We start from the raw sequence: 52,326 nt of genomic DNA, 5'->3' as shown, positions 1-52,326 counted from the left end.
CATTTCATGATGTCTGTCCTTTTTTCTCTAAAAATGCAAAATTTCACAATAGAAAGAACCACTAAGTATAAATCCACAAAGTTCCCTTTGTGAGTAAAGCTACCAGTCCTTCTAAACAGGCACTAGGAAAATGAGGAAAGAAATAAAATTAAACTCCATTTCAGGATAGTTTTCTCAAGAAGGTAACCACAATCTGGATCTAGCAAAAGGCTCTGCCAAGTAGAAGAATTAAACCTAATGTAATTAATTACAGGGAAGAAGTCCCTGTAATTGGTTTAGATGAAATGAAAAATTAAAGACTAGTTATGCCCTGGTAAAGTCACTAACTTGCACAGTGATCCTGCCACTTTTCTGATAAAAAAAGGGACAAAAGGGAAACCATCTTAAAACCAAATCCACTCCTACATATGAGGAAACTCTAGTTGCCTATCAGGCCCACACATCTCTACAGCCTTTTCTTGTTCCCCCATAAAACAAACATCTAGTTGCTTGCCATTTGCTGGCTCCCCTTTCCATATTCAAAAAGGCCTCATAGGCTGACAGGAGTCTTGTGCTCTGCAATGAATGGATTTGGTTCCTTGATCAAGTATGAAAGTTTCCTTTTATTTCCATTTCATGAAATGCTTGTACAACAGTATAAGTGCCTTGACCAAAACCTTTCTTCTATCCTCTTTAAAAGGCAGTAGTTTATTTTCTTCTAGTGTTATTTAGATGACAGGGACGGAAAGAGACAGGAGACTACCTCCAAACTATCTCGGAAGATATTAAACCAGGCACTCGAAATTTTAGTGAAAAAAAGCACTCGGACTGAAATTTTGACGTATTCAAAGTGAACACAGAACTCACAGAAACTATACAGCAGCAAAGAGAAATTCTATCTTCTACTGCAAGAGCCAGCAAAATCGCAAGCTGCTCGGCCAACGATCAGCTCTCACGCTAAGCTGCTCACGTGAGGGCTTGTGAGTCCGAGGCCTTAAGCAACTACAAGCTGCTTTTGTTCACCAGGTTCTCCAGGAGCCCATGAGGGCATCAACACGTTCTACAAGCACAGAGGATGACACTAAAGCTTTTCATTCCTGCAAAGTAAGTACTGATCAGACAGCAGCATGTGGAGCTTTGAGTTGTGACGTGTTTGAGGCAGAATCTTAGGGCCAAAGGCTGGCATGGTCTCACTGCCGCGTTACTCAGTTTCCAAAACTGTGACTTCCAACTAGAACTAGAGACAGATGGACACTCGACTGTTGTGCTGCGTATGACACTGTATTTATTATTAATGGATGACACTATGTAAGTAATATCCAAGTACAAGAGCCAGGCCTGTAGTTCTCTCTCAGTTTTAGTAATCTCCAGCAATCAAATAACCAAACTTGTCCATCTGGAACTTGTGTCTGATGTGACATCAACATGGATGTCCGATGCGGCAGTACCCTGTGCTGACAGCTCAGCAGGGAGGGCTCCACTAGCACAGAAATGTTCAGGACAGGGCGGTTGTGCATGAAGGACACGGCGTCAGTGCACCAAGGACACAGTGTCAGTGCACCAAGGACACAGTGTCAGTGCACCAAGGACACAGTGTCAGTGCACCAAGGACACGGTGTGAGTGCACCAAGGGCAGAACGGAGGCAGCAAGACCACAGCTCATAGAAAAATGGGATGGTCAGAGAGGAGGAGCGAATTACTAGAATAAAAGATGAGAAAAATGGAAGAAAAACTACTTGTAAAAACCAAATCTGGTGTACAAGAAGGCTCTAGATCAGGAATTAAACCCCGCATTTGCATCAAGCATAAGATCTGTACTGTCATTTTGACATCACTGTGCTCTGTTCATCTGGCAGCAACTACCGGCCAAGGCAGAGGGGAAATCTGCCTCAGACTGATCTTTGCAAGACCCCCACCAGCGCCCCCTCCGTTCCGGACCGCTCCCCGCCGGCGGGCGGCCGGGCCTCGCACAGCACCGGAGGTCCCCGGCCGTCCCCGGGCCGAGGTGATGACTCTTTCCCTATTCGGGGCAGCTCCCTGCGGGCCGCTCCCGCTCCCGGCCTGCGCCCACCCCGCTGCTCCGCACCCCTCCCACCGTAGGCAGCACCCCCGGCCGGCTCTGCCCCCGGGCCCTGTCCCATCCCTGCCGCCCCGCCCGCTGTCCCGGGGCGGTGTCCGCAGCTCTCTCTCCCCGCCCCACGCCGCTTTACGACAGCCGGTGGCGGCTTTGCGGCCGGTCCCGGTGCCGTAAGGCGAGCCGGGGAGCTCCGCGAACAGAGCCCGGTGGTCGCCAGAGTGCGATCGGGGCGGCCATGGTGAGTGTGGGCGGGCGGGCCCGGCCCGGCGAGTTTCGCCGTAGGAGCTGGGGGCCACTTGTGTACGGGCCGGCGGCTCCCAAGCCTTTCTCCGGGCCGAGGAGCGCAGCTCGTCCTTGGCCCTGCCCGGCTGCCCTGGGCCGCGCGGGGCGGGTGCTGCCCGCACAGGCCGGAGCGGGGCCGCTGCCTCCCGCCCTGGCCCCGCTGCCCTCCGCCGGTAAGGCGGGGTCTCCCTCGCCCCGCACAGCTGGGGCTTCCCGCCCGACCCCCACCCTGCTGCCGGCAGCCCCTGCGCTGCATTGGCCGTGTCCCTGCGGGCACTCGGGGCAGCGTTGCCGAAGTAAATCCTCTTCTGGCTGCCTTTCCCCGTTCACATTGCTTTCTACGTATATACCAGTCTGACCCACTGTAGAGATTGCCGGGTGAGCTTTTTTCCTTTTCCTTTGGTAAACAAGTACTTTATGTCTTCCCTGTGTAGGCCAGTACAATGGTGGCGGTTGGTCTGACCATAGCGGCAGCTGGATTCGCAGGTTTGTAGATGATGGGAGGACACTGAACGCCCAGTTGTACTTATCCTTGCCTGCTTCAGTACTGGTGAATGTTAAGGGAGTTCAGTAGCTGATACAGGACAGACTTTCGGGAGAGCCTAAATTGAGAAACATAGTTCTATTTAAAGAGCGAAATTTTAACTTTTTAAATGTCCCTTAGAAGTTTATGCCACATTCTAATCCACAAGTTGCCAGTTGCACTGAATTGCTAAAGTTTTATGAAACTTTATACTTTCCTTGTTCAACACTGTTTTCTTTAAGGTCGCTATGCACTAAAAGCTATGAAGCAAATGGAGCCACAAGTAAAACAAGCGCTTCAGAGTCTATCAAAACCTGTAAGTTTCTGTTTTGTCTGTTGCCTCTTTTAAATAAAAAGTTTGCATGTTGAAATAACCACAGACAACTGTATAGCACAGTTGTATTTTCTTGTAATACTAAACACAATTTTGTCAGTAATAGAATGAATCTTGGTGATCCTGATGGTGGTTGGCTAATAGTGAATTTGTCTTGGCAAGTTCCAGTAGTCATTTAAATGGTACTCTATTTCAGCTGTATTTCATATTACAAGTGCAAAAGAAACTTTGTAGTATTACAGACTAAAAGCTCAGCAGCTACTAAAGCAATGAGTTGTTTTAACTGATAAAAGTAAAAATGAGTGTCTTTTAAAGTAACATGTTTTCTCTTTTAGGGTTTCAGTGGTTATTACAGAGGTGGATTTGAACCCAAAATGACTAAACGAGAAGCAGCTTTAATACTAGGAGTGAGGTAATAGGAAATTTATTAGAAATTAAAGTTAAAAGGAGGGTATGGTGTTATGTAGTTGCTGTCCTGGTTTGGAAAGGAGTTAATTCTCTGTGCTTAAGACTGTCCCATGTCCAGTTTCCCCTGGGGATGTCAGTGCCAAGGCGGGAAATAAGAAGCAGCCTTTCAGGATTTTCTGTACTTATTTGGGATTCTTTGCTGCATGTCAGCTTGCTTGAAACTAACTCGGATTGGACTTCTATACATCTGTAAATCCCTCACACATTCAAAAGCCATATGAATATGCCATTTTCAAGAAGCCTTGGTGTTTACTTGGTCTGGGGAGCACAGCTGTGGTGTTTGTTTGTGGTTCCTGTCACTGCTGGTGAATTTCAGGTAGATGCAGTGTGAGGGTGCTGCAAACCCACTTGTTGCAGGTGGAGTCAATTCATCATTTCTAGAGAATCTTAGGTATGAGTTTGGCAGCTGTTCCTGCTAATCCTTAAAGAGACTTAAGACCAAATACGAAAGTTTACCTAATAAGATACAGAAAAAGAACGACTTCTGTTTGAAGACAACTTCCAACTGTGAAGTTTGTATACAAACAGGTTTGGTATTGGGGTTTTTTTGTTGTTTGTTTTAAATAAATCAAGAGCAAATTTTATTTTATTTTTTCCTCCAACCTTTAAGAAGTTTCCCCAGTAAAAATGTTACAACATAGCTCTGTTTTCAGTCGTGTGAATGTCCCCTGCCATATTGCACTACTGTAGCACATCATCTTCAGCATAAAGGATTTTGGAAAAACCTTAGAAACCCTTTCCAGGATTTACCTGCTACACATCAGTTACAGGAAAAGAAAAACATACATGTAACCAAAGAGTTTATGGATAAGAAAGAGCGCTTGCTTGTTCTAAGACATCTTCTAAAGATCCAAGGTTGTTATGAGGTTCCCTTAAGTCAGTTTTTCTCTCTCTTTTAAAGCCCTACAGCAAACAGAAGTAAAATAAGAGAAGCTCACAGACGGATCATGCTTCTGAATCATCCAGATAAAGGCAAGTAAATTAAGTCATATTAATGAATACATGTTTTTAATGCAGATTAATACAACTGTGTAGGGAAGAAGTGTACCTCAGCTACCAAAAAGAAAACCCAGAAAACCCCAAAACAACAACAAAAAGACCAGAGTATATTTGTCTCCTTGATGTAACATGTGAATTTGGGTTCATTTGAATGCATTCGGAGATCACCATGAATGGCCAGTGTTGAGCCTTCTGTGTCTATTGAAGACACTAAATTATGAAATATTTCTGTTGGTGGTACTCTGAAGGCTCAGAATGTAGTTATGCTTAAAATTAATAACTTGAGGCATCTATACTTGTTATAATTTCTATTTACTTCAGTGAGTCAGAATCATGTGTTAGTGCTTGGCATTTAACTCTTTAATCCTCATTTAAAAGGTAAATATGGCATCCTTTAAAGTGGCTGTTGAACTTCATTTACTTTTATGCACCAAAATCCAAAATAATTATTTAGATATGCCTTTCATAGATAATACCTAGCAGAAGTTAATGTGAAAATTAACTTTAATGAATATATGCAGAACCTAAAAGACTGCTAGGTGCATTTAACCTGTTTTATGTGACCTCAACCAGTTAAGTTAAGATTCAAGTAAAGAGAGTAATTCTAGTACTAGTAAATGATACATGTGCTACAAATACACCCTACAGACCTTTGCACCTCATGGTCAGTTACAGTGCGTTTGCATTGTTGATTCTGTTTCAGTATCTTTGTAAATCATTTGTATGTCATGTTTGAAAACTGAGCCAGTCCATTGCCACAGCAGCAGTTGAGATGCTGGCCCTGAACTAGGGGGAAGGTCTGTCTGCAGGCTTGTTAGCTTCACACTGCTGTATTCACAACAAACTCCGTGCTAAGTCATTAGTGACCAATTCATTTCCAACTGATAAAACTGGAGGGAAAAACCCACTCCAATAAACTAAGAGCATCTGAACAGGAATGAGCTGCCTGCACGTGTACCTACTGCAGTGAATGTATGTGTAAGTTTACATGGCTTCAGTCATAATGCAGTTTGTTCTTTAATCTGAATTACTTTCAAACTATACTGTTTTTTTTTTTTTCCTGTGTACCGTGGCATTAACAACACAGAAAGAAAATGCTTCTTTTCATCTGATGTGACATGAGGTTATCTTTATTCTAGGTGGTTCTCCATATGTAGCAGCCAAAATCAATGAAGCTAAAGATTTACTGGAAGACCAAGCTAAAAAATGAGAGAGAGAAAAGCCCGGAGGGTTTGTCCATGCAAATGATTACTTTTGATAAATGGCTTAAGAAAAGTTCTAATGTCAGTCTTTGACTTAATATAAATGAAGCTGCAAATATGAATCCAGGGAGGTACTTCCCTCCCCGCTCACTTCTTAGGCACTTTTTGGGGAAATGTGTGAGGGAGCAAGGCATAAAAGCTTTTCTTCATAGCTGTTCTTTATAAAGCAGGAAAATCTGCCACTCAGAAATATTTTCAGTGTAAAAGAGTAATAAATTGGTTTGGCCAATGAATGTTAGCAGGTGCAGGTAGACTTACATGCCATTACCTAATTTTTGTTAAACTAGCTATGTTTAAAGTTAATGCCGCTGTTCTTTCATATGCCAAAGGTAGCACGATGAATTGGTTTGGGGGGGATGGAAAGAAATCAAGAGGATTTATTTGACAGCAAGAACTGGGACAGATGTGTGTTTGTCTCTGACTGAAGAAATAAAGTATAGGAAACAACGTACTCCGTTGTCTTCGCCTTGTGAAGAACAAGGTTGGTTGAGCTGTTACTGATGGGTCTGGAATGTCTGGGATTTTTAGTAACTTTCAATTTTTAATTGATTTTATAGAATTTAATAAATTCCAAGTTTGTAATTTAAGTATTGTAATTTTATACATTATCTTACGCTATGAAGGTAGAACTCGCATAATAAGGTTTGCGTTTATAGTCATTAGGAAAGAGGAACTCTTACACAGACCACTGAAGATACCCGAGCTGGACTTATTGTGCTGCGTGAAGCTTCGTGTACCCCAGCAGTGTCCTTGTAAGTATCTGAATTGGGGCCAGAGAGTTTGCTCATACTCCAAGAATTGTGCCAGTCTTTCTGCAACTACGGGAAAGCTGGTGTATGGCACATGTATGAGCTAACACCCATCTTTTCACAAATACAATGGATTTCAGGGCTTTAATTTTTTTCCAGAACTAAGCCACCTGTACTTCAGAGTGGTGTGAGCAGTCCTGCACTCTGTGTGAGCGCTGGTTGCTATGTCGCTGTGTTTATGTAGACTAGTTACAGGCCGTTAGTATTACCAGAGTGACAGTAAGGAGGAGTTCCATACCTTAAGAAAAAAGGATCTCATCAGTAACAGGAATATGAAATAGAAGATGTTTAGAACCTACATATTTAGAAAGACAGGTAACTTTACTACAGAATTTAAAGTGGGGTGAAAAAGCTGCTGGAACATCACCATGCAGCAGTTCCAGAGTGCACGTTTCTAGCCAGATGCGGTTTTTTCCCTGCCAAATACTGACTTTCCAAATGTAACTTCCCCGCCCCCCTTTCCCTGTTTTCCAAATTTTCTCCGCTCTGGTGGCTGCCTTATCAGTTGAGATACTTGTGCATACTTCAGAGTTCTAACATTTTAACTGTTTGCTGTCCAGGAGGGAGCACTGTCAAAGGGCGTCAACATTTAAGTCACATTACAAACTGCACATCTCCTTAAATGAAATACATACCAGACCCAGCCGTACAGCTCTGCTGTAGCTGTAACAGGTAGAGCAGCTGCAGTCATGGGTGGTTCCAGGGACTTGGTTTTATCCTTGCTCACTTTTGATGAAATCAGGTAAGACCATTTTTTTTGTTTCAAGTCAGCACAACTTCAGCACTACCAGTTTGCTCCAGTTTCTTTCAAGATCTCCTTGCTACCCAGGTGTTTTTCTGCTTCATTGCTCATGTGCCTGAAGAGATGGGTTAGTGTGTCATGCTTCTAAGTTCCCTATCAAAAACTACATCTGCATTAATTTCTATATATGTTAGTCAAGTTAGGCAATTCTCCAAGATAAGTCTGGCTTTAGACTTGATAACTGATGTTTTATATCATCACCTTAAAGAATGGAAGGTTAGCATGGTAGAATTCTGACTCTTACGAAAGAGTTAAAGGTTCAAGCTGCCTTGCGAGTAAGTTTCAATTGTTAGTGTTAACAGCTTGAAAAGCTTAAAGTCAATAGTAATTTAAATTTGATAGAAACAGTCAACAGATGGAAGATCAAAGTTTATTTTCTTTTACTACCAGCATACAAAAAAAACATATTGCACATCAAACAACCAAAACAAAAATAAAAATACTCTACTAAGGACTAACATATGTAGTTTATACAGAATAAACTTTCTGGAAATTGATCTTTTCAGTAGTTCAGGTTATGTCTTAATGGACATGACTAATTCAGCTTAGTGTTAACTAAAGCTATGTTTGATTTTTAAATACTGTACAGTTTAATAAATAAACCAAACAAAGCCTCAATGTAGAACAGTCACTGCCAATGTCACCCAGTATCCCTGCAGATTATGAGAATTTAACAAATGTATTCCAGTGGTCTGCAGATTTTTCCTCTACATACAGCATTTAAAAAACATGTATTAAAACAGACCAGTTTCCAGACTAAACTAATGGAGAAATTACATTTCAGTGCAAAATATTTTAGACTGCATTTCTTTCTAGTATTCCTCAGGTGAAGAAGTGGTTGCATATTATTAAAAATGTAACAAAAGCAGCTAATGCTTTCATAAAGAGTATTATGTTAGGGATCCCCCTCACATCTTTGCCATATTTTGAAAACAAAATAACATTTCCTATAGCCAGCAATTTTGTTTATTTAAATGTTACATATACTATCTCAAGGCACATCTGATGATATATTTATAACACAGTAGGTGTCAAAGTATGTTTAACATATGATTTTTTCAGGATCCCTCCCCTTTCTGTATTCCAAAATGGAGGAACTGAAAGTGCGGTGTCAAGACTGGCGATCCATATTCTATCTTTGGCAAGCTTATACAAGCACTATTTTAAATGTAATGTAAAAGAACTGTAAACTAGGAACTTCAGTTTATGAAACACCATTCAGCACTGCTTCTTCCTGATTATTCCCATCCTCTTGAACAGTAACTTTCTTCTCATCAGGACTGTGCTGTACTTTAGAAGGCTCATCCCCAGAAGTCGTAGCAGGACCATTCACTGCTTTTTCGGAAGGGCTGTTTTCATCAATCGCATCTTTTGCCTTACAAAGCAGAAACAGGATAATATTAAAAATTCTGTAAAAATATACAGAGTGCAATCTAAATATCCCCCTGGCTCACACAGCAATTTTGCAAAAGGAAACCCCTCTTGTCTGTGTGTGCCCATATCCTGTCATTTAGTGTCCTGTCACTTGCCTTGTCATTTATACAGTATTTCTGTATCAGACACTTTGCAAGACATCATGCCGGGGCCACATCAGACAGCACAGCCCCAGCACAGCCAGACTGCTTTATTTCACAATTTCTATTTCTCTGAGCCAATCGGGAAATTATCTGAAAAGCTGAATTTTACACCGCTTTCAAAGTCTGTAGTAAGATCAGAGTTTGTTAATCCTACAGCAATGGATCTTCCTTCTTTTGCTGAACTCAGACATAACTTGTGGCAGTAAGTTCAGTGTTAGCCTACAAGTAAAGGGATTCTGCTTTATTCAGTTCTGAATATTATTTTTTGTATGGAATGTCACTCTTTTATCCTTTAAGGAGAACAGATCTCAAATCTACAATTTTTGTAACAGTTTGTACAAGTCACTAAACGTGCTACCTAGTACCCTCTAGTGTCTTAAGGATTAACTCTTGAGACTCATCCATGGATAATTTTCACTAATGTAGCATTACATAATAGAGTGCAAGTGTAACATTTTAAAAGGCATGAAGACTTAATGTGAGCATTACACTGGTCAACAAAGCCTGCAATGACAGTCTACAAGTCAGTGTCAGTTCTACTTGCTCTGGGCCATTTTGGCTTTTAATGAATTACTCTTTAACTCAAGCATTTGTAGTCAAAGGAGGGTGATATAAATGAAGCATTCCTTTACTGTTTGCTGCAAGGGAGGAGAAAAAAGGAAACATACATTAAAAAATATGTATCTTCTTACCGTTTCTTTCTTGGTTTTGGCTAGTGTCTCCTTTGGAGGGTTTCTCTGTCTACTTTGAGATTCAGCTCGTGATATATAGTCAGCTACTGTTACTGTTCAAGGAAAAAAATTACAGTGATGCTCACATCAGAAGTCTAATTCAGCATTAAGCTTCACATGTCTTTTCTGTACAAGTTATGCTCTAACTGGGAGATATCTCACAAAAGGCCTTCACACTTACAGGTATCAACTACAGAGCAAGGATCAATTTACTTCTGCTAAATACAGTTTTTAGTAAAACGAGTGGATACATGATGATCTGAATGTGGAATCTTAAAGTTAATTTAATGGTAATTTTGGTCCAATTGTAAATTTTACTGGAAAACAAGGGCTTTCTGTTGTGGGTTTGAAGGGATCAGACTGCAGGTTCTTTAAACTACAGCCTGTGTTTGTCATTGGGTTTTTACTACCTTGAGTAGTGAGGAATTTCACACTAATAGAATGAAGGTAAAATACGAAGAGAATTGGGGGAGGGTGAGAGTATGGCATGACTTACAATAAAGCCGCATTCAAATCTTTGTTACTTCATGAAGCAACTGGTAGGGAAACTCGCCCTCCTCCTGGTATTCAAAGTGCAATCCACAGAGTGGGCTCTGCCGCGGGGTGTACAGAGCCCTGGGGACGAGCGAGCCCCTCGGCACCGCTACGGCTCCGCTGGCTGGGGCTGCCCACGGGTTCTGACCTCAGCTCTTCTCACACCCCCTCAGCACATGCTCCTGGAGCCTGGTTTTGTCTTATCCAGCCCTCTTGTAACCACACCAACTGAGAGTCAGTTCTGTCTTCAGAATACATAGTACTACAGATTTAAATATACACTTGGATCTTTGATGAGCTGAAGCACATTAGAGTAGACAAGCATTCTCTATTGAACAGAACAGTCAATGATATTTAGTATATATCATGCATCCAGGTGAACTATTTTTCTGGGTTTAACAGCGGTTGTGTGTGAAACCTACATGGGAATAGGAAGTACAGCACAGGAGTTTTATGTTAGAGGAACTGGACATGTTACACATGGGTCCTTGCATAATTGTAAAGACAAGTGTGTTTCTGCACAAGGAGACTTATTTCTTTAAAATGAGGTTCTGTAGCCAACTCCTCTAATGTCAAGGTGAAGCATGTTTTATGCAGAGTGTAAGACACCCATTCTTAATATTCATATATGTATTAGGAACCCTGAATGTAGAGCAATGTAAATCAAATAATACAAGTAAATGACTGAAGTACACTGTTAGCATTGGGGGAGGGGTAGGAGCTCCTTCCATCTTAATTTCACTCACTACACACTTAGTATGTATTTATGAAGAAACTAAATTATTAGAGTATTTTTCACAAGGACAGTGTAACTCCCTATCAATGCTCTTCCTGTTGCATTTAAAAATATTTATTATGCAAACTGAAGATGAAATCCCAAACAGAGACATCAGCAGGAAAAAACACCCAACAAATCTTGTTTGGGAAATTTTGTTTTGTTCTTAGAATACTTAGATAAGAAATACAAAAATACCACCGCTTTTGTAGAGATGACTAACATCTTTTGATGTTGAAATTAGCTTCTAAGAAGTAAAAGCTGAAATCTTTTTTTTACTTTTTCCACCAGTTTATAAATTCATCTCACTGTTAGAAAATTGGAATGTTCAGAAGTAATGAATTACTTTGGTGTGGTGTTTTGGTTGGTGTTTTTTTGTTTGGTTGGTTTTGGATTTTGTAGTTAGTTTGTTTCGGGGGAAGGGGACAAGGTATCTTTGCCCAAGTTTCAATTATTGTAATGCAAATGCTGTATGAGCACCATATATATAATATAAGGAAGACAAATCTGAGTGCAATTTTGAGCCTGTCGATCCGGAAGACCTTCTGTTACTATCTTAACGCCATGTACGCACGAGCATGTTCTAAACAAGGCATTCTACTGAAAATCAGCTAGTTCACCTTTAACATTTCAAGTGTTAGTACACACAGAAGAAATGCAACAAGCCACAACAACAAAAGATTGGAAGCATGCAATTCCATTTCAATTCCTCCTCCTTCCCACCCCTCCACTTAGGGCCGGGCAGACCCCTGGAGCTCCCCCCGCGCTCCAGCAGCCCCCGCCTGCCCGGCCAGCGTTCGGCTCCTGGGCCCGCGCTGGAGGCTTGTGGCACATTCAATGCGAGCGCACGGATGCAAGTGAGTGCGGATCATGAACCTTCACGTTTGTCCTGATCCTGGACCACGGAAGGCAACAGCTGTTTGGCTGCTGACTTCAGTGAGAACAGGATCGGCAGCGTAACTCGTACGTCCAAGCAGAAAGTTAGACATTATAAATTAGTTTCATTAGGCAGATTAAGAACTTTTATAAGTTCTCCTAGTAGAAGAAATGCCTTTCATCTTTATCCAGTAGTCTTATTAGTCATTGAGTAACCTTTTTGTATTATGCAGCTATATGTAAAACAGCAGACACAACATTCTCTCATGCTTTTGACCTGAGATGACCCCCAGCTCCACTCCAATTACCTGGCTGTCTATCTTCTGCCTGACCCCTGAAGCGACGCCTGCGGCTACGATTGCGTCGCTGGGGTTTTTTGTCACTATCATCTGCAATTGCAAAGTTTACCATGAACTATTTCTGATGATAAAAGAAATAAGTTCTTCAGCAGTTTCAGCATGGAGCATTTAAAATTGCTTCTGTTAAAGAGACAGGCTAAATAAGACAGGCTGAAAGATAAACAATTTTATACTGAAAGCATACACAATAATGCAGAAACTATAGTTTACTTTTTTTTTGCTCTTGGCTCATTAAAACATTTAGGCATATGCTTAATGACCTCAGATTTCATTTATTAAATAAGTAACGATATGTCAAATTTTAGCCACATAACCCATGAGTTTTTTTTCCTACATTATGAAGCAACATATATTCTTGTCCCAGTGAGTACCAAGAGAATTTACTGAGGGAAAGTACTTCAGCAGAAGCTGGGTAGAGACAAATTAACAGCTACTTAAGTAGCTTTCCCACACTGAGACTGAGGTTAGCGAGGACAAACAGAAAGCTGCTCCAACAGCACCATTTCCATGAAAACAGCAGTACCAATGGGAAACAACAAGTTAGTCTTTGGTGTCTCCATCAGACAGTTTTTACAAAAGAGACATACAAAAATACTAGTGGAGCTCAGTAAACAGGAGATTCCATGGCAGAGCCATGGAGGAAATCTTTCATGAATCAGACAGCAGCCTTTCACAGAACAATTCGTCACTAACAAAAATGAACAACTTTCACTACACTTACACGGACAACACATTTTTTCTCAGCTTGTTCTGGGACTGTCATCCCACTGTTTACATACCTAAACCATTCTCATTAACAGAAGCTGTATCAGACTCTGTCATTCCATCCATAAGAACAGCATCTTCATCGGTCCTTCGCCTGCGTGACCTCCTGCGCCGGTTGCTACTGTGGTGAGATTCGCTCGCATCAGTATCCACCGTCTGGTCTGACTCTGTGTTATCAAGCAAGCTGTAAGGGTTGCTGTCCGGATCTTTAAGCACTAAACAAACAAAAAAGTTTCCAACTAAGACACTGGAGTGACATATAATTTAATTTCCAGCCTGACTTACATCTGTGTTTGAAAGTTTCAAAATCTAAAGCAACCTTACAAGGTGTAATGCACAGAACTACAGTGTTGATGATTTCATACTGGTTCTGGTTCCTCTCTGACTCTAACCCAACAGTCAGTATTCTGCAGCACCACAACAGGCACTTGTGCTATTTTATCAAAAGATTTCCAAGGTAATATTTAGAGAACCTTTCCTCAAACTCACTAAATGTGTAAAATACACCTTCCAATTCAGAGCAGCATGGTGCTTCTGACACTGCTGAAGTGTTGCGGATTAGCACAGTCAAATTCTGATAAAACATGAGATAACTTCCATTCTACACCACCTCCGCTCTTTCTAAACATAAGCCTAACTCAGAAGACAACTATAGAGATCACGCTGAAGATTTATAACCTTTTGTATCATTATTATGTGTGAGGAACAAAATGAAGATCATAGTGAAAGAGAACATAAATAGAAATCTAACGAAATAGTATACAGCAAGGAATGGTAACACAACTCTACTGAAATGCCAGAGCAAAAATGGAGTACTTCAAAACAGTCAGAGGTTATACAGAAAATTGCCAGGAACAAAAACTAAATTCCAAATACATTTGAAACACAGTACCAGAGCTAATGGATGACTTGCCACCACGAGGTCCACCACGCCCACGGCCTCCGGAGACACTACGGCCTCGGCCTCCAGGACGTCGCCTGTTGTCACGCTGATGTCGGCTTTCTCTGTCATCTTCTCCTGCCAAGGACCAGTCACTAAGTTCATCTTTTCTCTCAGATTCTGTTTCAGAGGGATTAGAGAGCTCGGAGTTTGTACCTTGTACGAGAAGAAAAAGAAAACTGGAAATGAATATCAAATTTGGGATTATATTCTGGTCTCATATTCTCACAGAAGTCTTGCAATCAGCATAGCTGGCTGGTTATATATATACATTAAATACAAAAATTAAATAAATTAATTAATATATACATATAAAAGTACATAAATGTATGTATAATTACACACATAGTCACATATAAAAATACATGCGCATGTAAAATACAGCGGAAGTTATCACCACTTCTATGATTCTCAACCTAAATTTGTAATAAGAAATAAGGGCTCAAAGATGACCAAACCCGTATTTTCTGGAGACAGAAAAATGTCGGATCCTCCCTGTGGGTACACCCTGCAGGCCTCTGCTGCAGTTTCCAGGCAACTTCTCTGAAATTCCCAAAGACAACTCTGCCACCCTATAGCCGATGGCTGTTGCTAAGCAACCCCTTCTGGCTGTTGTGATGCTGCCCAAACCATTTAACTGTTTCTGTTAAACAGCACCCACAACATCGCACCCTCTCTGAACTACCCAAATCCCCACTACCTCTTACTACTTACAAATTCAACACCTACTGTTTATTTTAAGCACCCAGGAACCCTCCTTAGTAACCACTGTGGGATAAAGATAACCTGTGTGATTCTAACATGCGATTCTTGTTATTCTGGGGAATGATCCTGGCAGCTGTGGGCAGGTGGAAACTGAAATCTCAAAGAACAACACGTCTGATTTTGTAACGGAAGTGAGCTACATGTAGGTAATCAAGAGTAATTTACTGCATTGAATAAATAATTGTGGTTTGGTTTTTCTTCTGTTCACTGGGGCGCCTATGCTTCTTTGTGAAATCATCTCTATTGACATGCAGACTGTCTCCATCCTGGGAGCTGCTGCCGAGCACGGGGGAGATGCGCACACCTCTCGGGAACTCAGTAGCAGTTCCCTGTTCATCTAAAAATACATCAGAATATCTCACTACATCTTAAACAAAACCAGTTAGTTCCTGACCACATTAAAAAAAACAAAACAGGATTTTGTGCTGTCTCCATTTTTAATTATATTGCTTTACTTTTCAAAAATACTTATAAATAGCTATGACCAAGACAAGTGTTTTTCCTTCTCTTCAGTCAAAACAGACAATGCTAATTCCAGATTTTATTTTTTTACTTCAGCCTCTTGAAGAGTATGTGTAGCTCTTTCTCTTTCCCAGCTTTGTATGCTTTAACTACTACTGTTGAAGGGTAAAATCCTACCAAAGTTCAGTTTGCTCATTTCTTCAATTTAGAACTTAACTTCAACAAGAAGGTAAATCTAATTAGGTATTTTGAGCTATGTAAAAAAAAAAAAAGGCAATTCTACGTTTTCAACCCTGCATTCACTCTACTATACGGAACACAAAGAAATTCCAGAGACAGTTCTGGATTCAGAAGTGCAGATGCTCCAGAAAACTCACCGTAACCAGATGTGTAATTGGGGCCCCTGCGGCCTCTCCCTCTGCCGCTGTAGGACCTGGAGCCCTGCACTGAGGACAGGGTGCTCTCATCAGTCGTGTAACCCTTTTCTTTTTCAGGAGCTCTAGCGGAAGAAGGTCTGAAACCCATCCCAATCTGACGCAACTGTTCATCAATCTGGAGCCTCTCCAGTCTGAGTTGTTCTACCTCCTACATAAAAGGAAAAAAAAAAAAATTGCTGGTAAAAATTGTTCTTTTCCCTCACAAAGTCACCTTAAAAACCAGCATTCCTGTAGGAGAGTTAACACCACCTTGAAAATGACTGGAAATAACAGAATTCAGCTACGAGTTCTGCAATCTCCAAGTTTTGGAAGAAAGCGAAAACCTTCCTTTTGAATCACCAGCTGAATGATTGTTTTTAAGACTATTATTACCTTTCTTAATTACGCTTCACCACGTTTTCTCATCAAGTTTTAAAAAAGCAAACTGACAAAGTAACATGATTCAAATACACTTATTATTTCTGGTAAGTCAACACCACAACTCCATGCAAAGCCAACCAATCCAAATGGAGAAGTGTTCTAACACCACACAGTATTAGTGTGTTACTGTTAGAAATTCCATCCTACCACAACAGTATATTAACATCAGAACAACTGAACACTAACATAGACAAAAAATGTGTGTTACTTCCCAAATGCCCCGCACAGCGTTGTTCTTTGCCGTCCAATCCTTTCCACACCAACAGGACTAAGTACCCATGACAATGTATTTAAAGGCTGACACCAAACCTATGGGCAAGGGGTGGGTTCAAGGCACCAAATCCTAAATCCCAATACACAGGTTATCAACTGCAAATCCCACAAAGTTGTACTCAAAAACTGTGTTACTTCAACCAAAGCTTCCTCTACAGATTCTTTCTTCTGAAATGCACTTACCTTTAGATACGCGATGTGGTATTCTAAAAGGACTTGGACATTTCCAATGCTTTCTTTAGTACCAACAAATACAAATGGTACCATTCCCTATAAAAACAAGATGTCAGATCTTATTTTCAAGAAGAATGTTATCATAAAACAATACTTTCTGTTTAATTATTAAAAAAACTGTTTAAATTACAGAAGTGAGCTAAACAGCAAAGACAGTAACTGGGCCTTGGGCTGCAAAGATGCACTAGAAATAACTCAGACCAGGGTGAGGGGAAGGGATTATACATTCCAGACTTCAGGCTGTCCAGCTTCCCCAACAACCTGTTCTGACGGTGGCGGTAACCTGAAGTACAGCGTTTGCTTTACCCCCACAACACAACTGCTGTGTGTGTTCATCACAGCGGGGGTGTAGAAGCATCCACAGTTTACCAAGAAGTGTCCAGTGGTTAAACTGAACCAACTTTACAGGAAAAAGCACCCTTAGAAGAGTTTTATTTTATGTTATCTTATATTTAAAATAAATGAATGCTATTAAGAATATCAATCCCAAATAATTATACATATAAGACAAAGTACATATAGGACAGCAGCAAAAACCTTTCCTCATTTGTTTCATATAGAATTTACTGCAAGACACCAGGCTGAAAAAGACTTAAAAACTACTCTCTCTATATCCACAGAGAAGTTATAAAACTGGTTTTGTTAGATAATCCACAAGCACGTATCTTAGAAAACCACCCCAATCCCAGACGCCAGAGTTTTGTAACGTGGACGCTTCCACCACTGCAGGCTGGCCATGGAAAAGGGGCATGCAGACCACAAAGGCTGTATTTATAAACTGTAATGACAGAGAGATGAAATAGTGGCCCCATTCTGTAAGGTACCACTTCCACTCATTTGAGTCATGCCCCAGAAGTTCTCACTTTCTGCACATTCTCCTACATATTCTTTGTTAAAAGATTCAATTTAGCTGTCTTCGAAAATAAAAACCTAATCACAGGAAGAAGGAATAAAGTACTTACATCTTCGCGGGGCAGTTTATTTTCGTTGTCTCCTTCAATTCTCACCCTGACGACTCCAGACTTGTCTACAATCTCCTGAATCACTTTTCCATTTTTTCCAATAACTTTTCCTTCAGAGGGCAAGAACGGTTAATTTCGCAACCGCATGCAAAATATTTTAACAGGTTTCTTCGGATTTCAAGTTACTTGTAACATAATTGTAACAATCACCTGACTCTCTTTTATGGTTCACTTTTTTCAAGGTTTTCTCCTACTTCACAGAACTACAAAAAACCCTAAGAAAAGCCCACATTGTGCCAGCAGAGGTGAAAACTTCCCCAATCAAACTATCCATCTGCATAGAATGACAAGTATTGATGAAAATCACCACTACACAAAAGTTTCACATGGACCCTAAGAGTGAAATGGCACAAACATGAGTACTACCTGCACTCCCTATATTACCTTTAAAGTATTTATTTTAAGGTCATGTGTGGGATCTAAACCAAAAGGTTCTTTCAAACTTGTATGTTTAAATCTCAAAAATAAGTGATTCCTTTGCTCCCTTACAAAAGGATTTCAGCTCCTCCTTGACCTAAAGTCATGTGGAAACACTTCTTCATCCCAGCTACAGCTATCTGGCACTTCAAAACATTTATGTTATGAGTAAAGGAAGGCAGAATCTCCAAAAAAAAGGGTGTAAGAGCCAAAAGTGTGTGAGAGAATATTCCAAAAGGACCATTCTTTACAGCAGATATCACCATGACAGAAAGTGCAAAAAGCATTTAAAATGGTATCATTTCATCAACAGTTCAAGTAGCTCAGCGCTGTTTTTTTGTGGTTTTTTTGTCTTAAGCCCATGCTACAGCTAATCATTCTGTATGCCTACAACTTCATTTAGCAGTGATCATGTTACTACTATTACTACAATAAACAACACTCATTATAAACATTCTATGGATATCTATGGATAATCATTAGCCAGTATTTGGGAAAAAGTCTCCAGTCCAAGGAGCCCCAGTGGCCAAAACCAGCAGTTCAGCAGGTGGCTCTTGGTACAGAAAGCAGCACCCCGGGAAAACATGGCATCTTCAACTTGAGTCACTAATGATCACTGTACTTAGTTTAACTTGGCTGTCTTTGTAAAGTGTGGTGAAATATGTCTGCTTACATATATGACCATAGGTGATTTGGGCAAGATGTCTGCTTTTATAATAAATTGGTATTTTAACTATTTAAAAGCAGCACTTTCAGGTAAATGCACTACTATGATGAGTTACATGATTCCTACGTGGGTGTTATTCACATCAGTTAGAACACTACCCAAATCTGCAATTTGTAAAAAAATTATATTTAGCCACATTCCTAGGTTCAGCTAGGTTTGCTGAATGAGATCATACAAAAAAGTGTTCATGAACAAGTTAACAATCCATTTGCTGAACGTTAGAACAAGCTTTAACATTTGGTAGATGAGAGAATCATCAAGTTGCATCAGATACATAATTTGCAGAGGTCTTATTAAAGAATAAGAAACTAACAAAATGCTACACCTCAGAATCCTTTCAGTTGGAAGAGACCCTCAGGATCATCAAGTCCAATCACAGCCTAACTCCAGCACTAAACCATGTCCCTAAGAACCTCGTCTAAACACCTTTAAAACCCCTCCAGGGCTGGTGACTCCACCACTGCCCTGGGCAGCCTGTTCCAATGCCTGACAACCCTTTCTGTGAAGAATGTTTTCCTAATATCCAATCTAACCCCAAGTTTTCAAGTTCCAGCAGTTATTACATACCAACAAGATTTCTGGGAACTTGAATAAAATCCTCTACGAATTCCAAGTAACTTCTGGCCTTTTTTACTGCATCGGCAGTCTGGAAATGAATTGGAAGAGAAAAAAAAGGTTTGTGATTGTAAGATGTTAAAAATAAAACTTTGTAGCAACAGCTGCAAGCTTTCCAAACATTAATCTTATTTTCAAAAAGAGAAAAACAGAGAAAAGATTAATCTAGTTTTGAAGTATATGCTAAAGAAATAATTGAGTAAAACACCCAGAAACAAAATTCAGTAGCATAGCATCAGTAATGAATAAAGCAACTTTTTCTCCAAAATCGAAACACATTTTTCAAATCTATAATCCATTAAAAAAATAATCAATATAACAATTATCACAAAGATTCTGTACTGAAAATGAATACATTTCTAAGTGGTCCTACCAGCATTTACAAAAACTTCAGCTTATAGGAATTCAATGTTAAAAAAACCTTTAGATAATGCATCTCATCTCACCTGACTCTGCAGTGTATTAGTTATATGACTATTATTAGATGAACAAGCCATAAACCGATAGTTTAGTCTCTGCATTTTCCTCTGAACTTCTTCAGAAACACCCAGTTCTTCTCAACAGAAACTGTGCTATCATTGATACTGTCAGCAATGTTAACTTATTTTGTCATTGTTAATGCCATTTTTAATGTATAATATGGCATTACATTTCCCAGAAGGTCACATGGAAAAATGGCAAAGGAGAATATGAATTTTAGACTTGTTTGTCTCTTGACAGTAATTGAAGATTATGTCATCACATGTCCAAGGTAGAGGGGCAACCTCTGCACAGAACTTTCCAGGCTCACTCTAAGCGGTGAGCGGCTTTACAGCCCCTTCCGTAGAACAGCTCTTAGGTGATCTCTCCTCTATGAAACTGCTGTTTTCTTACTCAGTATTCAAGAGAATGGAACGAAAACAACAAAAATAAGTCACAGAACTTTTGTTGCAACAGACAGATCCACTTTGCATGCAAGTCTTAATACCAAGTCCTGTTTGCAAACACACGTTAATCCCCTGTGAACGAATGGTGCCAGGAGGACAGAATTAGCCGCTGCTGTAAGTCTGTGCAGGCTCCCAGGGCTCGGCCGCCCCATGGCTGTCTGCAGGACACGGGGACGCGGGCTGTGAGCACGTTCAGAGCACGGGGCTCTGCAGGAGAGACGGGGGATTCCAAGGAGCAACACCACGGCAGGAAAGCCCAGGAGCGAACAGACACAGCACACCGAGCCTGCTTAGAACTAGTGCAGGTAGGAAGTCTTCTGTTTGCTCTGCAAAAATTTTCGTACTTCTGTTTGTCGCCTGTCTTGTTTGACAGGAAACTGAGCCTGAGCAACAGGCGCCTTCAGAGAAACTCTCTCCTGTAACTGCAAATTACACTAATGCAACCTGAACCCTCAAGTCACCGCTAAAGTGGTTTACTGCACAAAGGAATCTGCCCTAATCACATCACCTCTGCAGCATAACTAATACTACATCCAAGGCATTCTCCTTCCAGAATGCTGATTTCTGGCCACAGTTCACCTGCAATGTTTTCCAAGATAGGATAGCAGCACTGGTTAATAGGGAAAACTCCTATGAATCCTCTCTTAAAGTTTTATTATTAAATGACAGAAATTAACTGAAAGTCAACCAAGGCTATACGGAGGCTGGAATGGGAAAAAAAGCTTCCAATTAGCAACAGCTGAAGTATAGAATTGAAGGAAGGAATAACAGCATCTAGTCAGTAATGACAGCTTTTGAGCAGAGTTTCCATTTTACACTAATGCCTCAGCCCTTACAACTGTCATTTTTTAGGCAACACATGAAATAAGAGTATCACCAGCTCCTGCAGCTTGCAATGAAACTGGGGAAGTCCTACAATAACAAAAAAAAACCCCAAAAAACCTCTGCTTCTGGCAGAGATCACAATGATAGCATGAGAAATACAGGCAAACTGGATTTCAAGATAATGAAAAGCAAGAGAGCATGGAAAGCAGATGAACAGAAGTCATTCTAAGGAGCAGAGGCTATGCTTCATACTCAGGGCAGCCGCTAAAATGACAAGAATCTCAACACACATTAACAACTTTTCACCTTCAATGAACTCTACAAGTAGGACACAGCTGAAGAGTTCACACATCCTGCCTCAGAAGTACATTTATCAATTCTTTCCTGAATAAAGATGAAGGAACAGTGATGGCTTTCACAGAGCCAGGATGAGAAAGTAAACAACCGCCAGGACCAGTTCTCCAGAGCACCCATCCACATATCTACACTTGGCCACAAGCACTCAGGATTTTTGTGTCACTACAACCTGTGTGACTCATTCACAGTACAACACGGAGAGCATCTAAAGCTGACTTGGACAATGTGTTCTCAGTTCCTTGCAGTCAGCAATTCAGAAAAGAAAAATAATTTATCTCTAAATATCAGTGTGCATGTGGATTAAACACCTCAAAGAATCCCAGCCTCTAGTAACTACCTTTCCAACTTTGACAGTCTACATGTCCACTCAAGCTTTGGTTACTTCACACAGTAGCCCATATAATCAAGACATGACCAGGTGACCTGAAGAGCCTTTAATAGAAAGATTAAATCAGGGTATTTTTCTAAACTCAGAATTATACCTTTTGCAGGAGGAAGGCTGTTGTTTGACATTGCTATTCAGAACCATATGGCTGCAGATCTGAGGACCAATGTTTTGTACCACAGTCACCACCACAGATCTAGCAGCTACCGGCTGGTGGAGTGAGCTCCTGTTACAAATGGTGGATGTGTCTCAGGAGCCTCAAACAAGGTTTCAGAAGTCTCTCCAAAGACCTTCCCTAACGCAAAAAAAAAAACCCAAAACCTCTAGGCATCATTTGAAAAGCCTATTCCACGCAGACAAAAGACAAAGCCCTCCTAAGACATGGCAAGGAACAACACTTTTTCCATTGTGACACAAGTCTTTTCTCAAGAAATCAAAGGCATATTACTCTACTAGTTTAAATGGAACTGAGCGATGGAAGTGCCAAAGGGAAAATGAGTTTTAAGAAGTAACCATCTCCTGAAAAAAGCCAGGACAGGATCTTGCTATCGTTCTACCCAAAGGAACAGTTCTCATGCAGTTAAATATCTTTAAAACTATGGTATAAGAAAGAAGCACAAGCATTAATAACTGCCTAAGAACTGAACCCAGATGCTAGTACTGAAGCTCTAAGAGAAGTTTTTCTGTTAAGACCCCCCCTCTCTGGGGAAGCGCAAGATTCCAGAAGTAAGGACAGCCACTCACTGTCAAAGCTCAGAAGTTCAAGTACTGTGGTCTCCGTAACAGGTATCACAAGAAACAGGTCAGGCAGAAGGGGAAGGGTCTTGGAATCAAAGTGGTCTTGACCAGACAAGGGAAAAGCATGAACAGCATGCCATACAGTTTAGCTTCCTTCTAATCATATAGCCTTCCAATATTCCTTAAAATTTATCTCCCTTTCCTCAAAGATTCTGGCCCTGAACAACAGTGAACTTTTATTTGTATGCAGAACTTTGCTATGGGAGCACCTCAGGCCCTGGCTACAATACCAAGGACACTGGATCATTCCTCCCACACATCTCAGCCTAAAATTGCCCATGCACTCAGTCATCAGGGGCCCGGCTGCCTGCCAAGGTCAGCTGAAAAGAGGCAAAAAGAGTAGACAAGTTTACCCAGATGCTGAAGCCCTTGTCACGTGGAACACTGAGGTTGCCTGGCTTTTTTAGAAGCAGCTATCACTTCCAGGAAGGACAAGGCTGGAAGTGTCCAAAGGCATTTTTATTCAGGGGCATCTGGTATGTATAATCATTACTGTGCAGTACCGTAAGAGGCTGGTGACAGTCGTAACCTTTCCACAAGTTTCAGCATCGTATCATTCATGTTAAAGAGACTGAAACTGCAATACACTATGCTGCATTTAAACTTGCCTGATTCTTCTTCATGAACTGTGAGACGTGATTTACTGGTAGCACAGAGTCAAGGAAGGATCTGTTGCCACCCTGATACTCTGGAAGTGTTTAAGGTTTCAAAAGAAAAAAAAAAAAAATACAGAACTTCAGAGCTAGTGAAGAGTACAGAAGTTTGCCCTTGCCTTCAGCAATAACAACTTCATCTGACCCTCAGGATCACAATCAGGTTCTACTCTTGACATGCATGGAGTATAATTCAAGACCACAGATTCCTGAAACAGTGGACAACCAAGGATTTCTAAAAGTGTCCAAACCAGAGACCCAGGTGTTAGTGGCACCTGTAGAGATGGTAACATGGGATAAAACCCCTCAGGAAGTGTTCTGACACGGCCCTGGTGGCAGTGCCATCTTTTTCACTACTCTTCTGCCTCCTAAACAGATCCTCGCTTTGATTCAAGGACCAACTACAACTCAAGGCACTTGTGAGATTTAAAGCACACCAGGTAGGAGTCACACAAATAGAATCAACTTGTGGCAAACCAGTATTATTTTGCCAATGCCAGCATTATATTGCCAAAATAGAAGGGTGACAAGCAGCAGATATAGGCTTTAACATGTTTGGGTTAGGTCAGAGGAACACATACCACACAGCAAAACGCACAAAGCGGGGGAAAGGGAGAACCATCAAGAACAGCATGTACAGTCTGAAGGAAAAATAATCTGTGATCAAGTAAAATAGCAGCAAATGGTACTTCTCCCAGGCTGACTGAGATGTACAGTGCCATCACAGAATGTCTGCATTGGCACATAGAGCGATTAGGACAGAACACGTTTCAAATACATACAGTACAAACTGCTGTAGTGTGAACAGGCATATAGACACTCAGATAACTACTCAGCTATTTCTAGTTATTAATTTTGATTACAGCTCTCACCACTCCAAAAAACAGATATAGAGTAGAATACTCAGACTGCTACGAAGTTTCCCCCTTACCTCTCCGTAGATTCTGAAAGTACCGGTATCTTCCTCGAGTTCAATGGCAGTAACTCCTGGAACCTTTCTGGCCTGTTGTATGTTACTGCCATGCGTTCCTATAGCAAGTCCCATTAAATCTTCTCTGACTACAAACTCCTCATGAAATGCTGCAGCAAGCTGCTTTGTGCACTGAAGGGAAAACAAAGAAAGACTCGTCCACATGCATTCAATGTAACTTACAGTTACGTGCTCAGTTGCAAGCAAGAATTACAAGCTATAGCTTACTTCCAAGTGTTTTGTAGCTTCTTCATTTCTTGACATAAGCATAAGTTTGGTACGAATGCTGCGCAAATGCATGTCACTCAGTATGTTCACCCTCTTCACTGCTGCTTCACTGGCAGACTACGAAAGAGAAGATGAACGTTCATTTTTTAAGCAGATCCACATCTAAAGGATAAACCACGGACCTATTTAAACTAAATCATTAATGATCTAAATTTCCAGTACTTACATGAACATTCTTCTTCCTCAAAACAAAGCATGAGGAATTCAGAACCACCTTTGCAGACCAACGGTTTTCTGGCAATATACTTCCCACAAATAATATACTGAAATGTCATATAGTATTTACACAGAAATAATTACTTACCAGTATGATTAGTTGAGCAGTTTCAGCATGATAAAAAATTCTACATGCTCCCACAGCTTTCTTGAAATCTTTATGTGCATTTTCATTAGCACACCTAAGGAGACAAAGTGATTGTTACTGCAACAAGCTGTATCAGAACAGAACATTTAATGCCATGATCAGAACCAATGTTTCAGTAGTTTGTGGCAAAGACTGTTCAGAAACTAGAAAATTCCCATTCTCCATAACATGGTTCCAGGGCTTACTTCCCTGGGGACTGTGCACCATGAGGGTTATTTGGAAAGTCTCAGCAGCAGAGGCACACTTGAGCCACCACTTGTACAGGCTGATCTCAGAACCTGAAGGTCCCATCTCAGAATTTACCCTTTGTCCTCACCCCAGCAGCTCAGCAGGGATCCCCACCAGTAGTTTCGAAACCAGCTACTGCAGCCACAGCCACCCTTCAAGGTTCTTCTGGACCTCTAAACAGGCCTCTAAAACATAAGCCAAGTGTTTTCTTCCCCTCAAAATACAGTAAATGCTTTATTGAAGTGTACAGAGCTACTCACGCATCTCTCAGATCTTCAGGAACATCCACTGTGCACTTGAAAAAGGTGTTCTTCTTGACAGTTTTGTTTTGATTCACAGGTCGGAGTCGTTCATAAGTGACAATTTCATTGTAAGTGGCATCACAAGCAGCGTATTCAATGACATAAAACTACAGAAGAATTTTTTTTTAAATGGTAACTTCAGTAAGGGACAACAAAGACATAGTACCATTACCAGCATCAACAACAAAGTACAAAATACTTTTGTGTGTGTGTGTGTGTGTATATATATATATATAAAAAATATAGCTGCTCTGCAACAGTTTAAAAAAGAAAAATAAAAGATGGCACCTGCACTGATTCAATGAGAAAACTACCTGTGAATCATGTAAGATCAAAAGGAAAAAAAAATTGAACGTTTTTGAAACGCAGGATCCCAAATTTAGTAAGGCAAGAGAACTAAGAAGATTTAACAGCTACCAATAATCTACTCCTACACTCGCACCCAACACACACAAGTATAAAGCAGCCTGTGTGCACAGGATCCCCAAAGCCTGGCTCTGTGTCAGGGATGCAGTGTCTGACACCCTCCCTTCCACCTGGATGAGATTTAGGAGTGCAGCAGCACTTTCTCTTCTTCCTCCCTCAAAACTGTTATCTGGTTTTGCCAATACACACAATTTACTCAAGTATTGGGAAAAAGTAAATCACTGAGGTCACGACACACTTCTCCATATGCTATTTTTCCAATTTCAGGTTTTAATTTTAGCTTGGGTATCATCTTAAGCATATAAAGCTGCTTTGAAATACACCACAAACTAAGTTAAAATAACGCAAATAAATACTACATGGACAATTAAATTTAAGAGAAGTACATCCATATACATTAAAAACTTAAGTTCTACAGTTAGAGATAATTCTTGTTATCAGATCACAAAGCTAACTGTCATTAGATATGTGGGTTGCTTGTGAATTTCACATTTGCTTTGAGGGAAAAAAAAACTGAATATGGAACTGTGTTAAAGACTGTACAAAGAAACCAAAATTGAATGGTGAGTTTCTCTAGGGTGGGTCAATTCAATAAAACTAATTTGACAATGCTATATAAAAATAACAAACAGCTGAGGATGAAAAGCTTTTTTTTTTTCCTGTCACAAATACCAGAAAATTAAGAATTGATAAAACTGCATTTAAATTCAGAATTTATTTTTTTCTTTTACTACTTTTTTTGGAAATGCATTGCAAGGTAACTGATATACAATTCCAAATTTCTGTGACAAGCAAGAGAAGCAGGTTAGCCCCAAATGACGAACTCTACCTTTTAAATCAGTTTGTCTCCTTTTCTCTGGCATTCTTAACAATCTGTTCATCCGCAAGGATCAAGGCACAGAATTTTCCTTTATAACTTTTAGCACCACCTCACCCTCACAGAGCTCAACAGCAGTTACTATTTGTTGACAGTTTTTAAGCAATATCAGAAATTGACAATTTTCTTGTCTCAACCCCATTTACTTTGGTTTTAGGAATCTAATACTGTAGAAGCATCAAAACACAAGACCCTTCCCAGTACAAAGTTAAATTCTCTTGCTGTCATTTCACAAAATAAAGTTTTAATGAGACTATCAGACATGCTAGACGCTCTATAGCTCTATACACTTAAGTGTCTGTCACTTTTTTGTATTGGTAGTACTTAATTCATAGTTTTTCCATCACAAAGACTGTTTGTTTTTTCTGTATTTAACATAACAGCATGAAACCAGGAGGTTTTAAAATGATTTACCTCTCCTTTCATCATTCGAACTTTTGCCAGCCACCAGCCACAAGGTTCTTGGTCATTTGCTCTAGAATACACCTGAAAGTGAAAGTATTATAGTAAGAAACACTGAAAGCACAGACATACACAAGTCACTTGTGGCCACATACAATGAAGAAAGAACATCCCAGGCCTTCTAATTTTCACTAGAACGGAACAGTACGCTACTTGAAAGTAATTTTTGGATAAATTAGCCAGGCACATGCTTCTTGCACAAATTTTTATTATTTTGCACTGCAAAGATTGTGAAATTTGCTCTGCATACATTACTGACAATTCAATAGAAATTTCTAAAAGGAAGATAAAACCTTGGCTTATTCAGGGGCAATTCCTCACTAAATTCGAACATTGTCTTCACACTGAAAGTTCACACATAGAAGTAACTCCACAATTAATATTTTTGTTTTGTCCTTGCCTTACTTGATATACCCAGGAGTACCGAAATGAACCAAATCATCATATGGCTACATATGCCAAATTTAACAAACACTACCAAGTTAATGCAAGATCAGATACAGAAGAGATGATTTCTAAAACTTTCATTTTTCCCCATCTTCTGCAAGTTTCATTTACTCCGCATACACTTTTGACAGCCCAAAGTCATTTGCATGCACACTAAACAAGCAATTTTGCAATTGCAAGGAGGTAGAAAATATTCCTTTACATTTAACCTCTAACAACGCCTACAAATAGTATGTATTTCAAAGAAAAGAGCAGAAAAACACAGCACCTATACTACACTGTTTCTTAGATTACAACACCATTGCAGTTTGGGGCTAGTAAAGTCATTACTTTTGATTTTTAAAGACAAGTGAAAAGCAGAAGTTAAACTACTGAATTACTAAACATACAACAACAAGCTGAAAACAGAACATGCACTTTTTCACTTCCTGGTTTAATACACCATTTCTAATTAACACTGTTTCTCTCTAAGACAATATAATTCAGACAATTTCCTACCAGATATTTCATCTGGGTCAAAATCTCTGTTACTGGAAGAACTTTATAACATTTTCATACCAAAACAGTTCCAAGCGTTACAGTCCAGATAAAGAAAGAAAATTACCCAGTTTTGTTTTAATTCTGAAACATTCTCAGCATTTTTTTTATATTTAGAGAAAGTTTAATTTGTAATTTTGTGAAAAAACTGAAATGTCAGTTTCACTGAAAGTTTAATAAATCCATTACTAGAGACATGCTCCATTTTACATCTTCACTCTGCGGATGTACAATCAGCATCACTGCCCTGAAAGGACAATCGGTTACGTATCGCGACAGCTCATCAGGATCAACTCACCTCCACTTCATCTCCTTCACCAATTTCCTTCTTGATGTCAGGGGGTGGTGGTAATCTGACTTCATTAAAGGGTACCTGACGCTCTGGTTGCCAACTAGAAGTTGAAGAGACATTACACATTATTGCTAAAATTTTCTTGTTGTTTTCTTTGTTTTTAGAACCCTGAGTTTAGTTAAAACTCTCTTTCCATATAATTAAGTCTGTTTCTCCACTGCTAGAAAGCAAACTATATGAGTAATGGAACAAAACTCTGTCAAGACAAAAACAGTGTCTGGGAAGACATATAACGATAAAACAATTTTTCAGTTAACTTGAAAATTTAACATGACTGGGCTCACTAAATGGCTTTCATAAAAGCCCAGTGAAAAGATTACAAGATGATGTACTTATATTTCTACTGTTCAAGCCTTTACACAGATAGAAGCTTAACTTTGCTGCCCACCATGGGGTTCACCCATTTCTTCACCTCTTACTTCATGTTTCAACTGCTTACCATCCGTGTTTTAAGTATTCCAGGAAAATCTAACTCTGATTGTTAACAAAGCTTCACATCCTTACCTATAAACTTAACACTCCTCACTAATTGTCTGGCAAACAGATTAAGTTCAAAATGTACCTTTATATCTGATTATCAATACGAACTATTACTAGGCATATAAAATTCAAATTTTACCTTCTTGTACAGAAAGGCTATTTGTTTTACTGTAGCTGGCTCTACAAAGCATTTTACTTGAAGAACTGTATATTTTAAGTCCATTTTACAAAGACTACTAGAGCAACTCACATAATCTGTGTTCTCCTGAAATTCCTTTCCCTTCTGTGAAAGACACAGAACACCATCAGCTGGTCCTCACACTTTTAGTCAGAAACCCAACTGAAGACTCTACAGAGGCCAAAATAAAACCAGAGGAAAAAAATGTCCCACCCACCCTCCTCAAAAGCCCCAACTTATTAGCTTAGACTGGCTGGGGGACAAGCTGTGTGCCAGAGCATTCCAACTTCCGTCACTCATGCCCATCTTAATCCAAGTTCACATCAGGCACAGACAGGATCCAGAACCAACCTGTAACACTACAGATTATGGCAAGTAATTTGTTTTGCTTCCTCCTAATCCACACAGACAGGGCAGCCTCAGTTAGTGGAACCACTCTCACTGTTAGGAGAAAGTTTCAGAAGTGTCCTTTGTTACCAGATGGATATATTTATACCTTTTCTCTGAAAATACAGCTTACGCTCAAGTGCCTCAATAGTGAGGGACCCATACAGTTCGGCTCTGGCCATTATTATGCACTTTATTTTTCCTCTAACTGTAGTGGAACTTTGAAAACCAAGAAAAACACATGAAGATTATGGATAGCTTTTGTTGAAGTTGGAAAGTATTTTGGCCATAAAATGTTATTTAAATCTCATTCTATTTCAGTAACATTGTGAGGAGGGCTGGCAACTTGTAATTCAGTTGCCCTTGTTGCAACTATAATGGTCACTGAACTCGGGGTTTGGGTTTTCCCTCCCCTCTCCGCCTTTGTGAAGTTATTACCCTCACAAATTTAAAGGCAAATAGCAAAACTTGAGGACAAAATGCATCCCCTAAATTATAGGTTATATAAAACTTCAGTTTAGAAACAGTATGAGCATAATAATCACAACTGAACAACAGGATCAAAAATGTTGCAAACTCAAACAAGCCACTTGAAGTTCTCTTGAGAATTTCAACTGTGCCTTGTAGTTATAGAATCGAGCAAACAGGAGCTCACGGAAAGTTATAAACTGCCCGTGAGATGCTATGATGGAAACCTTGTACCTTCAATAAAGTCTGCTTGAAGTTGCAGTAGGCTAGTTCTGGTTCCACCTCTAATCACCTCAAAGAACCCCCTTCACTAGAAGTAGATGGGCCAATAATTATTTGGCCCTACCAGCTGCAAGATATTTTGGTATTTTGTTATTAAACAGTGGAAAAGTGCACAGAAGGCTCAATTTTCAGAATATGAGAAGCCCAAGTTTTGATGGCAAAACGTCCAAAATTGGAGCATGTCACTGGTGAAATGCAAAAAAAAAAGATGTTTTAAGAAATTACTTCTGACTGGCTACAAATTACCTAAGAGGATCTGACAGAACTGATGCCTAGTAGTCAGAAGGATTACCCAGGTAACTGGCACAAACTACAAAAAAGGGAGGTGCTTGCTTCTTAAAAAGTGAAGCTTGTTTTTCAGTTTGGCTGCTTCAAATTCCTATGGGCCTATGTGAAATTGCATCTCAAGATCCAATTTTTTCTTATACAGTAATAAAAGTTTCCAGTTGCTGAAGCTTCTGTCTTCATTTTCTCTCTCCTTACCTCCAAAAAATTACCCGATAAAATAATCAATGGTATCTGCTCAGGGATTAATTATGTATATGACTATAAAAATCATCGTTAGCAGTCTGTTCTAGTGCATCAACGCGGGGAACCTTACAATAGTTGCAAAAACTGTTTAAGAACAGCAGAAAATGCAAACTGACAATTCAGACTCCCTTCAGCGGAGCAGATGCGTTTACTTCGTTAGTGCTCATCACTATTACAGCAGAATGATGCACTCATGACAGGCCACTCTTACCAGCTTTGGTTTTACTAAAGCCCTTATGAATTTAACTCAGCAAGAAGTGTAAAGAAAATATAAGATTTACATCATAGAAAAATTTGACTAGAACCACATACACGCTGATAAGACCTATTTTTGGTCAACAAAATGCTCAACATATGTTGTAGCACAGCCTTTTTGGAACTTGGCTGCTGCTGCCAGACTTTCTGTAAAACACACGGGTGACACGGATACTAAACACGAGAAATGTGTTTGCCAACAATTAGACCCCTGCTGAGAACCACAGGCACTTCCTTCAGCTTAACTGGTTTCTGACATGAAAGTACGCACTTTGAAGGCAAAGAGCTTCCTATCTTAAAGAAAACTAATATTATGTTGAATATGAAACTGAAGATTCGTCACATCTCCTCAGACTACGGACAGGAGGAAGGACCCAATCACGTTTGCTGGGTTTTGGGATGGAGGTATGAAAGCCTAGGAGACAGTAACCACTTCCATAATCACCGCAGTAAGTGTTAGTAGAAATCAGGGTTGCCAACTGATCTTCTAACTACTTTCTATAAAAGAAGGGCTAGAAAACATGGGTGAAAAACAAAGACTGGACTTTTCAAGGCAAACCCTAGGATTACTTCTTCCCTCTCCTCCCTCCCCCCAGATACATACATGTACACAAATATATGCACACACACCCAAGGATTATATATGCAGGATTATAAAATACTGTTTATAAACACATGGTCGCACACTCCCTAGTATTACCTTTATTACTCAGCAATTTTCCTTGAAGAAAGGCTCAAAGACTAATCTACAGGTTGGTGCTAGCAGAATTCAATAACAATTTTCCTATCAAAAGCTGATACACTTTTAGTGTACTTCTCCACCTAGCAAGGGGAAGGGAAACAGGAAAGAGGATGCAGCTCCTAGAACATCTTAAATCAGCCCTGGAATCTCCCAGATAATCCACGGCATTATCAGTCTGAATGCTGAACAACAGGTATCCATTTGTACTTTACCATCTCATGGATTATCTTCAACCTGCCACTACAAGTCCCTAGCATCACTGCTGTGTCTACGTATTAAATGAAAAGGGCGCCACAGATAATTCTTTCCCCAGGTTTGCTTACAAATTTGCACTCTTATCCACTAAAAAAAAATATGTGTCTTTATACTGGATATGCATGCATATTTATTTTCTTAATAGTTAAAAAGAAAAATCAGTTACCATCAGGATACTTCTATCTATTTCTCTCTAGTTGAAAACACTGCTCAGCATTCCTCAGACTAGACATATAGAGAATGTTGATTTAATAGAAGTCCTTTGGTATTTTTCATCTTTTTCTGTTTTACTATAGGAAGATCAGGCCTCTGCCGCTGATTATTATTTTAATTAAATTGGGCTGTCACACCTATGGGCATTACTAAAGATACAAAAAATGTAAATGACTGTGTAACTGATGAGCTGAATGTGATACAGCGATTCAAGAAAGTAGTTCACGGAAACTGTAAACAGAATATTGAGCCTGTACTTGTAGAACTACAACTTTCTAATGAAATCTACTTTCTTAATGTCAAAGCAAGCAACACCAAAACCACAAAATCTAAATAGCAACCTACTAGTCAAATGATGATTTTTAAAAATAAATACTTACTTGTTTTCAAACACAACTGTGAGCGAGTCCTCATGAACATCTTTGATAAATCCCTAAAACAAAAACATTTTCATTATAAGAATGCATGTGAAATCAAAACAAGGCAGCAATTTCAAACCAGCCTGAAACTAAGCCAAACAGCAGCTCACCACCAATACTATGGTTCCAATTTAGGAAAGTTCCAAGACACGATGCCACTGTTCGCATGAGGTTGTTGATATTCTTAGTTGGCTATTCTAAGAAATGCAGTGCAGAAAGACTTTCAAATGACCAGATCAGATCAGCACATTTGCAACCGAAAACTTACTGTCCGAGTTCATTATTTTATCTACAGGAGTGCACAACTGCTTTACAGGAAAAAACGAGTGGTCAAGATCCAGGACAATTAGTACACCTCACAATACAATCTCAAATAGCTGTGCAGAGCACTATCCGCTTTATAGGTGTTCTTCTCAATACGAAACTGAATCCTTCAGAACGGTACAACAATAAGTTTGGATAAAATTTGGTAATACAGCCTGCCATAGACCTAGTTATGGTATCACCTTTCAAGTAGCAAACTGGGGACTGTATGAGGCCAAACGCCTGTAAGACCTCAGGGAAAATAAAGAAAACACAGTCTTTCACTTTTTGTGTCTTGTTATTATGATGTCAGGAACAACTGAGGGGAAATCCTACTTCCATTTCTTTATTTTGAAAAATAAAGGGCTTCTTTAGGGGGCATTGGTTGTGTCAAAAACCTTAAAACAAAGAACAACCTGATACAGAAAACCATACTCAAGTATCCACGCAGAAATTAAGTTCCTACATTAAGGAAGGCAGGCATGTTGTGAGAAAAGCAGATAATGGGAGAAGAAAGATCTTTCAAACTACTCCTGCTTTTGCTGTAGCCTGGTATTTGCCCAGGCACAGGAGGTCAAGAAGGAATCTGCAGTTTTGAAGGAGTAAGAGAGTTGTGTAGCTGTGTTAAAAGAAGTTCCAGGAAATCTGCTGAATGGATTATATCCATACAAGGAACCTCCAGCTGAGGAGGAGGAAGAACATATCACCTGTGCAAGAAGCAACTGCACACATAGGTATAATGTGTTGTCCCAGGGAAAGAATAATTTTGACACAGGAGATCCCTCAATGTAATAACAGACATTAAAGGAGCCCATGCTGACAGCTGGTTGTAAGGAGCCTATACAAACAAATCTCCTTTTGCCTGAACCCATACTTGAGGAACACTGAAGGGATTTGCTCAAAACCTGCTTTTCTGCTCCCCGACCTTCACTCAAAACCATCTGCCAGTAACACAAAGACTGGTTCTAGCAGAAAGCGTACTGGTAATCCTGAGGAAAGCAGGTTATCAGCAATCACAGGAATCTCCTCCTTGAACCACCTCATGTCTTCTTAGTAAAATAAACCCTCTCAAAGGCCGTCCTGTCACTGCAAGGGAAGGAAGGCAAATCTCTTCCTTCAGAAGCTAAAAAGCTGCAACAGGTGGCAATGAAATACACCTGTCATCAGGGACTTTCTGTTGCAGGAAAGTTTCAGGACAGGTAAACTAGACAGGAATACTGAAACTATGTCTGTTTAAAGATGCAAAGAGCATACAAAACTTCACTGCCTGAACTATGTGTTAGCTAACAGAGGTAAAGCAGAACTTTTACTACATTTATGCTACTGATGTCCCCCCTTTAAGCATGCCCCAACATGGGAACGAATTAGCATGGCATAGAGTAGAAAGTAAGAGTTGTTCTACTACAATGCATTCAAATTCTATCCAGGGACAAAAAATGCAAGTCACGGCACTGTGCACCAAATTCATCCAGTCCAACATTCTGCAAAATAACAACTTATCAACAGAAAGCAGTATTTACAGAGAGAGAGACTTAACTCCCTACTATGGAGAGCCATTTATCTGCATTCCAAGAGTCTGTGATTCAGCATTAGTCTTTGCCTCATTATGGTGCTTTAGTTCATAGCTGAACCTTACCTCTTCTGTTATTACATGCTCTCACAGTACTCGACATGAAGAGGAAAAAAATATGCATTTCCTCTCTAAGGCCAGCCTACAGAAGCTACAAAATTATTCTGCAGATCTGAATGCAGTTATCTTTCTTTTGTTAAAGAAACAGAACTTCAGAATCAAGAGATTCAAAATCAGGTACCATAAAACACCTGAAAAACATTCAGAACATAATGCTCTACAGAGTTCAGAAAATCCTGAATCCAATGACTAGCTGCAGGATTCATTAAAAAGACAAAGGAAGTAGAAGAAAGGAATCCCAACTGCATTGCATTTCCAGGACTTCAGACTAGCCCATTACTAGGTAAAGTCTTTCTGTGTAATGGTACAAACAGGTTTAATATTCAAAACTGATTTTCAAGCTAACGCCCTACTAATAAGTGGGAAAGCTCAACACTAATGCAGAAATATGACCAGTCTCAAGATGACACTGCACATACGTCAGCTGCAGAAACAGAAACATCAAACACTTTTAAATGAAATCGAAAGTACAAATTCCGGCAAAGAGGCTGTACATTTTATAACCCTTTGTGGGTTTCAGGAAGGCTTTCAGCTCAAAGTGCGCGCACTGCTCTTCCCATTCGAGAACACAGTGCAGGCTTCGGGCTCCTGGACAGGTATGCAGGGACTTACTTGAAGTGATCTGAAGGGCATTTCCAGTTGTTTTTCTCAAACTCCTTCACTCCACAGTATTTATATATGAGAAACACCCAAATTCAAATATAACATTTATTGAGTATGCACTTCAGATCACAAATGGATATATGTAAAGCATTAAAGAAAATTACATAGTTATTTTAGTTGTGAGGCCTGAAAAAAGTATGAGCAGACTAATAGTGAAGGAATAACATAAAACTCAGAAATCCCAAGTATGAATCGTCCTACTATACGGGTTTCTTCAGAAAGGGCATGATGAACATAAACCAGAAAGGAAATATCCTGCTTTTTAACTACGAGTTTTGAAGGATTTCTTTATCAGTGAGGTAACCTATAAATAGAATGGTACTCTAAGCTTGCACTAGTCACGTCTAACATTGTATCAAAAACATTTTCTGCTAAATTAAGTAATGATGCATCATCTCAAATTTTGCTCAAATGAACAAGGTACTCCATTACTTTAGCAGTGTTGCCTAAGGTAGACAATGTCAATACCCAAGTTTGAAATGTTCTCTTTTCTTTACACATCATTCCATGTATCCTCATTCTAAACAGAGACGATGAGGCAGAGCTATCAAAAGACATCCAAACACATCATCAATAAATACACTGGCATCAAAAATACACGGTGATGAACCGTATTATCAGCAAGTAAGCTTATACTTAACATTTGCGTGTGTTTTACAGCACATGCAAAACTGCGGAAGGCAGGAGGGGAAAAAAAAAATTTACATGACTTCACCTTGCCAGGTCCCTGGTTTGGAGCGTCCAGATATTAGTGTCAGTCACCGAGTTCCCGCTGCGAGCAGGTCTCTGCAGTCCATGTATGCCCTGCCTGCTGCAGCCCAGCTCCAGCCAGGAGCCCACACTGTACTCCAGGCTATTAATGTCCCACTGGCTCCCCAGGCACTTCGGTTCAGATCTGTCTCTGCCACTCACTTGGCAGCAGCCAGGCTGCCACCACCTGTGAAACGAGGGGCAGGATCACTGGGATCTTGCCTGGGTTTGGGATCAGAGACTCAGCAAATCCAGTACAGGGCCGTACCGCGTTGAGTATGAACAAGAGGACAGGCAACTATGAACGGATAATTTGCCATAAAAAGCACTGCAGTTGAGACTTCTTCATCTCATAACACACACACTCTTTCCCTTTTACCTGGGTTTTACTCATGGATTTAGAATTAGGATCTGCTGATAACATAAACGGATCAAGACTTACCAAAGTGCCCTTACAGTGAACTGTACGTCTCCACATACGTATACATACACACACTTTTTTTTTTAAATCCAGTTCCAGACAAAGTCACAAAATCTGCATAACAGGCAGCTACAATCCAAGACCACTCTTCATGCTGCATTCTTATCTGACCCCCAAGCAGGATGGTCCAATCTAGAAGTGATGGGCTGTTAGTTCAGCTGTAAACATTCTTTCCAGGGACAACCACTGTGTTGGCTTTCGAGTCACACATACCTACACACTAAAAACTATACTAAGATCACCTTACCAACTACTGAGCAAATTTCAAACAGTAAACGCTTTGGCATCTGGTACCACAGACTGCTCTGAATCAGTGACATAAAGGTCAAGAAGTCTATATCCAATTACCAATCCTTCACTCCTTTCAGAAGCAAGTACCATTAGTATTTTTAACTAACGTTCATACACAACGAATACATGAAATATTAATTATTACTAAGGGATGTATCCCATGCTGTCCTCCTGGGGGGAGGGAAATCAAAGCAAACACAGCAAACTTGTAAATAATCAAATCACTGGTCAAAAATGACTGAACTTCATAAAGTATTACTTTTATTAAAAGTGATCAGCTGCACCTGTTTATACCAGGAATTGATAAAAGAAAGCAGATCTAGCTTGCCACAAAACACAAACATTACAAGTAGGCAACATGTAAGAAAGAGACCATGAACTATTAAATGGATTTTAGCAACCACAGTTTAATCTATGACATTACTGCTTATTTCCATTCACAATCATAATTATCGTATGTAAATTCAACAATTATGCAAGAACTTCAGCACACTATTCGCTGGTTGAGGCTTACTCATGAACATCTAAATAATTCACATTACTTATACTGCTTTCTCCATACGCATATCCCCAAAAGCCAAAACTTCTGAAATCCGCCCTCCTGATCGCATACACCAGCAATCAATACCCACTGCCCGTAGCACCTCCCTTTTCTCAGCCTAAAAGACTCAAGCAAATGGCTCATCAACAGCAATGACTACAGATACTTTTTGCACCAGTCTACACAACTTTCAAGAGATCAGTAACAACTGCAGAATGTCTGAAACTTCCCACCCATTACAGGTAGGTAGAATAAATAAATGTTGACCATTATAACACAGTTGAGATCTTAAAAAAAAAGTCATTCCAGTTACCATGTTTCCTGGTGTACTAATTGGGCATGAACAGCTGCATAAGCTACACTCTTAAAAACAGTTTCCTATTTTAATAACCATAAAGCTAAAAACCATTCAGAAGAACTCAGAGTCGTTTTCAAAGCCACTAATTAAAAATTGTAAGGAAAATTAAAAAGCCATTATATTTTTTTATTGATGCATAAACTGTTTCTCACACAGAATTGCTCATCACACTTTAACACTGTACATGTGGAGAAATGCTGTGTACTTCTCTTTCATCATGTTTTCCCTCTGTAATATTTTGGCTAGTCTACCTTGAGGTCTATGCCAACTCCTACTACCAGCGCTTCCGTTAGTGCTGTTACCAGAATAACTGCACCTCTTGAAAGAGGAACAGACCAAAAAGGAAGCACTTCAGAACATGTAAGTTAAAGATTGAGTTCCATTTGAATTTACATTTTTACCTATTTCAAGTCCTTGCATAATGTAAACAGCTACTGCTCTAGGAGAGAGAGAGTACACAAGGGCATGCAACACACCAGTCAGTTTTTCAGCACATGTAAGTCCCTACAAAGAAGAATAAAATGGACCTTTCAGAGTCATTCAGATGCCACTGAACTATTCCGGTAGAAGAAATTTATGTTCAATTTATGTACCTTGGTCTCATTTTATTGTAAGGCCCAACCTACTTCACGGAAGCTGACATTTGAACTTGTGCATAATGTGCAGAACCGGGGCTGTGATTTGCATACAGGTGAGATATGCAGGCTGAGATACTGGATAACCAGGAACCTTTGTCTTGTTCCTGCCAAGAGCTGCACAGACACCCCTCACAGCTGGCAGGACCAGATGCAACCGCCATGAACTGAAAACACAGGAGGTTCTGTATGAACATCAGCAATCACTTTACTATGAGGGTGACTGAGCACAGCTACAGGTTGCCCAGGGAGGTTCTGGAGTCTCCAACCTCATAGATATTCAAAAGCCATCTGGACATGGTCCTGGACAGCTGGCTCTAGGTGGCCCTGCTTGAGAAGGGGTGTGGACCAGACAACCTCCCACACTTTTTGCCAGCCCCAACCACCCGTGATGCTGTGAATTACTTAATGATCTTAATGACAGAGAGAATCATCATCCTGAAAACACTGCAGCCAGGCCAAGATGAGGCTGGAATATTCAACTTTCACTCTCTACAACTCACTCAGAGCCCAGAGAAACCCAGATATTTTGGGTCGATCACTTTGGAAGTCTAATGTCTCAAAGATAAAAACTATCCTGCAATCTAGCACTCACCTAGAAAGCATCAACTAGTCTGCTCTCAGGAAGCCCCTACCACACCTCTAATATATGCAAACCCTTCATCAGAAAAGTTCATCAACCTTGTCCATTCTCCTCCCTGTTCCACAACACAAAGCTCATCTCTCTTCAGAAGATCACGACCACTTTGAGCCCCATCAGTGCCATCTGCTCTCTAAAGACAACGGCTGCTCAACATTATGATATATGCGAAGTCTTCTGAGCTGCAGGGAGTGGCTAAACGCTGGCTCTGCTATATACTGCTTGAGAATATGTGATAAAATACGAAATAAATGCTGTCCTGTTCTCCAGATTATATTACTTGTTTAAAGAGGGAAAAAATAGTTTGGAGATTCATAAATAAAAGGTTAAATGTAGATTTTTTTTTTTTGGACAGGACAGTATAAAAAAGTTATCTTGGGGTGTCTACCATAACCACAGTCACTGCCCACTGATTTATGCATCATGAGAAAGATTTTGACTTTTCAAGTATATTAAAAAGAAATACCATTTTCCTCACTAATTTATAGCAACTATAGTATATATGTATAAATACACATACCAAGAATTCCCTATTAAAGCTGAATTCTACTAAAACGAAGAACAATTATTAGAAGAACAAAAGAACCCATGGTCATATCTCTAATAACTGATGAAAGCTCAACTATAATGCTCCAACGTACTTAATCACGACATCTGTTCTACTACAGATAAATCGTAGATCACATTAAAACTCCCCCGAAAACCTCTGTCATGTATTTATTCATGTAATTATTTTGTTTTTTATCTCTGCTGGCATAGCAGGATCCTTCTCACGTCATTTACTGTGAGGTATGCAGTGCTAATGAATCTGAATTCAGACTATTTCAAAGGCAAACCTCAGATTTCATCCCATCTTAGAAATCCCGCTTTTCTCTTCAGAAAATTTTTGCTACCTCCTCCATACAGTCACAGGGGGCTTAGAGAAGATGAGGCTATTCTCACTATCTTAGAAATGCTATTATCAATGCTATCAGTGCCCAAAATAGGATACTTTCTAAATGAGACTGACATACCTCCCTCCTTTGCTTCAGAAACTTCAAACAGAAAGTCACCAGTAGTGTTACTTGGCTCCAAAATGCAGGGACAACCTCTGCCTACCTCCACAGTAAGACTCACAAAATGGAGTCACTGACACACATCTCGCTGCATCGAGCTTACAAGAAAAACCTTCTGAAATTGTGTTTCAGTTTGGTTTATTTGGTTTTGGTTTTTTAGGGAGTTCTGTGGTTACACAGATACACACACATTAACAGTGGATTATTCTGAATTCGGGCTTTGGTGGCTGTGGGTCCAATCACTCTAACAACCTGACTTCATCCACCATGAAGATGCCATCACTGGACTTACCACCCATTTCACTGATCTGAAAGCCATGACTACCATTTTTTAAGTAAAACTTCTGCTTTTGTTAGTCACTGTTTGCAGGGCTAAAACACATGATGGTGCTAATCCAGGCCTAACAATTCTCACTGACTTAGGAGGAGGCCTTATCATTGGAGATTTAAAATCGGGCTTATTGTAATAAATTCTGCGTACACGGGTCCTTTCAGTCCAAGAATTCAGTACACCTCCTAATACTTTCACTAGTTTCACATTCCTCTTACGCAAAAGAAACAACTAATCCATGGTTAATAAATCTGTCCAAGATCACAAGCTAGAAAATGAAAAGCTAAAAAGAGTGTCTCCAAATTCTGGGCTTCCTAAAAAATCAATTCTACTTAGGCCTATGCTGTTCTAAATGCAAACAATTTTGATGTGGGTTTCTGTGGGGTATTTCAAGTACAAGCAAATGTATCTCATTTGCAAAATTTATTATCTACTGATTTCGGTAGCAATTTAAGCAGCTTACCCAGCAAGGGGACATAGCGCACCTCTCACATTCTTTCCTCGTAAGAGTATCTCCTACTTGTCTCTTTTAATAGACACTCAGTTGAAAAAACTAACTCCTGAAGTCAGCTGGTTACAATCCTTTGAACACCAACTGCCCTCACATACTGTACAATTACCACATGACTTCCAAGCCAAATCCACAGCTGCACACAGGAAATTCAAAGGAAAAAAAAAAAAGAAAGAAAAAAAAGGACACCCTCATTCCCCCCAGCGTAATATTGCATGTGCAATACCACACCATGTGTGCGGTTAGGGACAATAGCTAAAGAGAGTCCCGAGATTAAACCCTCCCAGAACACAGCTACAGTGTGTGCTCACAATACTGGCTGGAATCGGCCCTCCTGGAAAGGAAGACAGAAGCCTCTTGCCATAAAAAGAGCTGGGATTCTTAACCATCTGAAGCCAGGCTTAGGGGAAAATGACTGACAGGCAACAGCTGAGAGTATTTTGCATTGATCCTGTAACATCCTGACATTCCAGTGAGGGTGATGGTGAAGGAAGCTTTCTGATGACATAAATAAACTAGAAATCTTTAAGGAATTATCTAAAATATTTTTACATTATTATTTTCGGCTCTGTTCACCCCATCCCACCCGAAGCCCCTACTCGTTCCAAAAATAGCCCCCACAGCCGCCCATCCTTTCCCAAGCGCAGGGTTATCACACCCCGCTGCGCATCTGCTCCCCCCGCGCTCCCTCTCCCGCACACCCACCTCCCGTGAGGGCCCTGGGCCGCCCGCCCGCCACCTCCTGCCCCGGCCACCGCCGCCCGCTCCGTCCCGCCAGCCCCACCGTCCCCGCCACACCCAGACACCTTCCCCCGGCGCCCTTCCCCCTCGCCCTCCCCTCCTCCGCGGCCCGGCGAGGGACTCCCCCCACGGCCGCCACCGGCCACCCGCTCCCGGCTGCGCTCGGATACCGCTGGGCGGCCGCTCCCCGCGCAGCCCCCGCCGCACCGGCCCCGCCGCCACCCCCTCCCCGCAGCGGTACCTTATAGAAGGCCCCGTTAGAGCCGCGCACTTCCACCGTCAGCTCCTCCATGTTGAGAGCGCAAAGGACGCCGGGACGTGCTTCTAGAAACTGTCACCACGGGGGGGAGCGCTGGCGGGCTCCCCTCCCCCTCCGCCCGTCCCCCCGGGGTGGGGGCTGCGCCGGCACTGCCCCGCCCTCCTCCCCGGCGGAGCGCGGTGGGTCTGCCCACGCCGCGGTTGCGGGGGGGCTCACAGCCGGCGGAGCGCGGCGTTCCCTGCGGGAAGGGCAGCCGGCCGCCGCCTTTCCCCCCCGCCGCGGCCGGCGGGAATGGGAGCGGCCGGCCGCTGCCCGGCGCGCGGCGGAGGGTTTGTGCGGCGGCGCGCCCGGCCCGGGGCGCAGGTGTCGCGGTGGCCTCGCCCCGGCCTGTGGGAGCCGCGGGGCGGTAGTGGAGGCAGTGGCGGCGCTGGCGCTGGAGGCCGCAGTCAGCGCTGCAGGGAAAATGCCATGGGTTTTGTTTTTCAATGAGTAACGATTCAAAAGGCCGGGCCTTCAGGGGAAGCCTTCCGTTCCCGAGGCGCCTCCGGCCGACTAGCTCGCTGTCCCGTGCCCGTCACGTACCCCTGTGCCCTGGCTGCACGTTCTCTGCCCGGCTGCCTTTGTCCCGGCCCGGGCTCCCGCCTGGCTCTGGGGGCGGGAGCACCCGCACCGAGCGGCCCCTCACGGCCGGGACCCCGGGACCGCGCGGAGGGTCTCGCTGGGGAATGGCCCCGCTGCGGGCTTTGTCCGACCTTCCGCCACGGGAAAAAAATAAAAATAAAACATGACTGTGCTATTCGGTGACTGTTAAAACACAATCAGACGCCAGTTTTGCTATGAGCTCAGTGCTCACATAAGCTTAGTCATGCAGAGCTTGATGAAAGGCCTGTATCTTTGCCAAATGCGGGTATTTTTTGCAATAGCTTTAAATATCAATAACTACTTTCAAATGCCCTTCCTGCTGATCATTCCTGTTCGATGTCAGCCTGAAATGAACAGGAGTACTTGATGGTATTTTACCCATCGAATGTTTTCATTTTTAGTTTCTCCATGTTAATCTCCCACAATATCCTTTAGCCAGTTCTAAGCACGTCTGTCAGAGGGTGAGGATTTCAGATGATACAGACCTACAAGTTCTGGGAAAGCCGCTGGGTAAGGAGGCTCAGATGTGCGACCGCTGAAGGAAGGATGGGGGTTCAACGCCACGGGCTCAAGCTGAGCCCCAGCCATGCCCCATGGTGAGCACGCAGCTCCGGCCGGTTATGCTGTGCTGGTATGGTCCAGTGAATAAACTGGGGGCGTGGGCATGAGCTGGGAGGGTTCTGTTGGGGAAGAATTGAAGATCAGAGTTACAGGTTCAATTGACAGTAGGGCCTTGAGTCATTGTGGTGAAGCATGAAAGGAAATGAGACAAATTAATCGGGGAAAAAAAACCCACTAGACTCTACTCGTTCCAAACAACACCATGCTTTTTCCACTCGGTAACTCGTATCTTTGGTTATGAGGTAGTGTTTAGAAAAAAAGCTGTTATGTGATCTAGGCTTTTCCCATGCTGTGTGCATGAATAATACCATTCTTGCATAATATTTATTCCACAGGAATGTTGGGGGTACTTTTTGTTATAAATATGGTTTAAATCTTCAGAAATCAACCACAGTTTGTTCTGTCATAGGTGCCCTGGCCACACATAGGGTAAGAGAGCCCTTCATGCAAAATGGTAGGCGTCCCCTTTCCAGGATATGGTCCAAAACCTGATAAAATGAAGGAAACAGTTATGCTACAAAAATTATACACCAAAAGTTTTCATTGCCCCAGGACTGAATGGCCTGAAGTTCATTCGTGCAGCTTTCAAGACATAGACTCTCTATGTCAGCTGCTAAAAAAAGGTATTTGGGATTAAAAAAAAAAAAAAAACTAAGCAAAAGTAAACCATGCTTGAACCAAACAGGACACAGATCAAAAAAAAAAAAACAACCCCAGACTTCAGAACTGCGTAAAGTGCCGGGTGTCCACATGTGCAAAACGGGGACAGTTCTGGTCAATAATGATAACGAGAACTGACTTGAGCCAATGCAATCTGCATCTGAATATCCTTGATAAAAATTGTTTTTCTGGAAGTGTACATGTGATAGTAGTTAAAGTGACAGGGTTGTTTACAAATTAATATTGAGACCAATTGCTATACCTAGGTGAAAATGGGGGTAGAAGAGCATTATTATTAGGTTATGGGCCATAATAGTTTGCAACTCATCAGCCACAGTGGTGAGGATTAATCTATTCTAGGCTTAGTTTTCACTTATTGCAAATTAGAAGTAACTACTAAAGTAAATTACTTTATGTATTTACCAAAATAAGAAAAGGGAGGATCTTTACCCAGCTTTGGGAACTCAGGAGTCTTCCTCTGATAGTAGCTACTTACAACTTTGTTCCCAAGACTAGGTAAGGTTCTTTTTTTGTTTGTTTTCATTTTACAACACCCACAGTGAAACTGCCACCTACATTTCGTAGGGCAGTTCTGGTCAGGGAGATGCCATGAGTTAAGTCTACTTGAACCACTCTATCTTCTGTTGAAACTGTTGGGCAACACAGGAGGGGACCGAGCTTCATGGTGCCGAAAGGACAGTAAGCAAGAAATAGCAGGATTCCTGATCCTTGGGGCTCTTGGTGGCAAAGAGCAGAAAAAGGTCTTGCTTATATAAGTGAGCAAAATAAAGGCTGAACGATTAAACAATGAAGAATTAGGATTGTTGTCTTCAAATACATCAGGGCACACCAAAGGGCTAAGGATCCATGAGAGACTAAGGCTATAAAAGACAGAGAACAAGACTGGCAAAAAGACTCCCCAATGAGTATAGACTGACCATTACTAAATTTAGCCTGGAAAATAGAGTTTAAACTGGGAGGTTGAGGAAATTTCCAGAACAGCCTTTCGGAATGAAATAATGGAAGTTAATAAAGCCATACTTTTAAGAGGGAAAAAGCATTTATGATGGTGATATATCATGAGCAATATAAACCATATTTTCAAGGTATGAGACCTAGAAAGTATTGATTCCAACAAATAAACAACCTGCCCCCACCCCCATCCTTCCAAATGCCATTGTCTAAAATTCAAGAAGTATATGGACAAACTGGAGAGGATTCCAAAAGAAAGCCATACAAACATGGATTGAAAATGTAACTTGCAGTGAAATAGTATCAGAGCAGAGTTTTAATATTTTGAAATAATGATTTTTGGCCACAATCTCTAAGTACCCAGGTAGGAGAAGAATAATGAAGATCTCTTCAGATTCCTGTCACTAGCCATTTTAAAGTCAAGATTGGATATGCATTGCTTCATATAAAAAAGAATTTTTGGAAATATTATCATCTATGTTACTGAAGGTTAGAATGGAATTGTCATTCTGGGACCTTCTGACGTCAGACTCTGTTAAATGTTCATCTTACCCAAAAGCAGAGAAATTTTAGCCATTTTCAGAGACTTGGGCAAGAGTGAGCCAACTATGAAAACAACAACATAACACCTCAGAGTAGTGATATTTTAAGTAAGATTATGTTTGGTTATTAAAAGATGCACAGATTGATAGCCCTCTTAAACTACTAGTAGGCTGATAGTTTATTTGCAATTTTTTTGTAATATTTTTAAACCTATCAGTTACTTGTCCACCAATTAACTTTATTTTCTGATCCCAAACCAAGGGGTATTACTGTGTTTTACTGAACATATTACCCTTCCCTTCAGTAAAATAAAAATCCAGAAGCATACATTCTTAGTATATTTTGCAAAAATTAGGCAGAAATCAAGGTTAAATAAATTCAGACTTATGCCTTTACTTAAAAATGCGGAGTGTAATAACCTGGGTCTTCCATTCAGTGAAGGGAAATGCTGAAACTTAGCACCTTATGCCATAAAAAAATTAAATAATGATAAAAAATTAATCTAGGTTCTCCTTTAAGTGGGTCGAAACCTTTTTGGTTCAGTTGCTCACTCTGAAATTTTGGCAGAAGGTTGATACTGATGAGAGACGTCCATCCAGAGACTTCAGCCTTTGCAGAAGTGTAGGCAAGTGGCAGCACTTAGACCCTCTGTAAATCACTGTGCATCCCTAGTCCTCAGAGATGAGCAATACGGATGAATATTTGAAGGTTATTACGAGATAAGATCATATTGGCCTCATGCCTTATCAAATGACAAAACAAAATTACAACTCAGAAAAAGTCTCGGAGAAGTTCTTTTGAAATATTACATGCTTCCCAGTGGGGGGGGTTTATTCAGCTACATGTATGTTTACTTTGTTCCACATATTGTACTTGGGTAGCAGGAGGAAGTTGTGAGACACAAAATCAGCTCCAATGGACTTGTGCAAGTAGAGAGGGGGGATCTCATCTTTTGTGGCACAAACCAGCTATTAAGGCATATGGTCTTGATACAGATCAGCCTGTTGGGCTGCCACTGTATAAAGGGCTAGTGGTTTGTTGTAAAAACGGAAAGAAAACTCCTAAAGAAAAGCTTGTGTTTTGTTTTGTCTTTCACTGTGATTTTTGCATTATTTGAATATTGAGCTGAAGAGGAATCTCTACCAATTTTCAGCAGCCTTTTACAAATGCATTCCTGACCTTTCCAAATGAATGAATTTTGTCTGCAGGTTTGCTGGACTGAGTGCCGTACCCACATACATCTGCAAGTACTGTAAGCAGACACCGCTTCTGAAAATAGGATCCACAAAAGGTGTTGCTAAGTGAGTGTATGGAAAAACATTTTTGTGCAGTGCAGTTTAAAACCTTCTGTCTGGCAGAGAAATCAGGGAAAGAAGAAATCATAAGTGTTACTATAATTGCAAATAAACATTCGCAATTATTTACACCTAGCTTGAAAGGAAAAAAAATTTAGAGCTGATAGCACTCACATTTATCTGTTTTTGTCTAGGCACAATGAACTTCAAATGTTTCAGTTATAGGGTTAAACCCTCACTATGCTTCATAGGATAAAATGTGTTGATAATCCAGCGCATGCAGTAGGTTTTTACTATTATATTTTACTTCCTGTTACTGCAGTCTAAAAAATAAAGTCACTGAGCTAATTAAATTATATAAGGAAGACATCAAGAACCAGTATTAAAAGAAAATTGGTTTTGACTACAGTCTGTATTTATGCTGAAGTAATGATGAGTAATATGATTCAGGTTTCATTTGTTCAAAGTCCACAAGATAACATGCATGCTCAGCAAAAGAAAAATATACATCCAGGCAACAGACTACCATGTGAAAGTAATTTCACACTGAATGACAACATATGCAGCTTGTTTTTTCACGTTGGGTGAACTGGCTCACCAGAAGGCTTGGCTGGTCTTCCTATTTTTGTCAGTAGCAGCACAGGAAAGTAAGCAAAATAAAAGTTTGATGTCATTCTAAAAGCAAAGAGATGCACTAGATAATGCAAGCTGTACGTGCAGTGTGAATTCTGGCACAATGAAAAGAAACTGCAAAATCATTTCACTGAAATTTTAATGAACTTAAATGAGAACACTGCTGTTTAATGGACTTTATGCAATGGTCTGAAGCTCATCCATTCACAGTACAGCTTTTCACGGGCTTGGCTCAGTTTGGTAATTTTCATTATCACTTCCCATCTACCTCTTTTCGCTGCTGCTATGGATGCAGCTGATCAAAAATAACCTGGCTTGTGCTTGACTTTGTTCCAAGTCAGGAAGTGAAATTCACTGAGCACCAGAGAGGGACCTCTGTGGTAATATGAAATCATGGTGAAGTAATGGTGTGGAAGTAATACTATGTGTATCACACATAGTATTAGCTTCAGATATCCAAGCCTAGAAGTTCTCCAAGTGTTGAGTTATATCCTTCCTATCGCTGTTGTTACCCACACAAACCCGAATTAATAATTTCTGTCTTCTAAATACTTCCAATGGAAACCACGAAATTAAAGTATTGGTTTTTTCTCTACCGCTGATCCAGTTTTGGTCCTGGTTTGATCCTCAGACAAGTCTAGACTACCTTTGGTTTGACTTGACCCCAGGGCCAACTTTCAGTGTCAGAGCTGTGTAAAGAGACATCCACATTTCTAGTGCTGGACTGGGCCAGAGCAGGGTTTCAGGTAATGTGATGTGATATCAATTATGAGCTACTCCTTGCAAACATCAAAATGTACATGTTTAATCCCTGGTTCTGAGTATTAGTATTTAATTTCTTAAAGTCAGGGCCTACTATCAAAAAAAAGCAATGTCATCCTGAGCAAGATTTGCAAGAGACAGTGAGCAGTGTCCACGTTGCTCTCATAAGTATGTGATCTGAGGTATAGGAATTTAGTGCTACATGACATCAAAAACCAGAACAATAGCACTTAAACAAAGGTGTATCTGGAGTAGCAGAGGACTGCATATCAATCCAAATGAAGAAATGCAGAATGGAAGAGTGAAGGGGGGAACTCACAGGTAGGATGAAGTTAGTAATGCATCTGTGGGAAACTAAGCAAACACCCTGAAAATCTTATTCCTGTTCCTATAGGATTAACTGTTAAAATCTAAAGAACAAAATGATTCATTTCAAGAAGAGATCAGTTGTGAGCTCAATGTACTCTGCTGTCAAGAGTTCCATAAGCAGGTTTCTGTCTTGCCACATTTTATTTTTTGAAGGCCCCAATACAGCAAAGTACTTAGGTAGGTATTTTATTTAGTACCTGAATGGAAGGGATATAAGAATGACTTTAAATAGTTGGCTTAATTTGTGCTCTTCAAAAAAGGAAGGAGTTTAAAATAAAGTTTTCTGCTAATTAGTTGGCAGAACAATAATGTAAAACATTCTGTACTCACATATGTTTAGGTTCCTCTGAAAAGTCCCACCTGCAGGGCAACAGGTATATATTTTATATATATATAAACTGCACATATATGTATTTGTTGTATATATTATTATTATATATAAATAAACTGCAGAGCTAAAATAAACATTTCACAGATGAAGTAATAAGAATGTTTATATGTCAATATCAGGATCTCAACATGACTTGTTCTGCCCAAATGGATTGTATTCAACTCCCTCAAAAAAATAAGGGGAACCTTTTCGATTACTTTAGTCATATGCACTGACTTTAAGAAATCAAATACTAATATCGGAATAAGGGATTAAACATGTACATTTTGATGTTTGCAGGACATAGCTAGTCATTGATACCACATAAATATACATTACTTCAACCCCTGCTCTCTTGTTAGATACAATGAGACCGTATGGAACAGATATTATTTCAATGAAATGAGTTATCAAGAAGTTAAAATAGTTCTGTGGCTTTTGTGATTGCTCTCTTAACTGAGATGACCTTCCTCTGGTACGTGTGTTCCAGTTGTATCACAAATGCCATTGAAGAGGGTGGGATAAAATCTGGACTCTTGCCTTTTTCTTTTTTCCATCTTTCTAAAAATACCGTTCCATTAATAGCAGAGTATTTTCCCAGACTGCATATCTGTTGAGATGAAAAAGGGAACTCATGAAGCTACTTTGGTGATAAAGTAGACAGTTCTAATAAATGCAACAAAACTGTCCATCCTTTTGATCTCATCAATAATATTATTGCACGAGTGCTCAGGACATAGTGTCTCTGGCGTAACTTCCACAGCTGGTTTTTTCAGTTGTTTGATACCCTGATGCCAAACACTGTCTTGTGTATTAAGACACTGCAGTTCTGATTTCACCAGTGATTTGTTGCCACAAGACTCATCATCTGAGTCCTAAAAACTGAGGGTGCTTTAATCCACTCTTTCCAAAAGAGTCCATGCTGCTTGCTCTGATCCGACTGGGTGGAATTACACCTCCAGCCCTGGGCTTTGCCTTCTGGGCTGAACTGGTACTTGGGAACAGAGCCCCTCTGCTCAATGGTTAAAATGCTGCTTGAGAAAGCAGGGAAGAAGTGGCTAATTGTGGGAAAACAAATACATTGGAGCCATCACAAGGAGAGGCTGAGGAGGACTAATGCAAAGGAAATAGCAAGGAAAAGAAATAGAAACGAGGAGGAGACAAATGATAAAAAAGGGAAAAGTCAAGAACAGCAAGAGAAGAGCAGCATAAGAAAGAAAGGTTCAAAATATAGGCTTAGATGAAGAAAGAAAGAAGTTTGATGAATGAAAAAGATAAGGGAAGAAGAGGAAGATAGAAAAAATGGGTCATAAATACAGAAAGCCAAGAGAGGAAGGCAGTTCTAGGGAATACATGAAAACACATGATTGTCACCTCTGACATTCACATGCTTTTTCCACTAAAAAAGAACAGAAGAAGAGACTGTAGAAGGCATCAACGATGCAAACCCACAGGACTAATTGATATCTAACCTAGTGTCCACTAGTATTGGGGAAATCCAAGTCCAAATCTATTTCTTGCCGACTTGGAGCAGGATTTGCCTGCAGTTCTTCTCCTGTCCAGGCTGTGTGATCCTGTCTGTCCTGTGTGATGTTGCTTCACATCGAGATCCTGGACGAAGCTCTCAATGCAGGAGCGTTTGCATGGGCAGCAGCACGGCCACATAGCACAGCGTGGCACCCAGGCTGAGATTCTCTGCATGTTGCAGGGTACTCAGCCTCCAGGGAATGCCAAGCAAGGGTGGGCAAAGCATTTCCAGTGCCCGAGTAGCTTGTTCTGACATCCTTATGCATGAATATGTCGTGAAGTACAGATGTAATTCAGTTGTTTTCTGTTGAAGCTGTTCCACTTCCCAGCAATACTTCAGTGCTCACAAAGCTACAGAGAGTGTGAGAAGGACAGTTTAGATTTTGAGCCAGTAAATTCTTGCATACTGATAACAATCACAAATACAATGGCCTTTCCTGTATAAAATAGAAGTATCCTTATCCAAATCAGTTTGCAGGACTGGAAACTTTGAAAAAATTCACAAGTTCCAATTTATGGAACCATTTTGAACAACTTTTAATTCACATGCCAAATGTTTTAAGAATTGAATATTTTCATCATTAAATGACATTTGATTTTAATTTAAAATATGTTTTAAAAATGTGTGACAATAAAGTCTGATGTCTTAGCTACTCGTAATTGTTCCTGTGAGAAAATAAAGTCTCAAATACCCTAAATTCCACACTCTGGAGCAATTTAGGTCTCCTTAGAGATCACAGTTTGAACTACAAATGCATTAAGGGCTGCATCCTGCTGTAGCTGAAATCCTTCCTAAGTCTACTTCTGCTTTTCAATCTCTCTAATTTTCCATTAGATCAAGAGTCACACATTTTTGTTGGCAGTAAAGCAATTCCAATTTGAACTGCCTTCTGTCTTCAATAGGAATTTTCCCAAAGTACAGAAACAAAAATGTAAAACTTTGCTGTGTTTCATTACTTTCATTCTTTTGAACATTGCTTCTCTGAAAGCTCTGTGTGAAATTATTAGAAGACAGGTTTTGAAATGCTTGTGAAAGTAGATGCATATATGGGACTCAAAGGGCCTTATTTAAAAAAGAAATTTGCCAGTTACCCAGATCTCTGGTTGGTTATGCCCATTCACGGATACAGAATCCATCATTCGTATGATTATTTTTACATCTGAACTTTTTTTTTTTAATACCAGATAGACTTGAAACTTTCAGGGTCATTTGCCCAGCATGTAGTTGAATGTCCTGTGCTATAGATTCCAATTAGCAAGACCATGTTCAATGGTCCTACACCACCAATGCTGTCTAACTGCTTTCCACTTGGCTTTATATGTTTCTTCTTTGTTGCAGCTGCAACCAGGTCTATCTACCCTTTGATAGAAAAATTTCAATTACCCCAGGGAGAAGCTTTCAGCTTTATTAAGCATTGAAGTCTACACATTTGTTCTTCTGTTGAAGAGCAGTTCAAAAGGAGAGTTTCTGAGGAAGTAATCTGATAAATTAGGATAAATCTTGTGGACTTTCACTGCTCATGTTTTTTTCTGTAACCTGAGCCTAAGAATCTGCCAACCCAATGTACGGTTAAGCATTTCTTTAACACTTTTAGCACCTGACAGATGTTTCTTATACTTTACAAGTAAATGGCTCTTCAGTGTTTTTGGAGACTGCTGTGCTCTCAGCATAAAATTGATGTCACAGAAGGCTGAGTAGCTGTGCTCTAGCCTTGATAGATACCGATAGAAAACTGTTCCCATCTGGTAGCTTTATATTGGCCTCTGAGTAAACTAATGGTTTCCTTTCTTAGATGACAGGTGTCAACTCAT

At 40.5% G+C, this 52,326-nt stretch overlaps 2 protein-coding genes across 5 annotated transcripts; one reads left to right on the top strand and one right to left on the bottom strand.

The window, feature by feature from the left end:
* The first annotated feature begins 2,160 nt into the window (after window positions 1–2,160).
* DNAJC19 (DnaJ heat shock protein family (Hsp40) member C19) lies at window positions 2,161–6,511 on the top strand. 3 transcript variants are annotated; one of them, XM_065844121.2, is made up of 6 exons: window positions 2,161–2,294; window positions 2,773–2,824; window positions 3,104–3,177; window positions 3,531–3,607; window positions 4,565–4,635; window positions 5,802–6,511. In XM_065844121.2, the coding sequence occupies exons 1-6, from the start codon at window positions 2,292–2,294 to the stop codon at window positions 5,870–5,872; spliced, it is 348 nt and encodes a 115-aa protein (XP_065700193.1). In that variant the 5' UTR covers window positions 2,161–2,291; the 3' UTR covers window positions 5,873–6,511. The 3 variants fall into 3 exon arrangements, with proteins under 3 accessions (XP_065700193.1, XP_065700194.1, XP_071668698.1); XM_065844122.2 differs by lacking the exon at window positions 2,773–2,824 and having other exon boundaries at window positions 2,184–2,294; XM_071812597.1 differs by lacking the exons at window positions 2,161–2,294; window positions 2,773–2,824 and adding an exon at window positions 2,579–2,716.
* A 1,380-nt stretch (window positions 6,512–7,891) lies between these two features.
* FXR1 (FMR1 autosomal homolog 1) lies at window positions 7,892–42,245 on the bottom strand. Of its 2 annotated transcripts, XM_065844119.2 has the most exons (17): window positions 42,103–42,245; window positions 32,833–32,885; window positions 28,608–28,701; window positions 27,278–27,349; window positions 25,519–25,667; window positions 24,971–25,064; window positions 24,607–24,723; window positions 24,340–24,510; window positions 19,417–19,495; window positions 17,646–17,755; window positions 16,633–16,719; window positions 15,697–15,904; window positions 14,045–14,248; window positions 13,167–13,367; window positions 12,337–12,417; window positions 9,805–9,896; window positions 7,892–8,910 (listed from the first exon to the last, which is right to left on the bottom strand). In XM_065844119.2, the coding sequence occupies exons 1-17, from the start codon at window positions 42,151–42,153 to the stop codon at window positions 8,740–8,742; spliced, it is 2,034 nt and encodes a 677-aa protein (XP_065700191.1). In that variant the 5' UTR covers window positions 42,154–42,245; the 3' UTR covers window positions 7,892–8,739. The 2 variants fall into 2 exon arrangements, with proteins under 2 accessions (XP_065700191.1, XP_065700192.1); XM_065844120.2 differs by lacking the exon at window positions 12,337–12,417.
* Between the last annotated feature and the right edge of the window lie 10,081 nt (window positions 42,246–52,326).

The sequence above is a fragment of the Patagioenas fasciata genome, chromosome 9 (assembly GCF_037038585.1).
Source record: "Patagioenas fasciata isolate bPatFas1 chromosome 9, bPatFas1.hap1, whole genome shotgun sequence".
Classification (NCBI taxonomy): domain Eukaryota; kingdom Metazoa; phylum Chordata; class Aves; order Columbiformes; family Columbidae; genus Patagioenas; species Patagioenas fasciata.
This window is presented reverse-complemented; position numbering and strand designations above follow the sequence as displayed.

Bases quoted from the DNA above. Each gene is read 5' to 3' on its own strand.
- DNAJC19 (XM_065844121.2), top strand. The intron at 2,825-3,103 runs GTTTGTAGATGA...GTTTTCTTTAAG, and splicing joins AGCGGCAGCTGGATTCGCAG to GTCGCTATGCACTAAAAGCT. The intron at 3,608-4,564 runs GTAATAGGAAAT...TCTCTTTTAAAG, and splicing joins GCTTTAATACTAGGAGTGAG to CCCTACAGCAAACAGAAGTA.
- FXR1 (XM_065844119.2), bottom strand. From the start codon at position 42,153: ATGGAGGAGCTGACGGTGGAAGTGCGCGGCTCTAACGGGGCCTTCTAT. The intron at 32,886-42,102 runs GTACCGCTGCGG...TTTTTGTTTTAG, and splicing joins CTAACGGGGCCTTCTATAAG to GGATTTATCAAAGATGTTCA. The intron at 25,668-27,277 runs GTAAATCATTTT...ATTCTTCTGTAG, and splicing joins TTCGAATGATGAAAGGAGAG to TTTTATGTCATTGAATACGC.